General features: G+C 34.1%; 3 protein-coding genes across 7 annotated transcripts in view; 2 read left to right on the forward strand and 1 right to left on the reverse strand.

Annotated features, from left to right (window-relative positions):
- LOC110099455 (protein gamma response 1) overlaps positions 1-12,136 on the reverse strand; it is a 14,588-nt gene extending 2,452 nt beyond the window's left edge. The window contains exon 1 of the mRNA XM_020826604.2: positions 11,903-12,136. The gene's annotated coding sequence lies outside the window, so the exon portion shown is untranslated. The remainder of the gene's footprint in view (positions 1-11,902) is intronic.
- Positions 12,137-16,583: 4,447 nt separating this feature from the next.
- Positions 16,584-48,526, forward strand: LOC110099460 (protein NEDD1). 4 transcript variants are annotated; one of them, XM_020826613.2, is made up of 11 exons: positions 16,584-16,687; positions 16,917-17,160; positions 21,586-21,698; positions 36,237-36,497; positions 36,641-36,745; positions 37,988-38,053; positions 38,237-38,458; positions 43,951-44,484; positions 45,069-45,683; positions 46,694-46,876; positions 48,224-48,526. In XM_020826613.2, exons 2-11 carry the CDS (start codon positions 17,004-17,006, stop codon positions 48,329-48,331), a joined length of 2,364 nt encoding a protein of 787 aa, XP_020682272.1. In that variant the 5' UTR covers positions 16,584-16,687; positions 16,917-17,003; the 3' UTR covers positions 48,332-48,526. The 4 variants fall into 4 exon arrangements, with proteins under 4 accessions (XP_020682272.1, XP_020682270.1, XP_020682271.1 ...); XM_020826611.2 differs by having other exon boundaries at positions 16,619-16,799; XM_020826612.2 differs by having other exon boundaries at positions 16,619-16,795.
- Positions 48,527-51,704: 3,178 nt separating this feature from the next.
- Positions 51,705-55,207, forward strand: LOC110099465 (putative pentatricopeptide repeat-containing protein At3g13770, mitochondrial). 2 transcript variants are annotated; one of them, XR_002303452.2, is made up of 3 exons: positions 51,705-52,275; positions 53,148-54,661; positions 54,760-55,207. XR_002303452.2 is itself a non-coding variant. In XM_020826618.2 (2 exons), the coding sequence occupies exons 1-2, from the start codon at positions 51,798-51,800 to the stop codon at positions 54,578-54,580; spliced, it is 1,911 nt and encodes a 636-aa protein (XP_020682277.1). In that variant the 5' UTR covers positions 51,705-51,797; the 3' UTR covers positions 54,581-54,752. The 2 variants fall into 2 exon arrangements, 1 of the variants encoding a protein (XP_020682277.1); XM_020826618.2 differs by lacking the exon at positions 54,760-55,207 and having other exon boundaries at positions 53,148-54,752.
- Positions 55,208-72,089: the final 16,882 nt, after the last annotated feature.

A 72,089-nucleotide genomic window follows, 5' to 3' on the forward strand; every position in this document is an offset into this window, starting at 1 on the left:
AAACTGCAACTTCAATAAATGGCTGCAGATTAATTTCGTAAGGAAACCAAAAATGTTTTACAGGACACGGCAAAAGAAATTAAATGTATAAAAAGCATATGTCAACCTAAGAGGCTGTTTGGTATCGGATTTATCGTCGGATTTAAGTCGGATTTAAGCTAAATCCACCCAAACGGTTCTATAGTGCGCATTAAATCCCGAGATTCAATAAATCCCAGATTTACGGATTTAATGCTTAAATCCCGAATTTACTAAATCCCTCAATTCGGTGGATTTAACGGGATTTAAAGAGTGTCGGAAGTAGGGCTGTCAATTCGGGTTGCCGGGTCGGGTTCGGGTCGAACCCGAACTGACCCGAAGTTAAACGGGTCGACCTGAACCCGACCTGTTTAGTTATACGGGTCCAATTGCTGAACCCGGACCCGACCCGGGTTAATCACGGGTCGGGTTGACCCGACCTGCCAACCCAAAATTTTTTGGGAAAAAAATGTTAAGCAGGAAATCGCAGAAAGAGCGAAGTCGAACTAGCCACGAAGTAGCCGGAGAAGTGCACGAAGGGTAGAAAGTTATCTTCACAGCCGGCGAAATCCCGTCGTTGCTTGCGCTCAAAATGTCGTAACTCTCGTTCCGTCTGGAAGGGAAAGCCGTCGAAGGAGCAGTCGAACAGCACGGAGGATTCGGAGAGGCAGCGACAGAGGGAATGAGAGAAGGTGAGTGATCGAGAGAGAATGAGCCCAGGAAAAAAAAAGGGTCGCAGCTTTCTCGTCTCTCCAATATTTAATCGCAGCAGAGAAGTGCTGGGCGACATCGTGCGAGACGTGGGAGGAGATCGTGGGTGTGGAGCTCGAGCGGCATGGCCGAGAGGTACGTGCGATCCTCTCTTTTTTTTTATTTCATTTCGGGTCAACACTTTCCTTTCTTCATTCGGCATCAATTTGGTATTAGAGACCTGTTCATTTCAATTCTTGTTTTGTGGAATCTATATCTTGCACTTTCATTCACCATTGTTTATTGAAGTTCACCACCATAAACAAGTACGTCACCTTTGTTCAATTTCTGCTATCCAAAACGTTTAAGAACACTGCCAACTTAATATATGCTTGATGGTATATTCTTATTTCTTCCTCTTAGGCTGTGTACCAAATTCCATGCCTTTCTATCTTAGGTTGTGCATCCAAATGATGGCAATGAAATATGGAAAGAAAAGAATGGATGTGAAATGTCCGGAATTATCTCTTCAGCAAAAGATATGATTCTTTCCAAAGAAATTAGTTTGTTGAATCTTGAGGAAGATTTTTCAGGATTCCTTTCTCCGTGATTGAGAAGTAATAGCTGAAGGTAGGCATCTCTCAGGGGTGTTACTGTTTGCCTTTTGGAGGGGAAGCAATAGTTGTCCAAATTGTGTCACCGTCCAGTTCTACGTCATGAAGGAAGGGAAATATATTATCAAGCTTATAACTTGTGGAAGGGACTCTTCTCTAGTTTGAAAGAAGTTCAAGTCACCCAATCCTGCTTAGGGCGCGGGTGCAAATGAGTAAAGTAAAATTTGAGCCAACCCAACTCATACATAATGCGACATTCTTGTTACGCATGCTATTACTGCTTTTATTGTTTTGATGAATGAAGTCATGCATAGTGTAGCATTATTGTTATCGTGTCCTATAACTAAGGGTGATAACAAGTCTAGTTCGAGCAAACTAACAAAAATTTGAAATCAAAGATTTTTACATCGACAAGAAAAATTGAGTAAACTCAATCATTTTTTTTATTTCGAGAAGAGTTTCAAGTTGATTCAAATAATTTTTTTAACTTACAAAAATATTATTAATTACCAATCATGATTATTATCCATATACAAATATTCTACAACAACATCAAGCCTTTATCCCATTACATGGGTTCGAATACATAAATCTTTTTTTCTCTATTGTGTCCTATTTCAAGTCAAATTATTATTAAAATCTTGAATGTCATTTCTAATATTTTCTAATCATGATATTAATGCTTTAATATATAATAAATTCTATTAAATATAAATACATAAATGTGTATATAAATGCATTTGTATATGTGATGCGTATGTGCATGTGTGTGTTTGTATGTATTTACATATACATACATATATGTATGTATTTATAAATACACACAAATAAGTGCATATATCATATATTGAATAGATATTATAAATTCCACAACGACGATAACATCAAGCCTTTATCCTACTATGTGGGATCAGCTATATAAATCCATTTTCTCTATTCTGTCGTGTTTAGAGTCAAATTCTCATTTAAATCTAATAAAGAAATGTCATTCCCAATATTTCAGCTATATAAATCCTTTTTTCTTCATTGTGTTATGTTTAAAGTCAAAGTCTCATTTAAATCTAATAAAGAAAGGTCATTTTTAATATTTTCAAATCATGGCTTGAATCATTTAATATATTATTGCTAAATCACAACCGTCCCTTGGCATTTTGATCTCACAACTAGGATGGGAATCCGTGGGAGGCTCACCTGGATCACACTGATATGCTTCCATATTTAGGTGAATGATTTAGGAAGGATTATATTAGAGCAATTATGCATGATTATGTAATTATTTGTTTGTTTATTAAGATATCTTGTATAGATCCATAAATAGGGACAAGTTTGTGCAATAAAACTAAGCCATTTCCTTTTCTAATTCTCTGAATTTAACATGGTATAAGAGTCTTCATTGCCGTTGCTAGAATTCTGAGTTTTTTGCACTGTCGTGCCTTCCTTGCCAACCTTCGCTTGTTTTTGTTATCTATCTATAACCAACGCAGCCTTCATTGCTGCCCTGCTTGACATAGCCTTCATCGCTACCTTTTGTCGCCGTAATGTCTTAAGTAAATTCCTCCCAAAATTTTGACCAAATGGAGGACTTTATGGTGCACTAAGAAAGAGGAGATCTCCAAAATATGCAACCTTCCTATCGTTTAAATTAGAATAATTATTTGAAGTGGTCTCAATTTGTGAAGACCTACTTGAAAGGGAAAGGAAAGATGAATCACCTCCTTGGGGTAGGACCAAAAGAAGAAGATTCTAATTTTTGGGTGTGGGGTGAAGCAGACTCCATGATCATGTCATGGTTGTGGAATTTCATAACTCCAGAAATGAGCGATGCTTTCATGTTCCTATCTACTACAAAAGAGATGGGATGTCACCAGACAAACCTTCTCAAAAGCTCGTGATGCTACACAAATATTCAAAATTGAAGTCAAGATAGGAAGCATAAAACAAGGAAGTAAGACCGTGACTAAATATGCCACTCTCGTTCAAAGCTTGTGGCAGAAAATTGATCACCACAGATGCATAGAGATCAAATATCCAGAAAACGCTACTATCCTAAAAAGCTTTATTGAGAAGATAGAGTGTATGACTTTCTTACAAGATTAAATGACCAAGTTAGAGTTCAAATCATTGGCAAAGAGTAGACACCCACAGTAAATGGGATCATTTAACTCATTCTGTGCTGAGGAAAGCCGATGCTGGAACCAAAGATTGCTTAAGGTTCAGGAATGGTGACATCCAAAGAGGCGTCATGGAAGAAGGAAAGAGATAAGGATTCCTCAAAAGTGCAAGACAAAGACTCCCTTTGGTGCAGCTATTATAAGAAATCAAGATACACAAAAAAGACATGCTGAAAGTTACATGGAAAGCCCCCAAGTAAAGAGTGGAATCAAAGTAAACAAAAGGGAACATCACAAGCTAACATAACAACAAGTCAACCTAACCCAGAAACATAGTCCAGTTTCAGAGAGCCCAATAAAGAAGATATTGATAAGCTAAAACAATTGTTGTTATTCATGTGATACAAACAGGAATAGCAAGGAATTGATAAAATATTGTAAAGCTTACCACTTTAAGGTGAATGTATCACAATAATTAACTTTAAGGATTTTCAATTGAAGTTTGATATGGCATGCAATTACAAGCTAGGAGAACAAACCAACAAAATAATATAAAAAATTACAGTAAAACTAGTTATGACGTAATAAGAATCCACGGTTCATATTTAGAACATTCACCTAGAGTTCCCTCTCACTCACGCTCTAAAAAAGGCTTTAACGGAGAGAAAATTTCAGCAATCCAAACGACACCACCAAAAGAGATAGGACATCAACGATCTTGATCCACGGGAAGGTAACTAGAGGAGACACGGGTGGATGTCCGACGAGTTACCACTATGCAGAGGGTCGTTGTTCATCGATAGTCTCGGCTAGGTGGAATAGTATACGGTCGATGGAGTCTTCTATCTCCCAGTCGGGGTCGAAGAATGGTGATTGAAGAATATCTATTTCCCTTGAGAATCGTAAGCGAAGCCATGGAGGTAGAGATAAACAACGAGCCTTGTACTCTTTCGAATACTGACGGGTATTACAATCACCCTCACCTAGGGGGCTTTTTATTTGGTCCGATCACAGAACGTAGCTCTATGTTCGGCCGCCAATAGAATCGCGCCATGCGTTATCACTATTTACCGCGCGGCCCGACAACCCAACCCGGAACGGACCCATGATGGCTCGGTATTTCTCGATTTTGCTAGGTATTGCTAGGTATTGGTCGATTTTGCTCGGCAATAATCAATGAGCAATACCGAGCAAATACCGAGTAATGCCTAGCAATATGCGAACATAACATTCTCGGGTTCCGGTCCGGGTCAAGTCGTCGGGCCGCACGGTAAAGAGTAAGAGCACGTGGTGATATGTTATTGGCGGCCGAACGTAGCTCTACGTCCGGTCAGAGGACGTAATAATTGTTTCCACCTAGGGTCTCTTTCTTCTCTCAAAGCTCACAACATTGAAGAAGACAAAAACTAAAATTTTTATTCATCAAATCATCATCAAAATACAATAGAGGGGGCCTTTATATATAGGCCTCAACATGACAAAAGAAAAAGACTAAAGTGCCCTCAGGGCTACAACATCAAGCTAACCACCCATATGGGTAAAATAGAAAAATAGAAATATAAAATGAACAATACATAAAATGCATAAAAAATAAAGACTCCTGATCGTGGCTGTCGGTCATGATGCCTCTGATAAACAAGCCAAAATCTCATGTTGATGTCCTCATGTATCTCTTGAAAAATCACATGCATCTTCTTCTCTTGCACTTTTAAGTAAAATTTCTATATTCATTTGATTAAGTGCCTCTAAAAAATATTTAAAAAGAGTATGGATCATTGACTCAGGAGCCACAGATCACATGACACATTTTACTACCCACTTCATCAACTACACTCATTGCTGAGTGATAAGGAAATTATTATTGTTGATGGTTCTCTTACCACAATAACAGACCAAAGAGACATATCTAGAGGTGTAAACGAGTCGAGTTGAGTCAAGTTTTGACTTTATCGAGCTCATCTCGTCAGCCAGAAGGTGGGCCCGAACTCAAGCTCAAACTCGGCTCGTCCCACTACAAACGAGCTCAAGTCGGCTCGCGAGCTTCCAACATCTAGACCCAGCTACTCTCGGTCGTCTGTACTCGTCCCACGCGCAGACGCATGGTCACTTTCCACGCTCGTCCCACGCGGCACGCCTCGTGCGAGTCGTCGGCCTCGCACAGGCCACAAACTCCATCAAGCCCAGCACGTTCGGTAGATAAAGCTCCTAAGTCCGCGAACATCCAATACGAACGAGCGAGATTTTAAGCAGAAGGCGAAAGCCCGGTTCGCAAAAAGCCCAGTCCACAAAATTAAGCGGGATTTTAAAAATTATTACATTTTTTTAAAATTGAAGGTGGGATTCGAGCCAGCTCGCGAGCCGAGCTTGTCAAGCTCAAGTCTGAGCTCGAGTTCGCAAAAGGCCCAGTCCACAAAATTAGTCGAGATCGAGCCAACTCGGCTCACTTACACCCTTAGACACACCATTATCACCCTCTCTCACTCTCAAAAATGTGCTTGATGTACCTCAATTATTCACAAACCTAATTTCCATGCAAAAACTTACCAATGATCATAATTATAAAAAAAATGATCATAATTATCAAGTCTTATTTAACCTTGTTTATTTCAGGACCAAGGATTGAGGAAGAAAATTAGACTTGCTAAGGAGAGAAATTGATTGTATTAGTTAAACGAGCTAGACAAATCCACTATTATGAATAATTGTTATTCTATATTATCCTTATTTAGCAAAATATCTACTATTTTCCTTCATCATTTTAGTCAAGTATGTATCCAAAACTTTTTTATAAGGACGTCCATCTTTTGATGTCTTAAAAAATATGTATCAAAAACTTTTTATAAGTTGAAAATTGTATCTTTTCATTGTGAAACTTATAAGTTAGTCAAGTATAAATGAGTTTTTTTCAAACAAAATTGAGAGATGTCATATCCCCTTCTACCTTATTCATGGTGATATCTAGGGACCCAAACAAATTCCTAACATCTTAGGAGCCCGATAGTTTGTATCCTTCATTGATGACTGCACTCGAGTCTCTTGGATCTTTCTCCTCAAAAATAAATTTAATGTGAGAACTATCCTCCCTCTTTTTTATACCATGATCCAAAATTAATTCGGTGTAAAAAATAAGAAAATTTTGTTTCAACAATGCCAAAGATTACTTTAATCAAACAATATCCTCCTACTTTCAAAGGACATGTATCTTTTATGAGTCTTCCTACATCATACTTCACAACAAAATGGAGTTACATAAAGAAAAAATGACCACGTTCTTGCCTCCACCCGTGCACTTTTATTCCACTACATTATATCCAAATTATACTGAGGGAAAGCCTTTCTGACCGCCACATATCTCATAAACCAACAAACTTCAACAACCTTAGGATTAAAAACACCAATGAATATTTTATCCTCTTTTTACCCTGAATTTCAAACTCATAACAACCACACACCCAGAATCATTTGGTACATTGCCTATGTTCACATTCATAGTCAAAATAGATAAAAATTAGATCCAATAGCACTCAAATGTATCTTTGTTGGATATGTATCCACCCATAAAGGTTATAAGTGTTATCATCTCTCTACCAAGAAAACCCCTTGTATCTGTTGACGTTAATTTTAATGAACAAAAATCTTATCTCACCAAATCTCATCTTCAATGGGAGATTGAAACTGAGGAAGATGAGGAAAGTGAGCTTGTCCCTCTTGACCTTTCAACTCCACCTCAAAACAATCCACCTACACCTGAAATCAAAGATAGGGAAATTGAGGACAAAACTATTATGGATAATAGGAGGTATGGGAAAGCGTATTCCAAGTGTACAAATCCAAATTATGCTCCAGAGCAAATCCAAGAATCCAGACCTACTAAAATTGAGGTAAATACAAGTTCACCAAAAAACCTCCATTGTACCCCATAAGCAACTTTGTATCATTCCATAACTTATCACCTTCATACAAAAATTTCATGGTTACACTAAATGATATTCATATTCCTAATGATATTTCTGAAACCTTACTATTGAAAATTAGAAAAGTGCCATGAAAGATGATATACAGGCCCTGGAAAAGAATAATACATGGAAGATCACCGACCTACTAGTAGGGAAAAATCAATTGGCAGCAAATGAGCGATCTCTATGAAACACAAAGATGATGGTACACTGGAAAGATATAAGACAAGATTGCTGACGAAAGGGTACACTTATACGTACAACATTTACTACCAGAAAACTTTTGCACTTGTAGCCAAGATGAATACTGTGAGGATCTTGCTCTCACTAGCAGATAATTATAACTGATATCTAGAATAGTTGGATATCAAAAATGCATTCTTACATAGGAACTTGAAGGAAGAAATATTTATGTAGATTCCACCAGGATTCAAGGAGAAATCTAGGGGTAACAAATTGTACAAGTTAAAAAGGCTCTATATGCCAAAGTAGTCACTAAGAGCTTGGCATAGAAGATTCTCAAAAGTCATGCTACTTAATGTATTTCACAACAAAAATACATAAATGATCTTCTTAAAGAAACAGATAAACTAGCTTGTAAACTAGCACCAACATTAGTATAACCAAATCTTAAATTGGAGAAGTTAAAGAAGATCCAAATGTAGATAAATGAGCTTACTAGAGACTTACGCAAAAATTGATCTACCTTTTCCACACTATACCAGATATAGCATTTGATATAAGCATGATTAGCCAGTTTATGCAAAATCAAAAGCATATTCACATTTAAGCTATATACATAATACTGAATTATCTTAAGGTAAACACAGGTAAAGGGATTCCTTTAAGAATAGACTGTAAAATAACACCACAAGTATATACTAATGCAAATTATGCAAGATAACCAGTAGATAGACGATCTACCTCAAGATACTGCACATTCCTTGGAGGAAACCTTATTATATGGTGAATCGAGAAACAGAATGTGATGACAAGGTACAGTGCAAAAATAAAATATAGAGCTATGACCTTAGGAATATGTAAGCTACTATGAATCAAGATAATTCTAGAAAACCAAAAGATCAAGTGGGAAGGGCCCGTGACAGGACCAAGCACATAGAAGTTGACAGATATTTCATAAAGGAGAAATTAAACAGTGCTCTTATATGTATCAAGCATGTCTCATTCAAAGATTACATTGCATATATTCTTACCAAGGGACTCGATAACTCTATCTTTCTAGGACTGATTACCAAGATGGGAATGATGGATTTATATTCCTCGGCTTGAGAGGGAGTGTTAAATCCCAGCCGCCCCATGGCATTTTGATTCCACGGCTAGGAAGGGAATCCGTGGGAGGCTCACTTATTAAATCCTAACTGTCTCTTAGCATTTTGACCAATAGCTAGAATGGAAATTCGTAGGAGGCTCACCTAAATCACGCTAATCTCCTTCAAGTGGCCGTTTATGAAGGATTATATTAGAGCAATCATGCATGATTCTATAATTATTTATTTCTTTATTAAGATATCTTATATAGATCTATAAATATGGATAAGTTTGTGAAATAAAATCAAGTTTTTTGCCTCTCAAATTCTCTGAATTTAGCAATTATAAATTATATTAAACATAAATACATAAATGTGTGTGTGTGTGTATAAGTGTATTGTGAATGTACTTGTGTGTATGTGTGTGTACACGTGTGTATAAATACACCCAAATATGTGCATACATCATATATTGAATAGATTACTTAATTCAATAGAGTCACCTCCAAGTCAAAGCATATCGATTTCAATTTCAAGTAATTATCGAGCAAGTTTCGAGTTTCAAACATAATTATAATCCTTAGTTATTACCATAGTACCGTTGGTTACCTTCAAAGTGTTAGTGTTTAAGACTGAGCTATATCTTTTCTTCATCATGTTGTGTAATGGAGATCAAATTAATTTTAAGAATACAAAATGCTTTACTTTCTGAAGTTTCCATCAAGTCACATTAGCAATTTTCATCTAACCAACAATGCTTAATGCTCATTGCCAGCAAGAAAGATTTTCCCATTATTTTTACGAAAAAATTAGAAATAAGCTCTTTATGTAAAGTACAATGAAAAGACATACCAAAATATTTTATTTAGGATTCCATGGACAATCAACACAAGGTATTAATGTATTGTGAACCTCTTGTAATGGCATTTATCAACTCCTTTTTCTAGTTTGAAAAATTTTCACCTTTCTTTTGTAGGCACTCTCTTTCCATGAATTTGATCTAATCACATTGTCAGAAATCACCAATATGAGCTTTTGATTGACTTCAACTTTGATTGCTTTATCTACAACTTCTTTGAAATTTGGATCTCCTTCGATCTTATGCCTTTTTTGCAGTTCTTTATCAGCTTTCAAGATTCAAAGCAAAAGAAGATGACCCTTAACTTGATTCTTGTCTCTGGATATCCTCACTCAAGATTAATTCTCAAACATAATTGAGTTTTAATAGCATAAACCTATAAGAACTATTTTCTATAGTCACAGTTATACACCAAAGCTTAACACAAAAACCCAATTATGAGAATTGATCTAAATCGAACTTGATTAACTTGAGATCATACTGAATTTATGCATAAACTTTGTAAAAAAAGCAAACTCCGTCATTCTAAAATAATTTCTCATAAAAAAAAACATTCTATTTGCAATTGATGTGCATGCTTGACAATGATTTCGTTACACCAACTATGATCTTCTTATGCAATATACTAAAGCATGCATTCATTGTAAGCAATAAATACATAGCTCCCAACATTTGTCCAACATTTGTCTATCTATGAGATAGCAATCATCTTTATTTATGGGATGTCATATTATGGACACTATCATCAAGAGATGTAGATGAAATTTATTCTAATACATGTACACCTTAATCCACACCTTCCTGTGTTTAAAATCTTTTTTCTATCAATCTTGTTAACATTGACCTTTCTAGCATTGGTGGTCATTGATTCTTCTTTACCCTTAGGACATCACCTCTAATTTTGGTATTAGTGGGAAAAAAAGACATGCTGAAGAGTAATTGCAAAAAAAAAAAAAAAACAGAATGACAGAAAATTCAAAACAAAGTGGTTTGATGAAATTATCTCGCTATATCTATGACTGCACAACAACACTTGTTCTCTCTCTCTCTCTCTCATTTTTCCTGATTCCCTATATTTGTCTGTTTTTTAGGCACCCAATCATCCTTTTTCCCCCACCACATAGGAGAAATAATGCAATACAAGTGGACCTTTTTTGTCCTTTTATAAGGCACCCAATCATCCTCTTTTTCCCCCCACAACATAAGAGGCAAAATTCAATATTACTGTACATTTTTTTGTCTCTTATTTTTAGAACTTAAAGAGATGGAAATTCATAATAAACTAAGTTCAAATTTATTTGAATTTAAACCATAACATAAAAACTTGTAACTACTATTTGAACCTCTGATTAGCCAAACCATATATTTTGAATTTGTAGTTATCTTATAAAGGGTAAATTGAACTCCATAAATTAACAAAATGTTCATAAATATATTGTCATAATCATGGAAAAATGATAATTATTACATACTAAATTACACATGAGAAATAAATGTTCAATAAATTTTTAGACAAATGCCAATGGAACTCTCCTAATGAGCAAGGGCGCATAAAACCCCAAATTAAGTAAGAATCGTTTACCTCAAAGTGCACCACTAAAGTAAACAACTTCTTTGAAATCAGCTAGATGGATAGTTGACTAACTCTACAGTAGTTTGCAAAATTATATCTAAATAAGTGAACTTAATATGAAGCCATGCATTTATTACTATTTTCATGACCTAAAATTGGAGTATTTGGGGAAATCCTCAAAGCGAAAAAATTAAAGTTAAAGATAAATTACAATAAGATATAAGTTATCGTTTTTTTTATATATAATAGCTTAATAGTTACTTCTCTCCATTCATTAAAAGCACATTTTTCCCTCAATAACCTTGTTCACTATCCTGAATTACCACTAATTTTTTTCACTTACGTCTGATCATTTCTAAACTATTCTCAAACTTCTACAATAATATTTTTTATCAAAACTAGTACTCTTAAACATCTCAACCGGCTCTAAGCCCTAACTCTTTCGATCACTTGCTAGTAAGATTGATCCTGGTGTTGGCTTTCCTCGTTTCACATCTAAACAACAGAAAGAAAAAATGGAAATTAAGTGTAATCTGTAGAAACACTGCAAGCCTAAAAAATAAATATTCATCGTAATAACCAGAACATGCCTACGTAGATTGAATTGCCAACAATCAGTTTAGTAAAGACCATTCGACGGATTCATACACCGCATATAACATGCAGAGTGAACCCCAGTAACATGCTAAACTATGCTTTTGACAGTGTGGGCTAAACAAGGGTTATGTGAAGAAACGTGTAAATAGAGGAGGCACAGAATAATGAACTTAGATTTCGTAAATGGAAAAAAAAATCATCAATATGAGTATGAACCTGCGATGACTTCTCCAACCAAAAATTTCACCTCCTAGCACGCCTCTTTGCTCGCAACTGCCTAGTTTTTCACCGACGCTTTCGGTTTTTCAGATGACGGACTGTCGGGAGCGGCGTAGGGGAGAAATAGGAGGGTTCAAGAACAGCGTGGGGAAGAAATGGGCTTCGAGCGGCGCAAGAAGACGACTAGGTTTCGCCTTTCTCTCGGGAATGTGAAGGCGCGAAGTGCCCAGAGTGCGAATTGCGAACCGCGCCAATTAAACTGAGTAATTGAAAAAATATTAGAAATTCAAAATAATATATATTTATAGAAAATAAAAATAGTTTTAATTAAATTATACAAAATAATATAATATCAATTATAAATATTTATAATTTATTTTGATTAATGTATATTATAAAATTTGATTATATTTATAATTTATTAATCAATAATTATTATATTTTTCAATTATATTAAATACAAATATTTATATTAGACTTTTATCATTTTGATAATGAGACTTAACTAGTATTAAACTATTAATATCAAATATTAATTGAATTTCTCATGAGCTTTGTATCCAACATGGATCAAGTTTCATATCGAGCTTCTTGTTAAGCATATTTACGAGCTTCAAACAATATTGTTCATAAACATAAACGAGTCGAACACATACTTGTTTATTAAAACATCAAATATTTGAAAAAAATGTTCAAGCTTGTTTGATTACTTAAACGATTACGAATGAGCTTTTACAAGTCGAGCATCGAGTGGTATTATAAACGCTCAATTCGTTTCCAATCCTATGAAGATGAGCGGGGGTGAAGAAATATGGTGGTGCCAATAACGAAGGTCATGATTAAGAGGACCCAAAGGATGATGAGAGGGTAGCTAGAGCCCAATGATTAGTGAGGGAGATTGTTGCACTAGTGCAACATACGTAGGAGAAGGCTTATGATTGGGTCGAATCAATAGTTCGAAATTTGTTTGAATGTTGTTTGAAGTTTTACGAATAACTTTACAACTAATTTTAATTATAATTAAGTTTAAATTTGGGTCTAAAGTAAGTTTAAATTCACATATAGACTCCCTATTCTTGGCACCATGACATCAAAAAATAGGAATGATTTGCTAAAAAATAAAATCATTAAAAATATTTATTCAATGAAAAAAAAAAGGAATATTTATTCAATTTCTGTATGATACAAGTAAAATTTCTCTAAAGCTTATATATCTTAATTACTATTGATACATCGTCAAAAATTTATCTTCATTGGGCACGAATCTAGATGCATAATCAAGTTGGAAACATCAAAAATTAATTCGGAGACTATATGAACTCCGATTTCAACAAACTTACAATTGAACTGAGCGTCTCGGAAATACAAATCCAACGACACCAAATTCAATTCAATCAGAGCCCAAATGAGCCCAAATTAAGGACCCGAAGCGCTGTTGTGAGCTTCATAACACTGTTTGAGTTACCAAACGGTCTCCGATTTTTACGAGCTTATACTCGAATAAAATGGCTCGACGAGGCGAATCCAACGAGCCCAAGATCGCCGAATTCCGACATCTCTAAGACGTTCAAATGTCCAACGAACGGTGCACGAGCGTAGGATTCGATATCGGCCGTTCATTCGACCACTCCCTATTCGCCCTTGATCTCACGTCTATTTACGAGCTATGCCACTCCAAAAAATCTATAAATAGAGCCCTCATTCTTCACAAAAGGGGGGGGAGCAAGAAGGGAAGAGAAGAGGAGAAGAGAAGGAAGAAGCTCCTCCTCGACCACCGACGGAACCTCGCCGGACCACCACAGGAGCTCGTCGGACCACCGCCGGACCACCACCGGAGCTCGTCGGACCACCGTTGGAACCTCGCCGGACCATCGTCGGAGCTTCGTTGCACCACCACCTTAAGGTCCGATGTTCTGTTGAAGGCCCGACGTTTTGCCGAAGGCCCAACGCTCTGTTCAAGGCCCGGCATTCTGCTAAATACCCAACGTTTTGCTTAAAGCCCGACGTTCAAGCCCAACGTTCTGCTGAAGGCCCGACGTTCAGGCCCAACATTCTGCTTAAGGGCTGACGTTCTACTGAAGGCCCTACGCTCTGTTCAAGGCCCGACATTCTGGCCCGACGTTCTGCTAAAGGCCTGACGCTCTGCTCAAGGCCCGACATTCTGCTCAAGACCCGACGCTCTGCTCAAGGCCCGATGCTCTACTCAAGGCCTGACATTCTGCTCAAGGCCCAACGTTCTACCTGTGAGACCTCGTTCCCTTACTGTTCCTCTCTGAATTGGATTTTCCTCCCAGGATCGTCCAGGACGATGTTGAGATCGTCCAGGACGATCAGTGCATTGAAAACAGCTGATTTCTATAGTGTTTCTAGAATGATTTCTGGACTGGATCGTCCAGGACGATTTTGGATCGTCCTGGGACGATCAGTGTATGGAAAAATCCCGAGAGTAAGGGGTTTTGGCAAATTAATTATCGTCCTGTATCGTCCTGGAAAATCATCCTGTACGATTGGAAATTGGTCACATCGTCCAGGACGATGTGGCGATCGTCCAGGACGTTCAGACTAATTTTATAAGGAAATCAGCTCGATTCGAGGAGAGAGAAAATCATTTTATAAAATATCTGATTTTGAAGAGAGAGAAAGATAAAGGAAAAGAGAATGGAAGCTGGTTTTAGGAGGCCGCGGAGCGCTTTTCGTCCAACGCCGCTGTTGGAGAAAGTGTAGATCTCGTGGTAAGAACTCCGAATCATATTTCTGTTTTCAAATATATTGTGTTTTGATCGTGTTGTGTACGGATTTGTGTTTTTGTTATCAAAAAATGGACCTTATTTGGTATTGACACAACTTTCACCGCACAACTTTTAGAATGTTATAGATATAAATATTGTACAAGATTTGAGTATATTTTGCAATGATTTTACCGGTCGGAATTGATTCTACGCAATTTTAATAGAATAGTAAAATATCTGGATGTTATTTGATATGGATTCTATAGAACAATAGTCTTATATTGATGTTGTGAACGTTCTGTTGTAATTTGAAAATTAGTGATTTTTTGCAGAATTTTTTGTGTAAATTTGATAGACTGTCGTTACTCTGCCCGATTTTCGTATGATTTCTGATTTGTCTGAGATTGATAGATATGAATGTGAATATTGATATGATTGCTTTAATATTGATTATTGATTGATTATTGATACTGGAACATAAGTGGAACCTGGTTGAACGTTGGTTGGAGATTGAATTGACCTGTACAGGATGGTGGGCCGACGGGCTTTCCTTTAAATATGGATTATACAACAGCAATATAGATAGGACTCATAAGGGGTTTATAGATATGCCGACGGGCGGCCGACGGGCAATAGAGTGACGACTCTTTTTATAGAAACCAACGTATGGATATCTACAACAATAATATGGATTCTACAACAGCAACATAGCCAGTTGATTGTACTTGTTTAGTATTATTGTATTGAAATACATGTTTATTGTATTGACTTACGGATTTATTGCTTTATCGATTTCTGCTTTACTGATTTGATTTGATCGACTGATTCGATACGACTGATTTGACGGATTGATTGACTTTCTTCTGGGTACGGTTTCTTTTGAGATTTGACGTACTGATTGATTGAGTTTGATTTATCGGATCGACTATTGATTTCATCGACTATTGATTGCATTGACTATTGAGTTTCGTACTGCATTGACTACTGATTTGATTTCCGTTGCATAGACTCATTGACCATTGACTGTTATGGATTTGATTGATTGACATGCATATTGATAGCAGTACCATGCTTTGATTTCAGTTGTAGGCTTTGGTGACCTGCTGGACTATTTAAGCTCATTATATGTGGTTAACAATTTCAGGTCCGAGCAAGACAACTGGAATGGAGTTCGATCATAATGTCAGACGAATCCTTTCACTATGGATGCCTGGGGCGTCACACTACCGAAGGCCCAACGTTCTGCTCAAGGCCCAACGTTCTATTCAAGGCCAAACTACTAACTAACACTTGAACTTCCAGGTGACGCAGGGTCTAACACCAGACTCCTATCGAACAGTTACTAGTTGTAATCTGATCACCCTTGGAGGAGATTCAGCCCTTTGTAACCGACTCAAATTCTAGTGGAATCACTTTCAACCGGGCTAGGCCCCGTGATTTTTCCCCCTATTTAGGGGTCTTCCACGTAAAAACTCTGGTGTCTCCTATGAATGCTACACCCTCTCACTTATCTGATTGTGTGCTGGATCTTCGTACAATGCTAAGACATTAAACTATATAGTATATACTTCTCTACCGCAAAGAATATTCTAGGATGCAACAGTTATTATTTATTAATGATATATTTATCTGATGTTGCATGATAATTTTCATTCAAAAATAAATAAAATATTAATTTAAAAAGTATAAATAAGAATAATACAAAAATTGAAAATCTTAAGCAAAATTTGTAATATCTGCAAAAAAATTGAAAAGAAGACTAATGGGACCGTACATTCACATTCGAAAATTGATTCAGCAACCCGTGTCCCACTGTAATATCATAACTCCCTACTTTGATGGCATCACTGACCGTATCGTCGTCCCATCATAACCGACCACTAAGAGATTCATGTTAATATAAGCTCAGCCGTCGGAACAAAATATCAATCTCTTTGTCAGTTTGTCTGCAGATTGCATATAAAGAAATATTAAATGGGAGAAGAAATTACGGCATCCAAGTCCTTGCGTCCGCAATCGCTCGTCACTGGTTTTCTGCTTACTTTCTTTACCAGTTAGTTCGCCGGAATCCGTCCTTTTACTGTTTCTTCTGTTCAATTCTTCATTCCTCTTATTTTCAATCCGAAGGCAATAATAATTAAAAAAAGATTGAGACGAAATTGTTGGTAGCCCCGATTTCTCACTTCCCCTCCTTCGCTTTATTCTATTTGTTGAGATCTCAATTGTAAATCTAGGGTTTCTCGTTTATTTTCTTCAAATTTTTCTGCTTTCACAATTTTCAGAGGGGCGATGCTGCAAGGCCGGTGGATGCTGTAGGGGGTTGAATTCGAGAGTAGGTTGTAGAAGAAAGAGAAGTTTGAATACTGAGAATGAGTTTGCTGGATTCATCGGCATCTTTGTTGGCTACATGTGGAGGGGACACTGTGAAGCTCTTTGATGTCAGCGTCAAATCTGCTGATCCATGTACTCTGAGTTATACGCCTTCGCCTGGATCTCAAGTGAACTCCGTCAAATGGAACCACACTAGTAATTCCTCTCTCTTCCGTTTGTGCATTTATTTATTTTATATATTGTTTACTCAATCAGTTGTCGGCCATCATATTAGATTGGTTACATCTATGGCAAATTCCATTAGGGCCCTATTTGGAAGGCTAAGCCATTTTGAATAATATTGAATCTTCCTGCATAATATTTTGGACCTATGCAATATAGCGTAAAAGATGCATTAAAAAGACATGTATATAAAATAAATGAAGAAGGTCAATAATCAAAAGGGGTACCCTAAATGTAACATAGCTGTAAGTTGCTTAAGAAAATCTAAAAAAATAAATTTAAAGTTTTTTGGAAAAGCTTGGCAAGAACAAATAGAGAATGAACATTCTTGAATGTGTCTCCAAATAGTTGGGGTAAGGAAAGTGATGATGATGAATGCAAATTGGACTATATATATATATATATATATTATTAAGGCTAGTGATAAATATATTATAATAGATCTATTTATTATTTAAATATTTAAATGACAAGAAAATATTATTGTACTATGTTTCCTATTTTTTAGGTTATTTTGATCCTAGGAAATAAAGCTTAGGCTTTGATAGGTTTTGTTTGACTAAGGCTAGTGATGATGATGAATGCAAATTGTTACTTCATTTTCTTATTTTTATTAGATCTATTTATTATTTTAAATATTTAAATTACAAGAAAATATTCTTGCACTATATTTCCTTTTTCTTAAGTTGTTTTGATCCTAGGAAATAAGGCTTAGGCTTTGATAGGTTTTGTTTGTCTTGGTTTTTGATTAGATATAGCATGAGGGATATGATATTATTTTATCAGAAGTGAGTACTTGTTTATTATTATTACTGTTTCTTTTGCACACAAAGGACCAAAAGTGACTTTTACCCTCCTTGAGAATGGAACTAACTCCCTTTATAAAGGTGAGTTTCAACTCTTCAAGTCACTTCTGATGTCATTTATCAATACAGTCTTTGGAACTCACTTTCAATCATTTTTGACTGCTTGCATTGAAACCAGCAAACTAATGTTGTGTCTTCAATGCCCTAATATACGGTAAATTATTGCATACGGTCACCGGACGCGAAAAATAGGTTCGGACATCCAATAAAAATTTGCCACGTCACCTGCACTTTTGACTGCGCTTTTGACTTGCGCTTTAGTTGCGCTTTAGTTGCTCTTTGACTGTGCTTTACCTGCGCTTTTGACTGCGCTTTACCTACGCTTTACCTGCATTTTACCTGCGCTTTTGATGCGCTTAATTTAAAATAATATTTTATTAATATCCGGACATATCTCCGTGTTCGGTGACCGGATGCAATAATTTGCCCTAATATACATACCCAAATTTCCTGAGTTTAGGGGTGTAAGTGAGCCGAGCAGGCTCGCGAGCCGGCTCGAGCTCGACTCGTTTATGGGCTCGCGAGCCGAGCTTATCGAGCTCACGAGTCGAGCTCGAGTTCGAGCTCTTTTAGTAAACGAGCTTGAATTCGAGCTTCATGAGGCTCGACTCGTGAGCTCGCGAGCCGGCTCGAATAAATATTAATATTTTTAAAAAATTAAGTAATTAATATTTTATTAATTTTAAATCTTAAAAAAAAATACATTGCTGCATCAGTTTATTAAAAAAAACTATTTTTAAATGTTTTAATAGAAGTTGCAGGCTTGCAGCACAACATTAATTACTCCAGCTAAAAAGTATTTCCAAAAGAAGTCAGTGTCACAGGTTTACACAAGAGAAAATAAAAAAAGCTTGCCATCTGTTTTTATCCACCTGAAAAAGAATACCGCGTGCAATGAGGCGTTCGCAGTCTGCACTGTTGCTGGCTCACTCGCCGAGAAACCGGGCGGGAAAACGCGTATGGAGGGCGGGAAATCGAAACTGATCGGCTCGACGAGCGGCTTGATAGCTCGTTTATATGTCGCGAGTCGAGCTCGAGCTCGACTTTTGAGCTCGACTCGAGTTCGATCTCGAGTTCGAGCTTGGTATTAGGTTGGCGAGTCGAGCTCGAACACCTCTTGACTCGAGCTCGACTTGACTCGTTTGCACCCCTACCTGATTTCAATATTATATAACCTCATATTCAATTAATTAATGCTCATGTATCTCTCTTTTATAATCATTTTATTCCAACATTTTAACACATTTATCTTTACAATATTATTATTTTTCGGTTCAGTCACTTTTTTTTTAAATTACTTTATATGACATAAATCTTCTTAGTGTAGTTTTATTTAGTAAATTGTAAGTATCAATCTTATTACATATTATCCTTCCCATGCTTCTCCATTTTAACTTACAATTTATATCTTGTTTTTCACTATTTTTTATATAATTGAACTTATGATGCAAGCAAAAATTAGGAGAAACCCCAAATTTTTGCAAACAAAAACAAAAGCTTCCTAGGAAATAGAAATGATACAAAATTTCCAAAAACTAGAAAAATACGACTTATACAACTTATACGACAAACAACAAACTTTAATATTATAAAACGACACGTACAATAAAGGACGCTTACAAACTTTTAAAATAAAGCTCATAAAGTTGCATTTCTTAATCGAGAAGAAAGGTACAAGTGGCGTCGGACTTGCGGGTAGAAGAAGTAGATTAGAAGCGAGACGAAATGAAGGAGAAGCTCGCAAGCTTTCCTAGAAGAGGGGAAGGGGATACATAGCTCTCAAGCTATAAAAGAAAACTCTCAGATTTCTTTCCAAAAATCAGCAGACATAACATCTCTCCAAAAACTCTCTAACAGCCACAAAACATCTCTAATTTATAAGCAAAAGAAAGAAGCCAAACAACCATTCCACCTCGAACCAAAACCAATCAGGTTTGGGGAAATGAAAGGCCAAAGGACACCACAAATAGCCCACAAAATCTGCACATAAAACAGGAAGAAAAGTCACGGGAAACACAGCCAGGGAGCCACGGGAAAGCAGCCAGGGAGGGACCTGAGGAGTCAAGCCAGGAAACGAGACAGAGGAAGACACGAGAAAAGCAGTCAGGGAGAAAACCGAAAAGGCAACCAACCCACAGCTTTTATTCACAAGGAAGAAACCAAAGAGACTCAAGAATGGGAATAAACAAGCTCCACTCCACATACCTTTATGAATTTATGAGCTAGAAAGTGCAATTATACCACCAAATAATGAGTTAATTATCAGCTCAAGCATTAATGAGTTAGCACCAAGTATATCTCAAAATTTCAGCTAATAACTAGAGAATCCAAAGCCTAACCCGAGAGCAGCCAAACCCAAACCGAGAAACAGCAAGCAGCCCAATGACAAAAGGACCTCCCCTGCCTACATCAACTTAAATATTTGAATTTATTACGTGCTACATCCAACATGGTTCTCTAACATCATTAATTGATCAAATTGTTTATGTCACATCCAGTAAAATTTCATATGATGTGTTTAGTTTGTGAATGTTGTTGAATGTGATATTGCAACAAATCTATTTTTGAAATAAATGAAAATTTTGAGTAAAATAAACAATTTATCAAATTAAATGCCTATGATTAATAAATTAAAAACATAAATATAATATCCAATTTTAGCATATATCAAAATATTTGTGTAATTGAATAGTGCTGAATGATTATTTGAAATTTTAAGTTTTATAGGTTTAGCTGCCTTGGATCAGTTACATAAATGAAGCAGTGCTTTGATTTAATGCATAATAAGAAAGTGTTATGGATTAACTTTGCAGTATAAGGAGGAAGTTAGGGTCACATCAATTGAAGACAAGTAGAATTAATTTATAAGAAATAGAAGAAAGAATATTAATAAAATGATAAAATGAACATAATAGATCTTTACGTGGTTTGATACTAAACTAGCTTACATCCACACCTAAGCGAACATTGACTTAAGATTCCATTACATAAGCTCTCATTTGCTCTAAGAACCGGCATAGAAACTAGTGCATACCAAACTAGATGTTATAAACTGGTAATTGTCTATGTTCTCAAAGACTTGGGAAAACAAGAATACAAATACAAGTGAAAGTAAAATTCTTGTTTAGAAAAATGTGGGCGGTGGCATGCAAATGATTTAGAATTTTGACACCTCCAGTACGTAAAATATTCTTGATTAATTTTAGCTTTAGGAGGTGTGCATGGTATCCTTTTAAAGTTTGAGCCATGTGGTTTAGTGATTTTGCAATTACATAATATGACAAAAAGTAAAAGCCCAAAATGACTGTAAATATGATCTTCAGGCTTTGAATCTATTTGTTGTGTCGTCTGGTCACTGGATTATACTTTGAAAAGTATGTTGAAAATTATATTGGGGTATGCTCTAATTCCCAATCATGTTATACTTAGCTTTTACATTTGTACCTCTAATTTGTTTATAGAGATAAGGTTAGTGCTGAAAATCCAATTTTCTAGAGTACTTTATATTAATCTCTTACTGTTACTCCTTCAGATCTAGTTGTAGCTAGTGCTGGAGAAGATAAAAAGATATCATTGTGGCGTAAAAATGGTCAAAGTATGGGGACAGTACCCCTCGTTGGCACTAATGTTGGCGACGACATTGAGGTAAAACCATTTAATTTGGTAACATATATGTTCTACGATAAAATGATTGCAACCTTATGGGGCCATCCCTATTTCTATTTATTCTATAAACATGTGGCTTTATTTAAGTACTCTATAAGACAGTTTATGCTGTGAAGGCAATAATATTTTGCTACATTACTTCGATCATATTAAGTTGCTTTAATACATTGATCCCAATTTTTTTTTTATACTTTTATGCGGCAGTGGAGGGAACAATCTTTTGTTTGGGGCAGTTGCTAACTGCCATTCAGGTTTTTAATAATTTCGGTTATATTTGAATTTGATGAAACTATCCTTGTTTTTTATTTTTATTTTAAAATTTGAGAACATGCAATGTTTTAGTTACTTGCTGTACTTTAAAGTTTTATTTAACTTTGTTGAAATATTATTACTTCATGTTTTAAGATGCCACCTTTATAAGCAATACATTAAAGATTCAAATGGAAATCATTTTCGTCAAAACCATGCCATTTTCCTGTGCAGGATAATTAATATGTATTTTTGAGCATTTGGATTCGTTAGATTTAATATTTAACTTTTTTGAGTTGGAAATTTGACATAGTAAAGGTCATTATTTAATTTGTTTGACATCCTTGCCTCCAAAGAATTCTAATTTTTAGCATTTCCCATGAAGGTCAAGGTTATTGGATGAAAAGAATACAGTACCCAGAAACATAGTGAACAAAGGATTTCCTAGTGAAGCTTTATGACAACAATTTCATTATTGTGCTAATTTTTGAGAAACCAATTTTCAGAAATAAATTAGGTTTTGCACATTTGTAAAAACCCTTAGTCCTTTTGCTGTTTGGCTTGACTTCAAACTCCATTTAACCAGGTTCCGCAGATTTATAATATGTAACTGCTCATATTTTGGGCTAAGCCACATTTCTACGACAAATTAAACAGAGGCATACTCGTCAGCCTGATGTAAATCATAAGAATTGTTTTAAAAGCAAAGCATATGCTTCAAATGAAGTTTTAAAGATGGATAATCTTAGCCATGAAGTCTGCCGCAAAAATAAAAAAAATGGCATTCTTTGTCCGAATTATGATGAAAGTCTGCCTAAAAAAATAATAAATAAACAAATAAATCTTGGCCATCAAGGCGAATACTAGTTAGAATTATGATGAATAAATGCAAAGCCAGCTTATTTTGATTTATTGTTTTTGCATGTTATGCCAAAAATGATTGACGTGGAAGAGTCATTTTTAAATTCTTCCACGGTATTAGAATTTATTATAATTCAAAGCTAATGTCAACTTAAAGACTCAAACTAGTCTTATGAGATGAGGACCTGGTTGTTAAGTGATGGGCCTTACAGTAGTACTCGGATATATGTGTTGTGCTTTTTAATGATGTTAGGTGGATGCAGGGATTTTGTGGTGACAACTGACAACCATTATGGATTCACCTTGATTTAACCTCCTAAACTATCTAACCAGCTTGGCCATTATTGTCATCTTCAATAGCTAAACTCATCTTTGTTTCATGGCGAAAGACACCTGAATCTTAATTTTATCATATATAGCTGGATCCAAGAGCTATTACATAGGCATGATGGTGTAGACTGTTGTCTGATTTATGATTATTGATTATTTTGATTTTCTTATGTATTGTCATCATATATTTATTATGGAATCAACCTATTTTTAATTTGTTTTGTATTTTCACGAGGGCTTCCATGTACAAAATCTTACGGACAATTTGCAATTTAATTAAGGGTTTATTTGGTTGTCTGAAAAAGTAGTGCAATGTAAAAGGAATACTTTGTAGTTGTTTGGATGATTTTAAAAGAAATGCATGAGATTATTTTTCTTTGTTTGGTTTAAGTAAAATGAATACAATGTAAAGTGCAAACAGGTTGTGGCCGGGGAGGGCGGGCGGGCGGTGGTTGACTTCCGATAGGTGTCCGGCAGTAAGTTTCCAATGTATTTGGAAATCACCCAAATATGAAGAATTTCAAATACACTGGATTTGAACTAGATTGTGAATTCTTTTTTCCTTCAAAATTTTACTCTCCATTCCTTTTGCTTCAAACAAAACATCAATATTTTCAAAATCCTTGTATTTGAAATATTTTACACTCGTTTTGTAGCAAACCAAACAACCCCCAAGTCATTTTTATAATTTGCCTTTTATGCTCTGAAACAATCAAGCTATGAAGAGCTGAATGAAAATTAACTATAAATTTTTTATTGCTTTAAGGAATCATAAAAGGCTTGATGTTGTTGTTGTAAGGAATCATAACAAACTATTTTGATGGTTCAAATCAGATGTTTGAGGACTCAATCTATAACTTGATTTGCAATTTAGTTTTCTTTTTAATTCTTTCATCTATTTTGATTTCCTATTATAAGTGCAATTTCACTCCTATGGTAGTTTAACGTCAAGGTAATTTTAATAGTTTTTTTACTTGTTATCATCAGTTTACAATATTTTCTCTCTCTACACTCGCCCTTCCTATTTTCATTCTTTCTCCCTCCCGTTTATATTTCTTTTGCAATCTTGTGTGTTTCCCATCAATTTGACAAGCTATAACCTTTCTTTTCTCTTTCTAGCCATCTTATTATCTCTTCTCTCTAATGGCTTATCATCATTGTTAGCCTTATCTTAAATATTTTGGGCCAATTTTACTTTTTTCATGTTGAGTGCCGCCTATGGAGTTATCCTTTAAAATTTAATTGAAACTCCTTCGTCCTCTCCTTTTATTAGTACTTGGGTTTCTCCTCATAAATTATAGTATCACCTGCATTTGCTCTTTCAAAATCCTTGCTGCTATTGTTTATGTTTCCATCATGTCTTCGAGATGTTCATATACGTGATCGAGCCCACTGTTTTTGCTACCAAATCAATATCCTCTCTGAGCTACGATTTCCTCTTGTGTTCTATCTCATCCTTCATCGTTGCCCAATCTGATGACCCCCTCCTTTTGAGGCTCCAACTTACAAAGCATCTTGTTATATTTCTCTTACTACTTGCACTCGATTCTTCATTGAAGTTGTTAAAGGGTTGAATACTTCTGGGATCTAATGACCCTCATTCAACAATTTACCTTTATTTTTTAGCAAGGCTCAATTCCACATTAACATAAGCAACCATCTATTGTTTAAGGCATATTTGCACTTATTTTCATTGAAAATGAGATCCCGAGATTGCTTGTCAACTATCATTTTCTATTTTTGGTAAAGTTTCTTTGGTGCACCCCTTGTCTAGAAATCACTCGTGAATATATATTAGATTAGCACTTGGTTGGTTACTTCTCTATTAGAATCATTGACCATTTCATAGCAATATAAGACTTTCTTCATAAGAAAATTACACTAACTTTTTCAAGGTTATGATACTATGTAGTAGAAAATTAGATCGTTTAGATCGCAAAGCTTGTAAAGTTATTCCAAGTGAAAATTTATGTACCCAACATCGATTATTAGTTTTGAACTTTAAGATAAATGGGCATAAAATAAAAAATAAAGTAAAACGATTTTCTAGGATTATATGGGGGCATTTAAAGAATATTAAAAAAAACTTATTTTTGAGAGTAAAATTTTAGATCTTAATATTTTGTTTGTGCATGAAGATGCTAATGTTATGTGGGAAAAAGTGGCTAGTGATATTAAGATTATTGCAAAAGATGTGCTTGGAGTTTCGAAGGGAAAATCTTCTAATAGTAAAAATAGTTGGTGGTGAAATTCTAATGTGCAAGAAAATATAAAAAATAAAAAGATTTGTTATAAAAATTGGTTTAGATGTAAAAATTCGGATTATTGGGAAAGTTATAAAGAGGCTCGTAAGGAATCTAAGAAAGCTATTTGCGATGCAAAGAGCTTAGCTTTTAATGATTTATATAATAAATTAGATACTAAGAGGGAGAAAAATATATGTATGTTAGCCAAACAAAGAGATAAGAGTAGTAAGGATTTAGTTCAAGTGTAGTGTATTAAGGATGAAGATAAAGTACTTTTCTTAAAAGATGATATTCAACAAATGTGGATGAGATATTTTGCTAAACTTTTTAATGAAGATTGTGAAAATATGATTGACTTTCGTGACTTTAGCACTCTAAATGAAAATAAGGATATTTGTTTTTATCGGCATATTAGTAAAACCGAAGTTAGAGAGGTTTTAAAGAAAATGAAGTGTAGAAAAGATGTTGAACCTGATGATATTCAAATAGAGATGTGGAAATGCTTAGGAGATGAAGGAATTTCTTGGCTTTCTAAACTTTTAAATACTATTTTGAAGACTAAAAAAATGTCAGATCAGTGAAGATTGAGTGTGCTAATTCCTATGTTTAAGAATAAAGGTGATGTACAAGAGTGTGCGAATTATAGAGGAATTAAGTTAATGTGTCATACTTTAAAAATATGGGAGCGAGTTATGGAGCGTAGGTTATAGCGTGGTACTAATGTTTCTCAAAATCAATTTGGATTCATGCCGGGTAGGTCTAGTATGGAAGCCATACATTTATTGAGAGGTTTGATAGGAAAATATAGAGAGAACAAGGAGGATCTACATATGATATTTATTGATTTAGAGAAAACATATGATAAAGTTCCAAGAGAAGTGCTACGGAGAGTTCTTGAAAAAAAAAGAGTTAATAACACTTATATTCAAATCATTAGATATATGTATGCAGGAGCTATTACTTGTGACACAAGGTGGTTTGACCAAGTATTTTCCTATTTCGGTTGGATTACATCAAGGATTAGCCTTAAGTCCATATATTTTTGCTTTAGTCATGGATGTTCTCAGTAGACATTTGCAAGAGTATGTACCTTGGTGTATGCTTTTTGTTGATGATATTCTTCTTATTGATAAGCCTAGAGAGGGAGTTGAAGATAAACTTGAATTATGGAGGTCAACCTTAATGTTTAAAGGTTTTCGCTTGAGTAGATCTAAAATTGAATATATGGAGTGTAATTTTAGTAGCAATAGTCCTAGTGAGGGGATTGTGACTTTGGGCGATCAAGTCATTAATAAGAGTACATGTTTTAGATAACTTGGTTCTATTGTTCAGAGTGATGGTGAAATAGATGGGGATATTATCAGCAGAATTTAAGTTTGATGGTTGAAGTGGAGGAATGCTTCAGGCTTGTTGTGCGATAGAAAAGTCTCCCTCAAACTTAAGGGAAAAATCTATAAGATGGTGGTGAGACCTGCAATGATTTATGGTGCTGAATGTTGGCCATTAAAAGAGAAGCATAATACTAAGTTAACTGTTGCAGAAATGAGGATGCTTAGGTGGGTGAGTGGCTTTACTGTTAGAGATAGGATGTGAAATGAGTATATACGTGAAAAAGTTGGAGTAGCTCCAGTGGAAGATAAGATTAGAGAGAGTCGCCTTAGATGGTTTGGCCACATTAAACAGAGGCCTTCCGATGACCCTGTTAGGAAAGTTGAGGTATTAGATTTGACTTATGTTAAGAAAGGTAGAGGTAGACCTAAAAAAACTTGGTTAGAAAATATTAGAAATGATCTTTCTTTATTAGATTTAAATGAGAATTTAACTTTTAACAATACACAATAGCGAAAAAGGATTCATGTAGCCGACCCCACGTAGTGGGACAAAGGCTTGATGTTGTTGTTGTTGTTGTTGATACTATGTAGTATATACATGATGCAAATGCTAAAATGGTCTTCTTAGTTTGACTCTTTCAGGAACCTCCTATCATGCTTGTTTGGGTTGCATTTCCTCCTTTCACATTATATTGACAAATCTCACTTATGCAACTTGGTTTCTCACTTATGCAACTTGGTTTCTATTTTTGATAAAACATTATATGTGGATACTGCTACAATTAGTCTCTCTTAGTTCATTGCTAGAGTTGTGGTTAAATTGATTTTTTAATTTCTCTTGAAAAGGGGGTGTGCATCGGTTCCTCTTTTTATGATTATTGACAAAAGATAGAATTTGAAGGCATTTTTTCATATTCTGCTTCTTGCAAGATTTTCGGACAAAACTTCTTTAAATGTTTTAAAGCTTATTTGAAAATATGCATTTTGCTAGGCCAGCCCAAGGAGGACCAGCTGAACCGGTCCGCAGTGGACCGGTTCTTGTCTACAGGCGGAGGGCTCAAGGGGCGCAGAGCCATGGAGAGAGGGGGGCGGCTAAGGAGTTGGGGTCGACAACTCAATTAAACATTGCCTTTGGAGGAAAATTTTGAATTAAGGGATGTTTAGGGATTTTGTAATTGTCCTCTTTGCTTTAATTAGTTTATCTTTGAAGGGTTAGGGTTTTATCTTGAATTTGAAGGCTAAATTTGAGATATAGGGTTTTGCTTTTTGGGTTCTAGGTTTGGGCTAGAGATTTGGAGGGTTGAATCTTTGATGAGGACATCAGGACACGGAAATTTATCAGAGGCATGGCCGTCGATCTACGGCCACGATTACACCGCTCTACTTTTGATTTTTCATATTTATTAGTTTTGTTTATGAAGTTTTATTATGCTTTTCCACTTTTGCCCTTACTCAAGGGTTTAGGCATGTGTAAGCCCTAAGGGCATAGTAGTACTTTGTATTTTCTCATTGTATGGGCTATTTAAAAGCCTTCCCCTCTTTTGAGGGATGATGAATGATAATTAAAAAAAAAAATTCTGCATGTGTTCTATGGAGAGTTGTGAGAGTTCTAGGAGAGAGCTTTGGTGAAGTCCCTTGGTGAAGGGCAAGCGGATCATCCACCAACCTCAGGAGAAGTTCGGGTTCGTGGTTCTGTCAATTTTCTTTTAGTTGTCTCCTTCTCTCTTCTTCAAGCCACTAATTCCTCTTGCATTCAAACCTTCATATTTTAGCACTCTTAAGTTGGGTAACAAATTTGAATTTAAACTTCAAATTAATTTGTTTCCTAAACAAGGATTCCTATTTTAGGAAAGTTTCCAAATAAGCCTTATTTGAATTTTAAATTAGAGTGGATTTAATTCAATCCTTCCTAGTTTCTAATTCCAAAACAAGTAACCCTTGATCTTTTCTCCACAATCCCCTCCCTTCCTCTTGAGACCGCCGGCCCCCTCTCTCCAATTTAATTTGGTATCTAACTAAACTTGCCACCTAGGAAAGTAAATCAATCTCAAGGTTATTCCTGCTGCGGTTCACAAATTCCCCTACAATATTTTCTTAGTTCCCTGCATCCAGAAATCTAGAAGTCTGAAATTTCCCCGCCAAGTTTCTGTTCAGATTTCTGGGCACATCTGTGAGTTGCCCAGGAATTCCATGGCCTTACAAGCTGCTGTCCAGCATTTCAGGATTGGGTAATTTGCTGTCCAGAATTTTCTGGACATAGAGGTGTGTTGTCCAAAGGTTCCTGCAGCCACCAACCGATGTCCAAACTTACAGGAAGGTCTAATCTTGGCAAAGGGTGAACTCTTTCCTTCTCTCATACCTACCTCATTGATCCTTGTGGTTTTGATTGATCATGTAAAATCTTGCAACGCTCCGCTAAAGCTCAGTGTTTAGTAGAATTGTATGAGAGATCTTTCACAGCACTGTTATTATTATTAGATTAGAAGTTTCTTGTTGAAACCTATCTCGTATGCAACTTCAAGAGTAATTGGTTATTTTGTGATTTTTTTTTTTACTTTTCGTAATTAACTTGGCCTAAGCTTGTGTTTATCACTCTTTTTTGTTTTATTTCATTGTTTAAATCACCATAAAGATTTAATTAACTTGCTCTTAATCATTAAGCGTGCAAAATCCTTATCTAAATCATAATTTCATATATGTCCTGCATCAATCTTCCTCTCAAATTGAAGATTATTGTATCATTTACTGTTTTTCTTGTTCTTTTACTGAATTGAAGAATTTGTTTTGTTGTTTTCTCTACTAAATTGGGAATTTCTGCATCAAACTTGCTGAATTTCTCTTCAGCAATTTCCTGCATGTTGTTGGTTGTTTTCTATCACTTTCATACACATACACAAAGGAAGCACCCAAGTGATTAAATTCTACATTCGGTGTAGTTTATCCCTTTTCAAACTAGGATTAAACTAAAAAATTGGAACCAACTTTATACATGCCTATGAAATATGAACTTTTGTGCTTATCCCTACTAGCCTCAAGGGAATGATCATTTTAACACATGTAAGCTAAGGTTTTTATTACATTCAACTTAGAAGCTAAGGTGTAGACTCAGAGATGATTGGATAGGCATTAGGGCACATACCTGTTATAACCATAAATAGATCAAATGGAAAACATATTTCAGTTTGGTTGGGATAGATCCACTTCGAAGAAATGAAGAACCAATATGGCCCAACTATCATCTCCTAAGCTGACATGGGTATTGACAGAGATGATTGGATAGGGCATTAGGGAACATACCTGTTAGAACATAAATAGAAATGGACAACACATTTCAGTTTGGTTGGGATAGATCCACTAAGAACAAATAAAGAACCAATATGGCCCAACTATCATCTCCTAAGCTGACATGGGTATACATGCAAGCTCTAGTAAATTTGAAATCTATTTTTTGAAAATAATGAAGAATCAAATTCTTCTCAGTAGTTCTTTGGGACAGATCAACATTATTACAAAATGATGAGAACCCATATATTTTATTACCTTTCGCTTTGGCTTGTTAAGAGTGGGAATATGGGTTCGACATCAAATTTGAAGGTGCAAATGCGATTATGCGACTTTAGCTTTGAAGCAAAGGAGAAGATGCAACTTGTGAGATAAGTAGCATCTTTAGCTTCATTTTTTAGATCTTTGCTTCAAAGCGAGGGTGAGACATGATGCGAGATCAAACTCAAGGGTGAGATGTGAGATTGACTTCAACGAAGGTTGAAATGTATGATGGACTTCAAATTCGAGGGTGAAACAATGTCGCTTAGGGCTATGGATATGCTGAGATACAAATAGGAGATCAAACATATCTAGGGAAACTCCCATAAGAAAATGAGTCTCAATTTTGAATACTAGCTCGAGATGTGTCATGTTATATCTAAAACATGTCCCCCTTTGTGTCCTACTTAGTTGGGTAAGTGTTGGAACTCAATTTTATAATAAAAAAGCTCTAATATAGTATTGGCTTGTTAGATATGTGTCGGCGCAATGTTCGTGTGTGTAGCAGTCTAAACTATTAACTATCAAGATATTGTCCTCTTTGGCCTAAGTGCCTCACGGATTTATCCTATTGGTGTAACTTCTCAGTAGGTTACCCATCCCAGGATTTCTCTAGGATGATCACACTTAACTACGCAGTTTCTTAAATGAAATTCCAACAATTACATCAAAGGTGCCTCGATGTTTAAGAGTTTAGCTTCTTTTTTCTGTAGGGGTTTTATAATCTCCCCGCTTAAGTAATTGACGTCCTCGTAAGTATCGCTATCCCATAATCATCCATCAGGCAGACATGATTTTAGAGGTGACACCTACAAGTTCAAGTGATGACTCCTACCACGTAGCACTTTGTCCCATACAGGGTTCAAGAGGTGGCTCCCATGGTGTAGCACTTTGTCTTGTATGACACTTAGTTCCCATCTTCCGGCTGGTGTATTGCTCTGATATCATTTGTAATCGACCAAGCTCTTAACTAACAAGATATTGTCCGCTTTGGCCTAAGAGTCTCACGGTTTTGTCCTATTGTTATAACTTTTCAGGAGGTCACATATCCTAAGATTTCTGTGGGTTGAGCACGCTTAACTGAGGAATTTCTTAAATAAAATTTCAACCATTACACCAAAAGGCGTCTCGATGTTTAAGAGTTTAGCTTTTTTTTTTACTTAAATATGTATTTATTTTCCAAAAATCATATAATAAAAAGTATTCTTCCGATTTAGATTATGAGGCATTACAGTGCGCACCACAGACACTACAATCATTTGGAAGTGTTCGTGCTTCATAGGATGGGAGTCTGCAAGGCATTGACGTTTTAGTGGGTTAGAGGTTTCAAATCTTATTTTGCAATTAGTGAAAGGAATAAGAAAAAATATGCCAACACTTTCCAAGATTTAACATGCTTCAAGCAATGTGCTGTTTTTTTATTTTCGCTTTTTGTCTTAAGGAATTTTCATTCTTGCCTTATGTTATCTGTAACTTTGTTTGTGTTTTTTATTTTTCATTTGGTATTTTGTTGTAATTGCCTCATGATGTACTTATATCTTTATTGATTATTATATTGTGCTTTAAAAAAAAAAATAAACTAACCTTGAATAGTGACCTATACTAGTGCTAGTGTAGCCAATACTTAGTTGTCGTATTTAGACTATTTATATTTGGATCTTCACCCCGCAAGTTTCAAGAGCTTTTACCAAACAAAGATCCTTTCTTTTACACCATCATCATGTTGGTATTAGATCCATTGGCTCCAATGAGTGCAAATTGCAAATAGCTTGAAGGCACAGTAGGGAGCATTTCAACATCAAGGCATCTTCCATGCAAGTGGTACTTTGTTTTTATTCTTTGGGTAAAATTTGCAATTTTACATTGCCTCTAGTTTCCTTCTTGATTGGTAGATAGAATAGTACTTTGAAATGTTGGAATTGGCATGTTACTTGACAATACACACAAGTTTAATTTATTTGTCCTCATAGTTGTGAACAACACCAGCATACCAAGCCCATCTCAACATTAGATCCATTCATTGGAGTTACTTAATATGAGGACTTATTCCACTTAAACATAATCTTGATCCAATCTTGTGGATGTATTGTAATATACAAAGTTGAAATTATATTTTTGTGTGTTTGTTTTAGGGGCTATTTGGCAACAAGTAGGATTTAACTTTAATAGGATTAATAAGTCCTAGTTATATTAAATCCTAAAAACTGCTTGGCAAGATAGTTGTTAAATTATGTGAAACTATTTGACATTGTAATCCAGGATTTAAGGAGGTTGGTTCTTTTAAAGATTAAATTTAATATGTTTTGAATTTAATGTGTTAAGTACGAGTTACTAATTAAGTTCAATTTAGTTATGACCAATAACTTATAATGATAAATAATATAATCTTAAGCTTGTATAGTTATCAAATAATTTAATTAATAGTTTAATTTGTAATTATAGTTCTAAATATCTAACTACTTATTTAAGTGTTAATTTAATAAGTATTTAATATTTAATTATATTGATAATTGCTTAATTAATTAGTTTTTTTAAAATAACTATTTATGGAATTAGTACTCCTACTAATGATTTTATTAATTATTTAAGTATTATGTAATAAGATTTAATTATTAGCAATACCATTAATTAACTCATTAATCATTTAGACATTCTATTGCTAATTAATTATTTAATTATCATTTACAATGTTAATTATATAATTAATTATTCTATTTCAAATTCTTAACCAAAAGCTAATTATATTAATTATTAATTATTAATTATGCAATTAATTATTTAATTAAGATTAAATAAAATATTTAATTACCTTAATAATTTTTAATTAATTTTATTAATTATTAATATTTTAAATTATATTAAGTATGCTAAATTGGATTAATTGGATGGAGGCCTTCTAGGGTTTGCTTTTCATGTCCATTTCTTCATTGTTGTTAGCGTATTGCTTTTCCTTATCACTTTTTCTTCATTGCTGTTTCGACCTTGCATGCTTCACGTGAAGCAATGTGTTGAAAGAGTCGGTAAAGAAGCTTCTTTGCCTCCTCCTCCAACGACATTGGAACGGAAGTCTCATTGGGAGCTCGCACGCTCGCTGTGAAGGTAACCATCTTCGCCTCCTCCTTCAAGATGGGAGCTCGCTCGCTTGTGCGGGAAAACTTTGCAAATCTATAAATCCTGCTAAATCCGCCGAACTATGGGTTTAGTAATTTCCATATTTACGCCGTAAAACCTTAAATTCAGGATTTACGATTGATTCAAATTTACTGCACACTATCAATTTGTTTAGTACGATTTACAACAAATCCGACATAAATCCTGCTTAAATCCCGCTACCAAAAAATTACTTATAATAACTAATCTTTTCTTGCTTGTTATTACTTTTGAATTAAAGTTGCTAATAAGTGTTGCACTACTATTTTTTTTTTTCTTCTTCACATAAACATCTTACATAAAGAAACCTAAATTTTTTCCTGAATCCTTACTAAGGGAAAAATATATCATTGATTTGTTTGAGTGTTGACTAAAAAGGCTTTGTCATGAAGACCTAAATTTTCTTAGGAGAGTTTGGGACTAACATATTCTATTGTGGTCCTCTCCTCACAAAGAAGTTATTTTTGGCAAGCTATCTTCAATTCAGCAAATATATTTTTCATAGTATATATTTTTTGCATTTTCTTTAAGCACTAATGCATTCTTTTTCATTTTATTATGTTACTAAAATCAATAATCATTTGATTAATTTGAAGAGTACTAAGAAAAAACTAACATAAATTTGACACCCTTAAAAATTCATTTGATAACTTATAAATTCATGATGACAAACCTTAGGGTTTAGGGCTGACATTTTAATAAACAGGTCACGAACTTTACCTATTTCGTATGTACTCCTAACAATCATAATCAACTTAAGGAAGAGCTATTACATAGAATATTGCAAGTTTAACGAATCTACCCTCGATATGATTTTTGGACCCTTGATGACCCATAGTTAAGATTAAATCCCCAACTTATGATTATAATCATGGCCCAGACATGTTCTTAAATTGGTTAGATGGTTCACTTTCTTGGATGACATAATTCAGATGATCACCAAAGGATTCATAAGATTATTAGAGGGCTAATTTTGTCAATTTGAAAGTCATAGTTCATGCTAAGATATGCTTGTATAATACGTTAAGTTAGGGACAAATGAATTTCATAACTACTTTAACCTAGGTTGAGATGAAAGAACCGTTGAAACCAAAATATTTTCCTTGGTACTATGAGAAACACATGCATAACCCTATATCTACAATAGTGCTTCTACTAACACTTAACTACAGATAATTAATAATAAAATCACTAACAAATTATTGAATAATTACAACTTTTCAAATGAATTATCTGGTGTCGCATAATCCTATATCTACAATAGTACTTCACAACTATTTTAGGATTTTTAAAATCCCAACAGTTGAGCTGAATAAATCTCCAATCTAAACTTTTTCAAATTAACAATAATAAAATAATGCACTAAAATATACCTTATAACCTTCTTTACTCTATGACTTCAAAACTTCCTCTCACTGCTCTTGCCCAAAGTCTTTCTCTTTGGCCATCCACGGATTGGAAACCCTAGAGTCTGTAAATACTAGTTATGTACTCTTATTTTGATTATTAACGAATAAAATCATTTTGTTCTTGTGCAAAACTCTTGTGGAAAAATATGGTGGAAGCGTACAACTTGGAGAGGCTTGATATAATCCAAAACCCTAAACCCCCATAAACCAAGCTGTAACCACTTTGACTAACCAATTCTAGCACTAGTCTAGCAACACTGAAGTTGTCATATTTGGATCTTCACCATCAAAAGATTCAAGAACCTTCGGCAATCAATTCCTCTCTTTTACACATCCATCTATGTGCTTTTTACAAATACCAAAAAAGAAAATATTTTGGTGTATATTATTTGTAAATAATCCAATTCTAATGAGACTAATCCTAAAGCAAATGAAAAGTTAAAGTGATATGTTCAAAGATTAGAAAATTTGGAATTTGGAAACTAGCTGAATAAATGTTGCGTTATGTTACATAAATTTTTAGTGAATGAAATGATAATGATTATTTAATAATAAATGATGATTAAGTAATGCCTAGCTGAGCTAGGTTTTATATCTTTTGTGCATAAAAATTTGTAAATAATGATAAATATAGCAGCACCAATCCTAGATTGTTAAAATGAAGTTATGTGAGTGATATTGTGTTAAGAAAATCTCATGTAAATTCTAGAAGAGAACTCTATGAGTAACTACAAAATAGTATTCACTGTCATTTATTTGCGTGTGAAATAAGTGAAAATGTTAAGATATTTAGTGGTTAAAAAAAATTAGTGTGAAATTATTATATTGAAAAGTGGGGAGTAGCACCCACTATAGAGAATTTTATGAAGAGATATGTTCATGTGATTTGAGGATGTACAACATATAACAGAACATGTGCTATTAAGGTAAATTTTATCAATATTTGTTAAATGTCAAGGAAAATATGTAGACAAATATAATGTAGTAAAGAGTTGTGCATAAGTTTTATGTGAACTATAGTTGCCACGACATGCAAGGCTATGCAAAATCAATGATCAAGAATAGTTATGCTGTGGTGACCAGCTGGTTGATCTCCCTTTAAAATGCCGATTATTTATTTTTCTTGTTCAAATACTTATTTGACAGATGGGCTCATTCATTTCTTGTATTTTGCTTAAACAAATATTCCGTGTGGTTGTCATGCTTGCAGAACTCGGTAGCTATATATAGATTTGGTTTGACAATAACAACTTGTAAAGTTTGCTAGGAATCTCTCTGGAATACCTATTAATGCATCTTTCATGCTGGTACTATGAAATTTTAAAAGCTCTTCAATCTGTTTAACTACACAATTCCATTCTTCTGCCTCTTTAATCTTGAAGTCTTTTCTATCAACAGGAGGCAATAGTGTCTATCACCTTCAGCAATAAAAGTTCTAGATATCTTTGTTCGGGAGGGAGCGGCCGTGTTGTTAGAATATGGGATTTGCAAAGAAAACGTTGCATCAAATGGTTGAGTGGCCATACAGATACCATTACAGGGGTTATGTACAATTGCAAAGATGAACATCTAGCATCTATCAGTATGAAGGGAGATCTAATTTTACACAATCTTGCTTCAGGAACCAGGGCTGCTGACTTCAAAGATCCATTTGGGCAGGTAGTTTGATTGCTCATGTGAATATTATTGTACATGCTTCATCATATTAACTATGTAAGAAGAAATTGCTATTAAACTTGTTTCTCTTATCTGTAGTGATATGGTTTCCTAGTTTTTTTATCCCTTTGGTGCTTTAAAGCCAGGTATTAAGAGTGCTTGATTATTCTCGACTTAGTCGGCACATTTTGGCCATAGCAGGTGATGATGGATCCATACATTTGTGGGACACAACAGGTCGTGCACCGAAGGTTTGTAATTCATATTAAACTACACTGTTTTCTTACAAGTTGAGCTATTTACGACCCTTGCACTGTATGTATAAGTTATGTACATTATTCTGATTCTCAATGGAATTTGAACGATAGTGTGGCATAATGCAGCTTGCATTTTTGTTGTTATAGATTCCATATGTTCACTAGAACTACTTAGCATAAACACATCTCTACCCCTTTAGCCTCGAAGGCAATTTTCATATGATGTTACTATTGACTTCATGTGTTGATGTTGCTTAGATGGTCTAGGTTTTCCTTCTGTTTTGGATTGTATTGTCTATTTTTAAAGCTTAACAATTATCTGATTAATTGGGTTGGTAGCATATATTATATGGATTATGTTAATGACTATTCCAAAATGACTTGTTGCTATATATATATATAGACAGTTTCACTAAATGGTGAGTGTGCTCTGTTACTGTTATGCATATTTATATTTCTTTCGGGATGGATAGAATGTACTAGAGTTTTGAAGTAGATATTAAGGGCATACTTTCAAAAATTCAAATGGATTAATCCAGACATATATACATATATGCATTGATCCACTTCCCTCTAATATACAGATACCATCTTCAAAAAACTTTGAAGTGCAGACCATCAACATTAACATATAATATTTAAGTTCATGAAATTTATCCAATTAACTTTCTACCGGACTCCAAAAACAAATAAAAAATAAAATAAGAAGTCTTTTTATGAGGTCTTAATTCATGCACAAAAAAAAAAATGAAAGAAAAAAACGTAGGAGCTCAGCATCCATGATCTAACAAATCTGTTAAGCTCTGATTTTGTTACTCCCTTTTCTGTATATGCTTTTTCTTTGTAAGGAACATAACATCTGTCAAGGACTTGGACCTGTGGATCATGACGGTCAACAGAATCCTGAAGTTAATGAACTTTGCTATCTTTTATATTTAATTACTACAATTAATTCCATAACTGCGAAAGTTGTAAGATGTCTGATTCAAATTTCCACTTGAATAAAAAAAAAAAAGATGGTGGAATTTCGAAGGTCTTTTTTATTTTAATAAAATATATCCTTAATAAACAGATGTTCAAATCTTATACTTGTTTGTTTCAAATAAGCAGAGTACCAAGAAGCCATGAAAGGCTTGTGGTTTTTAAAAGTGCATTTTGATCTAAGTTTTTATTTTATTTGCGGTTGCTTGGCGGTCATTCCTGACTGGATTTATATTCTTGGCATCTTTGTTGAAGGTTTCTTGGTTGAAACAGCATTCTGCTCCAACAACTGGCGTTTGCTTCTCTCCATCTAGTGACAAGGTTGTTTCTTCTTTTAATTAATCATTTTACTGTTTTTAAGGGAAAATCTTTCATCATGTATATGAACCCATTGGGATATTCAGAATGGGGTTCATTAGAAAAAGAATTTTTATCTTTATGTTGTTTTAGATTATGCAGAAACATATTTACAGTTACCTGCCTGACAAATTTTCATTATTACAGATAATTGCTAGCGTTGGTTTAGACAAAAAGTTGTACACATTTGATTCAGCCATGAGAAGACCCACATCTTGTGTTTCATATGAAGCACCTTTCTCTTCGCTATCCTATAGTGAAGATGGAAATATTCTGGCTGCCGGGACAAATGGTGGACTTATAGTATTCTATGATGTTCGGGGGAAACCTCAACCATTCACAATCCTTCATGCTTTCAATAGTTCCGAGGTAGCATTCTCCTTCAGCATTTTTGCTTTAATAGATTATAAATGCTTGATGCATCCTATTCCTGTGCTTGCAAAGTCTCACTGCCTGCATAGGATTAATCTCCAAGATATCTGCTTTCAAGCCATGGTAAAATACTACTTCAGGGCTATTGCTAAGAAGCAGTGGGAATGTACTCCGTCTACAATGCCTGTAAACTGTTAGCATTTTGTGCTTGGTTGTTTGCAATGCTCATCCTTCTCACCTGCTTGTCTTTTGTGGAACCTTGGGCTAATGCCTTGAGTTTATTCTTTTTCCTTGTGGCGTTTAATGTTTATTCCTGAAGTTTAGGAATTTACTAGTTTTGGATGGTAATTGAACATTTTAGTCAAATTGACAATCTCTTGTATCTGTGGTTGCTTTTCAGATTGTAGAGGAGCTTGTTTTGTGATTCAATTACCATACTTTAAAACGTAAAAACACGTGAATAATACTTCGGCATTGAAAATTCTATTATTTCTAAAACCTGTAATCTTTTCCTTGTTTGGTAATTCATATTCATTCTTTTCATAAAGATAATGAGAGGGCAGTACTATGAGTACTGCTTCATATTGGATTCTTCTATTCAACCCCACTTAGAGGGTCTATCTTTTCTAGCATTTTTATCAGGGTCTTGTTAACTAAAACACCATGGATTTTGTAATGTAAATTATCAAGGTGAAAGTGTAATGCTCTTACAAGATGAATTAAGAGAAATTTTTCTCAACAAATTTGAAATATTTTATTATCGAGTACGGTATAGGAAATTATATATTAACTTAGATGTTATATATTATTTCACTATGAACTCAATTGCGTAAATTTTGAAAAAATTTATGTTCCAATAGATTTTCCCTTATTAAATATATTCATTGAATTTGATTGATTTTATTTTGGGGTGCAGGTTCCTCAGAAGGGCAAGTTTTCATGATTAATTACATCCCAATAATTTTTGGCATTTGGAAAAAACTTCTGATTGAAATAGTGGATTATATTTTTTAGATCAAAATATTGGCTAATATTTTTATAGGTTTCAAATATTTCATTTCAAATATTTAATCTTGAAATTTCAAGGATGATTGAACTAGCTTTGAATTGGTTTCATAAGAAAGCCAAATGATAAATGGTAGAGTACTTGATTTTGAGAAAGTCAGAGATACTTAATGTTTTCATATCTTAGGTTTTATATTTGAGATTGAATTTATGTTTAAGTTAATCATTTTATTTTGAAAGGTTGGATCTTACATTTCAACAACATAAAGTTATGAAAATTCCCATAAAGATGAGGATTTATAATATAACTAAAAAAACATTTTCCTTAGATCCTAGATTTAATACGAGAACATAGACTGAATCTAAATTTAACAGAAAGCATGAGACTTATAAACTTAAAACATCACTAAAGGGGTCTTATAATTTTTCCTGGAAAGGATTGGTAGCTAAATGCATCTAAACGCAGTTGAAATCATGTGTCTTGGTCTCAATGTAATTGCAAGATATGATTGGCTATTTTGATTTCAAGAAAAGGACTTGTAACTTCGCCATTTAATCTAAGATGTCTGACCATGAGGAATATATATACTGACTCACTAAAACGAGTTCCTTTAGTTATCTAGTTCTTACTATGAGAGTTTTACTTCTATATGATTGACAAGGCTGTGCAAATGATGTTCATAAGCCAGGATAATGGGTTTAGTGTTGATTTTTATAATCATACTCTTATGGCTAAGCAATTAGTCAAATATGGGATTATATTCCTCCATTAGGAGGCTTTTAATTTGATTTTAAAATTTTAGCTTATTTTTTATAAGCCATGCAAATTTTGAATAAAAATACATTACCTTAGAGTCGAGTTGAATGTTGTTTATATTTTATGGGTAGAAAATTTATTCTTGTGAGCCTAACACGCAAGCATGCTTAGACCGTCCTCATAAAAGAAAAAATTTAGGAAAAATATACAATTTTTTGACGCAGCCAAAGTAAACACATAATCACAATACAACAATCAACCAAAATAATAATAGAAAGGTCAGGTGTGGCTAGGTTCACGATACTATCCCATAAAAAAGAAAAGTATAAATTGCAACTGAGCTTTCTTTCATGTACAACCATGCCTTGATCTATGGACTCTATCTGTGTGTTTTCAAAGTTCGACTTTTGATCCATTCAAGGCCTCACTTTGAGGTTCATCCTACGTTTGTTGTATTCCAGAGGCTTATATAACTTCATAATCTAAAAAATACATTTTGGAAAAGAGAAAACTTAACTTTCCTACAAAATAAATATTAGGGTACATGTATATTTAAAATCCCTACATCAAACATTCATAGCCTGATACAGATGGTGTCAAGTTGATTTCATCCCTTATTGGCCATGCCTACTTAAGGCTTAAACATTTATAACAACACCTACATGCAAAAGCTATTAGATTATGATTTTTAATTTGTTTAGGTTAGAGTCATGTAGTTGATTAGGGATGAACTTTGGCTTTGAGGCCAAAGGGAAGATGAATACTTGCTTGTTTGAGTCAAGCAACTAATGCAGTGGTTTTGGAGCCAAAAGAAAAAGGAACGTATTTAATTATGTTAAACACGTAAAGATAATGTTTGATATATAGCTTTGGAGCTTTAAAATGAATGAAATAACACTTAACAGTTTTGGATTTAAGGAGAATCTACTCATTTGGATTGGGTAGATGATCTCTAACTTTTGGGCCAAAGAGAAGAAATGATTTCTCTTTGATTCGGTTCACAGAAGAAAGGCTATTGGGATTTGATAGTAGACTAGAATAGGAAGTTGACTCACTTTATTTTGGGTCCAAGCAAATGAAAACAAATATTTCAATAACTTTGGGGCCAATGAAACACAAGAGATCCTATAACAATGTTGGGTTGTTTGTTTGAATTGGGTCTTAAAACCTAGAAGTTTAAGGATAAGTGTTATACGTTTAATTGGGCATAATAAATGAGGAATGCTGGGCTTGGGGTCATATGCATAAACTTTTGGATATTTGCTGATTTTGGGAAACAAATAGAAGGGATCTAGATTTTTGTCTAGTATACTAAAACTAATTCATAATTTTTTGAGGCCATTTGGGAACCTTAGTATAGGATTTAGAAAGAGCATTAGAGCGAAGAACCGAAGTGGGAGAGGTCTAGATTGAATCTGTTTAAATCCAAGCCAATGCAAAACTAAGGCCTAGTTAAGATTCTTTTAGCTGCTAGAAGCTTCTAAATTTATGAGGCAAAGTTTTGAAGTATTGTGAAGACAAGGCAAACCTAAGCTTTATCTCAGATTGTTTAAGCTTCTAGAAGGTTGTAAAAGTAACGAGGCAAAGTTTTTGATGTATTGGGAAGCTTAAAAATAACACCCCTGAAGGGAGAGAAAATCCTAAAAAGAAATCTTATTTTTTAGACTATTTTGGACTTATCAAAATAAATTACATCACCTATGGCTTTAGAAATCAAACAAGATTATTTTTAAAATAATTTATTGATTAATAAAAGCACATAGAAATTGATTTTGTATTTTTAGGAATTTTCTGAATTTAATTATGATTTTTAAAAAAAAAAAATATTTAATTATACTATTTAATTCAGAAAATTTGTAAATTGGATTAAATAATTCCAAAATAACATGGAATTTAATTCATGGACCCTTAAGGATTCATGGAATATCCTATTAATTTTAAAAAAGTTGGGTTAAGTGAGCCTATTTAATAATTTTTTTGAAGTCTTAAGAATTTGAAATGCCTGGCAAAAAAGAAATATATCATATTTTAGATTAATTGTACCATACTCTAAATTTTAATTGAAACCTAATACAATTTGTTTCATTTTTTTCCTACAATGAAATATGAATCTTAGAAGTTTTATGGATTTACTTATCCCATTTAAAAGGGGCTACATAGTGAGCTGCTGATTGGACTACTCTTATCCACGTGACAGTGCAAGATTGGGCCAACATGGCTTGACAGGGTGAATGAATACGTCAATAGCTAAGTTTGAGCAATTGGTTGTAAGATCCAATAGCTAGGTTATGACCATCTAGTGTCCATTTATGCACGGGTTAATGATGCAACTAAATCAAAGCTATTCATTCGCTCTTTATGAGAATGAATGGAGATCATATCCTCTTGTTCCTCCTCCTTTTGAATGAAGACTATCTTCATGAATTGAAGAGATTGGATGGAATTTCCGATGAAGGAGCATCAATATAAGGTTTACTAATTGGATTTAGGGTTGGATGGGTTCACCACACATACAAAGTCCAATGAGCAACAGACCTAAGGCTTTCTAAGTCTCAGAATACCTCACTAAAACCTTATTCAGTGTAAAATTTCCATATTGCCTTCATCTAATAGAGACAGAGACAATAAGGAGAAAACACTTCAAATTGCTAAGGCTTGAACTACTATGAACAATGGTGATGTCAAGCTTTTTGAAGAGAAGAAGATAAGGTTGGAAAATCCCTCTTAAACTCTAGGGAATCTATTGTAAAGTTATCTATGTGCATATCTCCTATTTCCCTTGCCTCTCCTTTTTGACTTGCCCGTGGGTTGCTAATACAAAGGTGAGGGTTCTTGGTACGGTCATACCCTCAAGCCGTTATAGGGGACAGTTGAGATAGAACTTGAGATCTCTATGAACAGTTTGAGATCATGGGGATCACTGTGCCCACCATTGCCTCTAATGAGTGCCTTAAGTTATTGAATTTCACAGAGCCTGATTTAGAAAGAAATGAAAAGGCTAAAGTGAGGTATTTGAAAGCATGATTTTGGTATGGGATGAACCGGATTAGCCGATTGGAACTTGTTTTGCCTAGTTTGGCTTAATTATGCCTATTTGTGTTGACTTAGGTCAGCTTGAGATAAATAATAGAGTAAAAAATGAAACATTAAACACAGAGTTGGAATGATATAGTCTTCCACTCCCAACCAACATTAAAACTTACCCGGCAGGAACCTAGACCGAATGTCCTACTTGATGACTTTTTAACTGCTTAATGACCGCCCTTTCACTGTATAATAAGAAATAAAGCTTTTTGCTTCAAACATGGAAGTCGAAGTCGACCTCATTTTGTTCTAGTGCACATTATCACAATTATGGTTACATAGTTCGTTTCTGCAAATTTATTTTTCTTTGCCATATCTCATTTTTGGAGCCCATCATCCTTTTTGGCTAGGGTATAAATTAACACTGGTGCCTGTGTTGACAAATCATTCACCATGCGTGTATCATCAGATGCAAATACATGATATGTTTGCACTTAAAGAATGGTGTTGTGTGAGTTTGTTTTTTCAACCTTATACTTCGTAGGTTCCTTTCCTGCCACCATATGTGTCAAGTGGTATGCTTGATTTCAGTTAGTTATTTCTTAAGTCCTCAGCTGGGAAATGTGGGTTAAAATCTTTCTGCACGTGTAACTGTCTGGTCTATTATAGTACTTCTAATCATTAAACTTTCTATTTTTTCAAGGCTGTTACAAGCTTATGCTGGCAAAGATCGAAGCCATTTATTGTAAATGAGAGCAATTGCACTGCTGAAATTGCTCTCCTTGGGGGTGCTAGTGAAGATTCTGTTCTGATGCCAGATCCCCGACCCTTTGTGTCTTCAAGTTTCTCCGCAGCAAATACGGTGTCTAGTTCCAGCTCTTCAGTAATAGCATCAACTAGTGGGTCAATGCCATCCACGTTAGTTTCTTCTGCAGAAGAAACTCCTCTTAGAAGCAGCTTATGGCGTGGTGGATCTTTGGCAAAGCTCCAGGCACCTCGTGGTAACTTTAATCTAAAGGATGATATGGATGTTTTCTCTCCTCTTGTAGATGTCCAGCCAATTACGCCATCCCTTGGCACTTTGTGGGATGATCATGATGAAGTAAGAAAGGATTCTGTGCTCCTTGATAAGAAATCTTTGGCATTTCCGAACACTTCAAGAAGATTTCCTTTCACAGATGGTGACTCTGATTCCCATAAAATATCAGATTGGAGGTCAAACACATCCTCAAAGCAGGTAAGTTACCATCTCTTGGCCAATGTTTATTTTACAAGAAAATGTTTATTTTACGAGAAAATATTTGATTACAAGAGTTGACGAATTTTTAGTCAACAGTTTCCTGTTATCAATATGGGGCTTGTGCTATTTCTTGCTTTCTGAGAACATATTGATAGGATATTTGGCACTAGCTCTTGTCTTTTTTATGATACATTTTTTTCCTTTGAAGTTATCTTAGTCTGGACGGACAAAAGTTCTCTTTACTGTAACCTTTTGGTGGCTCCTTGAATTCCTTTAAGCAATTATGGAGGAGACCTTAAATTCCTAAATGACAAATATCTTCCATCATCCATCACTTGACCTAGTGGAGTTAGTTTTGGGAGTCATCTGCTTCACTCACATTGAACATCTTTGATACAAACTTATTCTCTGTTTACCTGTGTATAAAATTGTGTGGAGCTTGTAAAGTGGCAGAGCTTTGTTAATGAAGTTTGTGAATGTGTATGTTGGTGCTTTAATCTTTGCATTTGATATGTTAGAATATCTACTGCTCCATTTGTGCTTCTGTAATTTCTGATATATGTTCACTCTTTGCATTTCAGGATGATGCTCTTGCTTCACCAATGACTGCCACACCCGCTGCTTCTTCTAGAAGTGAATCATGTTTCTCGCCAACTCCTCCAGAAGCTTGGGGAGGGAATGGATTGCCCGGCAAGTTTAATCAAAATCATCAGCCATCCTCCTCGTTGTTAGGACAATTGCCTTCCACTTCCTTGGCATCTGGTTCCACATTTCGAGCCCCGCAAGATTTATCTTCATTAACCAGCCAATTTTCCATGACTTCTTTGACAAATCCTACGTTAAGTTCTTTAAATCTGCAAAGCAAATCCATATTGAATAATGAGAAACCATCTACTTATTTCGAATCTTCATCTTCTTATGATTTAACATCTGCTTCTTCATCATTTGGTACGGGACCAGCGACATCTAACTTTGAACTGCCAGGATCAGTGCAATCTATTTTACCAAGAAGATATACCACATACGTTGATAGATTAAGTACTCTATCATCCTTTAGTGATGGAATTAATTCTGCGACTAGTTCACCAAAATCAAAGAAAACAGGTGCAGAAACTCGAGAAGAGCTATTAAACAACCTACTATCAAGGCAAGATCTATCAACTGCTATTGCGAATGGAAACCTTCCAACTATCAATGTAAGAACTTAATCTCCCATTCCATTTTGATTCTACCACAAGTGCATTCATATGTGCACCATTGGGAGCAATGTTGTAGTTTGGGGAAGGTAATGGGTTGGATAGAGCTGGGATCAACCTTCTTGTCCTCAAATCTCATACCCCACTCGTAAACTCAAGCTTGGATCCCCTTCCTGATAATAAGTCTGGTATTTTTTCGCATTTATCATTTGGGATCACCACTCTCATCTTTATTGATTCTATTCATCAATAACATGCCATGATGAAGTATATCATATGCTGGTAAGTACATCAAATTCCTTAAGGGGTTATTTGGTTGGATATTTTAAAATACATGTATCCTAAAACTATAGAGTAAATAGAACACATGTAATATACTGCAAAATTTTATTTTGTATTCATTTTACTTCAAACCAAATCATTCTTCCAACCAAGCAACCCCCAAGCATGTGCATGCCAAATTATAAACTATTATATATGTACATGAATGTGTGTATTCTTGTATCTCTCTTTTTATATGGCTTGACTTCAGATTAGGATATACCAAGCCACTCATCTTCCTAAAATTAATAGTTCATAGGGCACCAACTAGACTCATTTATCATTACACAAATCCTACTTAGAAATGTGTCATCCCTGAGCCCCATGGCAATGGGGAAAATTACCTTTAGATTAAATTATTATTTAAATAACCTTCATTGATTTTTAATTCCAAAACCGTTCAAAATTTACTGTAAGTCCTTTATACCATTTCGATCGAAATTTCATGTAGAATTTTACAAAAATAATTGTGTCGAATTCCGACTTTAAAAATTCGCCTAATTTTGTCGCGGCGCATCGAAATGTGTGCGACGCCTACGATCGATATTTTTCGAGTTTTACACAACTAGACTCGTTTATCATTACATAACCCTACTTAGAAATGTGTCAGCCCTGAGCCCCATGGCAATGGGGAAAATTACCTTCACCGGTAGTGTGGAAATTCAAATGTATACCTATTCATGTAACAGGGGGCATCAGCTCAGCATCCAAGGGCCGCTACTCAGACGGTGGATCAGCTGGGTAGTTCTTCTTTTTCACTTCAGCTTGTCCAGCGAACCCTCGAGGAAACTTTGGGATCCGTGCAGAAGTCTATCCATGATGATGTTAAGAACCTACACATCGATCTCCTCAGACAGTTCCACTTGCAGGAGGTGCGTGCTCTTGACCCAACTGCTGTCTTTTGCTTATTTATTTCACGTTCTGCTCTTTCTTTTCGTTGTTACCACTAGCTGATTTAATGCATTTGAACACAGTTGTTGATTTATGATGATGGAGATGCTCATTTGTTGATTTTTTATACCAGCGTAGTGTGCTCCTTATTTAGTAATTTCACATACACGAACCAAGTGGATTTTGGAATTTTAACTCAATTGGTGGTATCACAGCTGAAGCTAGCAGTGTTGTCAAAGTTGTTAGGTTTCATTTAAGGTTCATTTGGGACTGTTGCAATTGTTTATAAAATAATTATAGAATTATTGTGAATTTTTTTTTTTGAAGTTATTACAGTTATTATGAACTTTTTCTCTTTTCTGAAAGTTGGATACTAACCTTTATATAATTATCAAATTTTAGCGGACTGGATTGTAAAAATTTGCTTCTCATATATGAATTTATAAAAAATAATAAGAAAATTATAATTAAATAGAAGTGTGACAAATATCTGCAAACCAAATTTGTGCAAAAGCTAGCTAAAATGAACCCTTGGTGACACAAACTTTAAAGTTCGTAGAAACATGTTTTTGTGCCTTTGTTTGAGTAGACCCTCGCTATAACCGTCATGCATATTTTGCTCTAAAATCTAAGGTTGCATAATATTAAATTTGAAATCTAGTTTATGTTTTAAGGACGAATTATACATTTAAAGTAAAAAATTCTTTATGTAATTGCAATGAATGATTTTAAATTTCTGAAATGAACAAACTTAAAATGACTTTATGCATTATGCATGACAGTTTGTAAATGCCTAGAATTTTTTCCTATATAGTTTAAACTAGATGTATAACTAAGAGTTTCTTTGGGGCAGCTATTTTGTAATTTTGCTTTTAAGTGGTTGTATGATTGAATTACTTTATGGTGTAAAGTATTCCAAATGCAGGGGTATTACAAATTTGGGTGTTTGGTAGGAATACAAAATGATGCAAAGTAAATATAATGTAAAGTAAAGAAGTTCATTTTGAGTATAAATCATACTTCTCCGATTTTGAGTAGAAACCGTTTACACCAGAAGCTTGCTTGACAACCACCCGCCCCCAACTACTGCTGCCGGCCACCACTACTGCCGCCTGCATCACTGCAACCACCGACTGTCACATTTAGGACTTTACTCTATATTCATTACTTCTAATCAACAGGCTTATTCACCAAGTGTCAGATCTTATACGTTGAATTTGCTATTTCATGTAATATAATCCAGTTTCTTATTTTGTCATAGACAGCATTGTCTCTGTGCTTTCCATCACTGAGTTCCTTTCTCTTTTTTTTTTTATTCTTCTTCACAGATGGCAATGTCGAATTTGCTAAACTCAGTTCTAGAAAAGCAAGACGAACTGATCAAGGAAATGCAAACCCTCCGAAGAGAAAATCAACAGCTTCGTCAGTTGCTTTAAGCCTATTTTCTTCACAATTACGTTTTGATTTTTATTTTATCCAGCATTTGTTCTGCTCTAGTACTGCCATTTTTGGTTCTTGTTCGATCTGTATATATGCAAATTATGGGCTCTGATCCCTGGAATTAGTTCTTGGACGTTCATTTTTTTGGGGGGTTAATTTTCAATGGAATCAGTACTTGGAATTTAATCAAATGTAGCCAATGTAAGATGATTTTGATTTCTGCAATAGTTTGTTCAGATATGTTATTGTTAAAATAGTTTAAAACAAATTGTTCAATCATGATATAAAAATCTTAGTAAAAAAGTTGTCCAAAATGAATTCAAAATCTCAAAATTTTGTTAACTTTGAAAACTTTAATTAATTAAACTAGCGCATTGGTGTCCTGGAATTAAAAATTTGCTTTAATAAATAATAAGAAAGCCGTCTCAAGCTAAGCTTAATTAATGTTTTTGCATTTAATAAGTTAAAATGTTTTATCATATGGCAAAGTTGTAATTAAAATTTGGAACGTTTGATTCCATTATTTCATTAAGATTGTGACTGTGAATTTGAATTAGGTGACTTGAGCTTTATTTGAGACCGTTTTTTTATTGCTTCTTAAAATAATTTTTTAGTTTAAAAATTAAAATTTTTATACTAGAATGTTGCTTTAAGAAGCAGTAAGAAAGTCATCTCAAACCCTTTGTGATGATTTTTTTTGCTATTTTTTAGAGCAGTTTTCAGTATAAAAATTAAAATTTTTTTAGAAAATTATTTTAAGAAACAATAAGAAAATCGTTTCAAATGAAGCCTAGTTTAAGAGAACATCAACCAGTATTTTTAAGTATCTTTAATGTTTAAATAATGCTTATGATTAAAATAATCATTTGATGATTGTATGGGTTTTACTGATTATGAGAACGACAATATCAATGTAAATTGATGTTATTTTGATGGAAGTTGTTTGAATGTTGAAGAACTAGATAAATTTGAGAATGGTTCAAATGAAATTTTAATCTTATTCAAATCAAGTTCAAATAACTTTCGAAATAGATTTGAACCTAATTTAAATGACGTTTGAACCTAGGGGTGCAAGTGAATCAAGTTATTCGTGAGTTGGCTCAGGCTTGACTAGATAAATGACTCGTGAATTGAGTTCGATGAGCTAATGAGCAAAATTTGAGCCGGCCCTGACTTGATTAATTAGCTCGCGAGCAAGCTCATATATATATATATATATATATATATATAGGCAGAACCAAGAGATGATAAATTTGTGCTCTTTCAAAAATTATAAATAGTTAAACATGTGCGGTATTAAAATTTTAATTTGCATGAATGTAAGTAGATTTACATTTTTTTTTTTTGGATTTTACAGATTTATTTTGAGCTAAAAAATAGTTTTTAAAAATATATATCTTACTTCAATATTATTCAGCTATTATACTATAAGTTTATTCTCATAGCCATTTGGAATATAAACATATGTTAACAAAATTTATATTTTATGCAAAAAGAAAAAAAAATGCAAAGAGTTATATATTAAATAAATTAAAACTTTACATTGTAAAGAAAAACATGAACTAAAACTTAATTAGGATGTACAATATTAAAAAAAAAATGAAATGTTATAAATACTTAATATAAATTTATAACTTTAGGCTTTAATATTATAAATAATTTGAACTATATAGTGTGCAAATTATATATGATTTCATATTTACTAAGAGAGGAAAAAAATTAATGTGACTAAAATTAAAACTAATTTTTTAGTTAGAAAATAAATATTATTTAAATGATATTTAGATCATATAATTATTAACCAAAATTATTAAATTTTTTGATGGAAATGTTTTTGAACATTTATAGAAATTTTACAATATCTTCTAAATTATAAAATAAAAAAAATGATTATATTTATGATACATACTATTATATTTGGATCTTATTCAAATAATATTAAAAAAAGGTTCAAACACAGAACCTTATTAGATTCGAGTTTGAACTTCACATGGAACCTCATTTAGGTTCACAAACTCATCAAACTCGCTTGAAGTTTATTTTGGAGCCCAAGTCACAAATTTTTTTAATATCCTGACTGAACATATCTTTTGAGCATGCCCCTTTTTATAATAACCCGAGAATATTGACATTATTAGAACTAACCCAACATATTTGGGTCAATCTGAACCCGACCTATTTTTGCAAATGGGTCGATTTATATCTTTTGAGAATGCCCCTTTTTATAATAATCTGAGTACTATTGACATTATTAGACTGGATGGAGAATGCAATCAAATGAGGGGGGTCAATTTTGGGTCACGATTCATGTTGGGGTCGAATCTGGAACTGATCAGATATATTTGGGTCAATCCGAACCCGACCTATTTTTGCAAACGGGTCAATTTTTTGGACCCGAACCTAACCCGCTTTAGATTCGGGTCAACTTGACACGACATGGATTTTCGCTCACAATAGAGGAGATCGGCGGTAGGGAGTCCATTTGGAACTTGGAAGGGTTCGTGCGACTTGCAGAAGGGCATTCGACGGTGCTTGGGAATGGGACGGCGAGGATGGCGGACGTGAGACGCCAAGACTGATGCGGATAGCGGATGCGAGTATGCGACCGGGCGGGACTGACGACCCTATGAGAAGGAAACGGATGCGAAACTGTTGGCAAAAGCGGCGATTGAAGAAACGACACTTGACGCGAATAGCTGGCGGACGCGATCGTTGACGCAGCACCTCTTCAGATGTGATTGACAAGACAGGACGAACAAAGAGTAGGAAGCAGTCGGTCCGGGTCAAATCGGGTTGATATCGGATTTCCAAGTCAACTTGAACGAGCAAACCCGACCTGTTTTTGCAAACAGGTCGAAATCTCTGACCCGGTTAGGGTTCGGGTTGACCAGAACCCAAAATTTTTGTGTCAAATTTTCGGGTCGTGTTCGATATTGACACCCCTTCAAATCTAAATAAATACAAAGATTTAAACATACCTTTCCTGTATTCCATAAAAGAGGATGCCTTAAGAGAACTTGCTCAAAGCTTCAAATCATTAAGTGATAAGACAAGAAAATGGCAGTCAGTTCTGAAATTAGCGAGGAAACTGCTAGGAAGAGAGAAGTTTGATCTATATTCTTATTCGAACATTTGCATGTATACATGATGATCATCCTGCATGTTTTCATATAAGATTATTTTTATATGAATTGGGCTTTAGGATATATTTTCTCAAATAAAAATATGAGTGATATATTCATTCACATATGAGCATTGCGAGGAGTTTGTAGACAAATTCTTAGAAAGGACAAATTCTTAGAAATAATTCCTTTATTGGTGAAAAAGAGCGTTTATCCAAAAGATTTTCAATGTTTCTAAAAACTGTCTTTTTTATATAAAGATGATTATTTGTATAATCGATATAGCCGTTAGGTTCTGAGTCATTCAAAATTCTTCACTAGTTTCACATACCCGCCAAACATGCTTGCCAAAAGGACCCCACTTAATCCTCCACACTCGAAACTCTCCTCTCTCTCTTCTTATACCTTCCTCTCTCAATCATCAACCCAAATAAATCTCCCGCCAGATGCGCACCTTAAATTTCTCTGTCTCAACGGTCGACTAAAGGAAGCCCTTATTGAAATGTCCATTCTTGGAACAGACGTGAGGTTTCGAGGCTATGATGCTCTTATCACAGAGTGTGTTAACCGAAAAGCTTTAAGAGAAGGACAACTAGTCCATTCTCACATGATCAAGACTCATTACCGAGCACCAGTTTACCTGGATACAAGGCTGCTGATTATGTATGATAAGTGTGGGAAGTTGGATGATGCACGGGAGGTGTTCGATGGAATGCCTCAAAGGAATATTGTTTCATGGACGGCAATGATCTCAGCTTATTCTCAGAGGGGGTTCCAGTCTCTGGCTTTTGGTCTCTTTCGATGGATTCTGAGAACAGGTATGGAGTTATGTACTTTGGTGTTATGAATAAATGGATTGATTCGTGTGGATATAAATGGATTTTCTTGGGCCACAATTTCACCAATTGGTCTTTGAGGCGCTCTTCCATGAGCTCAACTATATCCACATTCTCCTCTTCATGAGTCAGTCTCAACTCGTCCACTAATTCTCCCTAAGGACCTTAACTCAATCCAACCCATAGTAAGCCAAGTTGAAGCCATTGATGATAATTAGATTTATGATCCCACAATGCATAGATTACTGCACCATCGAAAAGTTGAAGCCAAGAGAACGTACCATTGTTATTGGAGAAGTGAATATTTAGTTCATATTTATAGCCTAATAAGCCCTCTCATCATTGGCTATCAATGGACACGGAACTATGAGTTTATGGAACTATATGATCTATTTAAATTAAAAAGTTATCCTGATTTCTCATAATCTTTAGATATTTTTGGGATGTCTCGTGTATCTAATTTCTCTATTCGAGCTTCCTAAAAATTTAATTGCTTTCCACAAATGTACCAAGTAGTTGATATTTGTTTGTTTACGGTTTTTTTTGGCATATGTTACTGAATATGATCCTCAAATGATTACGCACGGTGATGCTCTTAAACTATTGGAATTTTATTTCAATCGTTTCTATCATTTAAATTGGGATATCTTCACGTCTGTTAATGGGAAAAGTGGTGTTTCAAATTGTTTATTTATTCTCTATCGATCCCTTTACGTAGCTTTTAAAGTTTGATGGAACTCATTTTAAATTGCTTGTTAACTCCTGGTCCATTTTTGTCTTAATCAATAGATAAAATTATTTTTTAATGGCATTATGAAGTTTTAAGATAAGCTAAACTTCCTTTCACTTTACAGGTTTGTTTCCAAATGAGTTTACTTTGGCTACTGTGCTGGCTTCCTGCATTGGCCATCTTGGACTTGAGCATGGAAGGCAAGTGCACTCTCTTGCTATCAAAAACAATTATAATTCACACGTATATGTTGGAAGCTCCCTTCTAAATATGTATGCAAAGGCTAGTGAAATCCATGATGCTAGAATGGTCTTCGAGTTCCTCCCTGTAAGAGATGTAGTTTCTTGCACTTCTATTATTTCTGGTTATGCCCAATTAAACCTTGATAATGAAGCCTTGGAAATGTTTCGAAAGCTTTACAATCAGGGAATGGAATGCAACTATGTCACATTTGCCAGTCTTCTCACTTCCTTGGCCGGGCTTTCGGCTTTGGAGTATGGTAAGCAAGTTCATGGTCTTGTTATTAGACTCCAGCTTCCATTTTATATTGTTTTGCAGAATTCTATGATTTACATGTATGCAAAATGTGGCAGTCTCTTGTATGCTAGGAGAGTTTTTGACTACATGCCTGAGAGAACTGTAATTAGTTGGAATGCAATGCTGCTGGGATATGGCGACCATGGTTTAGGGAGAGAGGTGCTCTGTTTATTTAAGTCCATGAGGGATGTGAAATCAGACGCTGTTACTTATACGGCTGTTCTATCAGGATGCAGCCATGGAGGATTGACTGAGGAAGGTCTTGGAGTTTTTTATAGCATGGTTGGAGACAAGGAAATGGAACCTGAAATCGGGCACTATGCATGCGTCGTAGACCTGCTTGGGCGCGCGGGGAGAATAGAAAAGGCTCTTGAGTTCATCAGGAATATGCCATTTGAACCGAGCATCGCCATGTGGGGTTCATTGCTAGGTGCTTGTAGAGTCCATGGAAATGTCTCAGCTGGAGAATATGTTGCTCAAAGACTTCTTTCTATGGAGCCAAAAAATGCTGGAAACTATGTAATTCTTTCCAATATTTATGCTGATGCTGGAAGATGGGAGGATGTGGTGAAGGTGAGAGAAATGATGAAAGAGAATACAGTAATTAAGGAACCTGGGAAAAGTTCGATCAATCTAAATAAGACTGTTCATACTTTCCGCTCGGGCGATCGCTCCCATCCTCAGAAGGATAAAGTAAATGCGAAGGTTAGGGAGTTGTACGAGAAGATTAGAGAGGTTGGCTATACTCCAGACTTGAGTTGTGTATTGCATGATGTGGATGATGAACAGAAGGAGAGAATATTGCTTGGCCATAGTGAAAAACTTGCAATAGCATTTGGGCTGATGTTTAGTTCACAAGGTGGGATTCTCAGAGTAACAAAGAACCTTAGAATTTGTGTTGATTGCCACAATTTCGCGAAGCTTGTGTCAAAGGTTACTAAAAGAGAATTATCAGTGAGGGATAGTAAACGTTTTCACCTTATGGCCAATGGAACATGCTCTTGTGGAGATTTCTGGTGATTGAGCTTTTGATTGTTTATGCTAATAAAGCCTTGGTTTGTACCATTGAATTGGATCTTACCAGAAAAAAGAAGCAACAAGGTAAAATCTTCATTGCCATATTGTGAATAATTAGCTACCTGAATTCTAATTGGCTCTTTGTTTAAGGAATTTGAGATTGCAATTATGGTGTTTTCTAGGAAAAGTTTTGCTTAGCTCTATCCCTCTGGCAAAGTAGTGATGACTTCAAACTGGATATCTAAGAGACTTTGGCTTCTTTTGGGACAGCTTTTTTCTGTTTCTTAAAACAATTTTCTAGTCTAAAAATTTGAATTTTTTAACTAAAAAGCTGCCTTAAAAGCAGTAAAAAAGTGGTCTCAAACAAAGCTTTTGTTCGACGCACAACCATATTTTTCTGTGTTGATTATATCATCAACTTTCCAGAGTTGAAAAGAGAAGATAGAGATAAATATAAATAAGCATGCCAACTAGACTTGTGACAGACAAGGATACATTTATGAAGTGGCATTTAATTTGAGGCCAGTATATTCATGGATTAGGCTATGGCAGGCCCAACGAAGACTACCATGGACCTAGGGGAAGCCATTGACGGGCACAAGCGGCGGCGGAGGCGATCCCAACAATGTGTTGCCTGGGATCTAGTGAGTATCCAATGAGATCCGCTAATTCATTATTAATATTTTAAGTTCTATGCATAAAAATCTCTCTTTACTAGATTTAAATGAGAATATAACTCTTAATAGAACACAATGGAGAAAAAGGATTCACGTAGCTGACCCTACATAGTGAGATAAAGACTTGATATTGTTGTTGTTATTGTTGCATAAAAATCTCTCTTGTTAATATGCTAAAACAAATTATTGGTCCAACACACATAGACTCCACATAAATATATTGTGGAGTTTAAATTAGTTAGGTGTGAGTTTGTCCACCATATCCTTACAATCTTGTTGCCAACTTGCTTAGCAATCCCTTCTTTTGCTTCTATTATTATAGTTCCATTCTTTCACATCATCATTATTTGTCTTTGGTGACCAACTAATATTTTATTTTTCTTGTGTTACACAATTGGATTACTTTTCTTCTAGCTATTTGATTGGGTGGATGGGATTGTTCTAATTAAATTTTGATTAAATTAATTTTAATTTTTTGATTATATTTTAAAATACATAAAATTTATATTAATCAAAATTTGATGTAACATCTTACTCATATGAGACAATATAGGCCACATCTTCTCAGGGCAAACTTGGAAGGTGACATTTTATCTATGAAGCTCAATTATTAAGGCTGTAGCAACTCATATATTTTGATAAATGGAATATATGATTATGGTTTCGTTTGGGACAGTTTTACTATTGCTTTCTAAAATAGTTTTTTAGTACAAAAAATATATAGTTCAAAAAAATTTGTACTAAAAAATTACTTTAAAAAAATAATAAGAAAGTTGTCTCAAATGAAACCTATATCACATAAAATTGACTTTAAGCTTATCCTAATATGCTAATGGCCTATCTCGACCTAGCTCAATCTATATTGAGGCCAAGGAAATTAAAGGTGACCTCGTCGAAGGCCAAGTGCACACTACCAAAAAATAGGGTTATCGCAGCACAATTTTTGACTTATTATGACGGTTATAACTGCCACAACTTTCTTTGCAGCGGTCTTAAAACCGTTGTATTCCCGCTGTACTTGCAATGCGCTGCAACAACATTCCGTATCAATTTAAGGACAGACGGGGTAGATTTGAGGAAGTACTGGATTTAGTAGCGGTTTTAAAATTGCTACTACTGAATGTTGCGAAAACATTCATGTTTTAGTAATGTCGCACTCGCTGTGGATCAAGGATCTCTCATCAAAGACTACTCATCACTTACCGCTCGTGACTTATCACTTTGCAAACTCGCTCAACCAGCAACTTTCCATATGTCAAATGTTCATGTATATTTTTATATTTTCTTGGCTATATAGTTTTCGGGCTACATGTTGAATGTAGATGAATATGTTTATATATTAATAATTTACATGATATAACATTTTAGAAACATTTAAAAATTAGGTATAATAAAAATAAGAATTGCTTGTATTAATTAGAGCGACATAGGACTTATAACCAAATTTGTCCTTGATAAGGTCCCACAGTTTATTCTTCAATGAATCTCTTGTCTGATTTGTTTGGGGAGAATAAGACGGCTTATGTACTCAATAAATTTTAGGCCAATTATTTTAGCTTATGTTAGGAGGGCAATTAAATAGACCACCCATAATTTTTAAAGGATAGTTTTTTTTTTTAAGTACTAAAGCATTTTTTTATTGCAAATACTTTTTGAATTAAAATTTTTTTTACTAAAAATTTGTTTTAAGAAGTAATAAAATAAATAAATTTTAGAGTTTTATCTGCACAATGTCCTTATTTTTCTCTTTTATTCGGAGAACAATCAAATTGATTGCTAATATTGCTTGACTCAAGACATTTCTCTTCGACCTTTATCATATGCGTGCGAATGACTAATGACTAGCTTTCACCATTCAATCTTAGGTTTTGTTTGAGACAGCTTTCGTACTGCTTTTTAAAAAGACTTTCTAGTACAAAAATATTTAAGAAATTTTTGTACTAGAAAGCCGTATTAGCGAGAAGAAAGCCGTCCCAAACGAAGCCTTAGGTTTCGTTTGTGACAGCTTTTGTACTGCTTTTTAAATAGCTTTCTAGTACAAAAATTTCAAATTTAAGAAATTTGTGTACTAAACAACCGTTTTAGAAAGCGAGAAGAAAACCGTCCGAAAAGAAACCTTAGATACCCAGCATATAATTTGCCCAATTTTAAGAGAGCGGCGAACTTGATCATTGTTTGTCTCTATAATTTTAAAGTCCTCTATTTATTGTCGCTAGACTCGAGCCAATAGCCGAAGTTCGCCGGCGACTAACATTTGATAATTGTCTTCTTTATCGCTTAAGATCCCATCTTATCAATAGAAATACCAAATCAATGTCCTACTATCGCATGACTTGTAAAGTTCTATGTTAATCGAACACTCGATGCCAATCAATGATTGATGCCTCAAACAACAAATGCATAAGGCTTGTTGCTCGATCTCCACTCTCATTAGAAGAACAATAAGTGACTGACTTCTTATAATCTCTATTAACTATCGTTTGATACTCTTCACCTAATGATAAATTTACCATTTCAAAGCTTCTCCCACTACAACCATATGAGATGCCTTATATAATTTAACCTTACCATATTGTTTTAACACCTTCAATTATGAGAAAGGGTGCCATTTTATAATACTTATGTTGCAGGCTGAAATATTTGCGGCGGTAGAGTGAAGAAACTTTGTCTTAGTGATATACGAAATCTAAGAAAGAAAAGTCCAAGATTTTTGTAATAACTCGAATATGTGAAATTTAGGAAGAAAAGAGAGGAGTGAGAGGTCTTTGGATGATATTTGTTAGTCATTTCTGTCACGGATTTTGTTTTATTCGTTATAAGTGACTAATCTCTTACTTCTGTTTTCAATGATTTTAATTTCTACAAATTTTATCTCTCCCAAATTTGTCAAAAATATATTATCTACTGATTTTATAAGCTTGCACCATACAAGTTTGTATATGTTATAAATGTGATCATTATGAATAATTTGATATGATTTTATTGCATTTTAAATGAAGTATTGAAGGATATAGGATACATGATATGATAATTCCACATGATACCCTAATGATCTACGTGGTTCACTGATTGAGAGACATATGAAACTAGAGATTGATTGAGAATTATAAGGATTCGGGGCAATTCATTCTCATGATTCAAGGGGAGTTATAAGGAAAATATTGATTGGGAGTTATAAGATGTGACTAATTGAAAGTCAAAAGTGTATGAGCAATATACTCTTTAGATACACTCCTTAAACATTTAAATACTGATACCGACACTATTACGAACACTGTACTGATATTTTGAATGCCACTAATATTGTTTACTGTCATTAACGTATACTATTTAACATTATTGATCATAATACTAATATTGTTATTGGCATAATGCTGTTGATTGTTACTGATACTGTGACTAATTATATAATGGATTGTCATATGATAAATTATTAAAGGATAAATTGATACAAATAATTAGTATAGATATTGATGAATATATTTCTTTATAAGATTTATAGCATATCATTCTCTTTTATCTTGCATTGATTTTAGTTATAGGATTTTAGTTACTTGTTGGGCTATATGTTAATTACATCATTTTACATATTTTCAGGAAATGGTAAGGATCCTAACTCTAGATAAGATAAAAATACAGTCATGTTTCTTTCTGCTATTCATTGATAAGCTCTAGTTAAATGATTAAAATGAAAGACAGATGTAATTCTTTCAATATAAATCCTAGAGTGTAACAAAATAGTGTTAGAGCAATGGTTATTGGAAGAATTAAAATATAGAACTTATTAGTGTAATAGAAATGCGATTCCTGATTTATAATTAGTTGATTTGAGTTTTAAATTTTATTTTGAGCATGCTTTATATCTCTCTCTCGGACTGATATAGAAATATCGATACAACAACAACAACATCAAGCCTTTATCCCACTACGTGGGGTCGGCTACATGAATCCTTTTTCTCCATTGTGTCATATTAAAAGTCAAATTCTTGTTTAAATCTAATAAAGAAAGGTCATTCCTAATATTTTCTAACCATGTCTTTTTAGGTCTACCCCTACCTTTCTTAACATAAGTCAAATCTAATACCTCTACTCTCCTAACCGGGTCATCGGAAGGCCGCCGTTTTATGTGACCAAACCATCTAAGGCGACTCTCTCTAATCTTATCTTCTACTGGAGCTACTCCAACCTTTCCACATATATGCTCATTCGTATCCTATCTCTAAGGGTAAAGCCACTCATCCACCTGAGCATCCTCATCTCTGCCATACTTAACTTAGTATTATGCTTCTCTTTTAATGGCCAACATTCGGCACCATAAAGCATTGCAGGCCTCACTACCATCTTATAGAATTTTCCATTAAGTTTGAGGGGTACATTTCTATCACATAACAAGCCCGATGCATTCCGCCACTTCAACCATCCAACTTGAATTCTGCTGATAATATCCCATCAATTTCACCATCACTCTGAACAATAAATCCAAGATATCTAAAACATGTACTCTTATTAATGACTTGATCGCCCAAAGTCACAATCCCCTCACTAGGTCCATTACTACTAAAATTACACACTCCATATATTCTTTCTAGATCTACTCAAGCAAATACCTTAGACTCTAAAGGGTTACCCCTCCATAACTCAGGTTTACCTTCAACTCCTCTCTATTCTTATCAAACAAGAAGAATAATCATCAGCAAAATAGCATAAGCACCAAGCGTAATCCTCTTTGGCCAAATGAACTATGAATTGAAATAACGTCAATATGGTGAAATATTTTTTTTTGAAACTAGTTTTTTTAATAGAGCTCTTTGGAACTTATTTAGTGAGCTGCGACCCAGGACATGAACATTATATACTCTATATCCTGCCTCACCTTTGCATCACCCTACCGACTCAACTCACTTTTTGTTGCTTGGTCATGAAGAATTGAAAGTAGAGGAGAAGAGAGAGGAGAGAGAAAATCTTTTGGATTAATATTTGTTACCATGTCCTATTACGCATATTTTCATTCTATTCGTTGTAAGTGATTTAATTTCTTATTCTTTTTTCATAATTTTAATTATACAAAATTTATCTCTCATAAATCTGTGCAAAATATTTATCCTCCGATTTCAATAAGCTTTCATCATAACAATTTTGGATATGTTATAGATTTGAATCATTGAATTTATTTGTTATGATTCTTATTATTTTTTTAAAATGAACACTAAAATATCAGTACATGAGATGATAATCGACGATGATACCTTCTGGATCTTTGTATTACTAATTGGGACTCATAAGGATTTTAAGAATTGATTGAGAGTGTAATAAGGAAGTCGAGGCAATTAATTTCATGTCGATTCAAGAGGAGTTATAAGGAGAATATTGATTGAGAGTTATATGGGCCGACTGATTTAAGAGTTTAGAGTGTTGGAGACAGAGATAACTCTTAGATACAACTCATGTAAATATTTGAATTATTGATACCTGGCCGACATTGTTACAAATATTGTATTTGATATTGACTCGACAACTCATACTAGTTTACTTAATCATTAACACTATTTAAAATTATTGATGCATCATCACTAATATTGTTACTCGTCATAATAGTATTGACTCGTTTACTGATACTCGTGACTGATATTGTAATGATTGAGCACGTGTGATTATTGAAAGGATAAATTGATCAAATAATCAATGTAGACATTGAGTATATATATTTTTATATGATTATAAATATATTTTTTTCTTTTAAATTTGCATTGATTTTCAGTTGTGAGATTTTAGCTACTTGCTGGGTTATATGCTCACTACTGTGATTTATATATTTTCAGAAAAAATTAAATATTCCTATGATAATGAGGCTCCGAACAAGAGTATAAAAATGTATAATAAAAACCAATCATTTTTATTTTCAATTTTTATTGATAATCTCTAGTTTAAATGATTTAAAAAGAAGAACATTATATAATTCTTCCCAATATAGATCATGGAGTTTTAGCATCACAATAATTAAATTATATTATTTGAATATATAACCTTAATATCTTTACTCATTTAACTGCATTTAAACAATAATTTCCATTTACAACATGAATTTTTTTGGCATTATTTAGTATAAAAAGTTTTGGTTTAATTATATGTTTTATGTATTGATACTATTTTTAATGAGGGGCTTGACATACAAAATGCCAAAATTACTGATTTAGTTGCTTATTTTAACATTTAAACATTTTATATTTGTATATTTATATATAATCTCTATTGTCTAATGTAATCAAAAATATTTTTACATGAATATAAAGTATTATTTTATTTAAATAACATAGTTTAAGTAAATCATTCTTTTATTTTCATTTAGAGACAATCTATTATAAAGAAAAATATATTATTAATGAGTTTAAGATTATTAGATACAATAAGTTTTTTTAAAATATTAATAAATATGCCATCATTAAATCTCTATATTTTAATATATATAATATTATGTTTTAAACTAATTTAAAGTATTTAAATTTAATGATACAAATAAAAGAGACCGATTTTTATATAGTTACACCTAAAAATGGCAGTCATTATGAAAAATAATAATAAAAGAGTTTTATATAAGAATCATAAAAAATTTTTTACTATATTATCACATATATTATAATATTTTTCCAAAGATTTTTCCTATTATTCTTATATGAATATATGTAATATATATAGAATAATATATATAATATATTACTATAATATAACGATATAAATAAAAATAATAATGTTAAATACAGGCTATTGATAATTATAATGGTATTCCCGGTAGCAATTATCCTTTAAAAAATAAATATAAAATAAAAAATAATAAAATAAACAAATTCTCTCCCGATCCTATCCTTCACCTCATTCACCTGTCACTCGGGAATGGGGTGCTGCGGTTGTGGATCAAATGGGGAAAGAATGGACGAAATAAAACTTAACCGCTAGTATATTTTCAAACAGGTAGGGAAAGTGGACTGGAACATCTGAGAACTGAGCGTTGTACAGATCTGGTATGATGACCAATGCCGATTATGATCTTTTAGTTATACGGTTTCCATGCGGTGCTCTACCTGTTATTAATCCTTTCTACTCCCCATATTGTTCGTCGATGACTTGGGGTTCACGGGATTAATTAGCAGATTGTGATCAGTTTTCTTCAATTTTCATGATTGCAGTTAACGTCAGGGTGTTTCTATATCCATCCCAGCTTGCTTATTGAATATAGAGAGTTTTACTTTGCTTTCTGATGAATTCCGATCTACGATATGGGTAGTATATTATCCTTGAGCATCAACTTGCTTGGTGCTTATATTTTAGAAGGGAAGAAATGAGCTTAAATGTCTATGCTATCTGCGCGAGTTATAATCATTAGTTTCTTTACAATAAAAAATTCTTCTTGTATGCATCCCATACAGGGCCAAAACGAAGCAATTCTTCGCAGTTCCGCAACTTGTGAGTAACTTTTCATCCCTTTTTGGGTTCCTGTTTTCCAAGATACCGTGCAAAAGGCCTCGATCTTTTTGGTGTGAGTATTTGGTTTGCAATGGCTGATGTCTATGTTGTTTGCTAACCTTTAAGTAGTATGGTGCCTCTTTGTGGCTCCTTGATCTTTTTCCATGATAAAGGCGTGAATTTTGGTTTTTTTGCTTCCTTTTTGCTTTGCAGCTTTCGGAGTATTTCTTCTTCGGTTTAAAAATGAAAGCTTCCTCTGAACGGTTTGTATTGTGCGATAATACTATTGTCAAGGCAGTTCGGGGAAATTAGCCATGTGGTTTGATTTGTAACTTGCGTAGATGACGAACCGATGGAGTGATCTTGTTTGTTTTGTTTTTCTTACTGGGCGTGGCACACTTCAGCTATGTTTGTGGAAGAACCTGCACAAATTTCCTACTCAGACTTTCTTCTCACACTATTCGTGAATCTCGAAAATTAAGGAAGTGATATAGCTGGAAGAGAGTTATCTTCCCTCATATCAGTTCATCTATTATGATAGTTTCGACACATATAAATGGACATTGCTTCCTCGTAAACTTCTTGAAGGGAGTCTATGGTTGAGATTTTGATTGGAAGATACTTGTATCAAAGTATGAGTTTCAGATGGAATAGTAAACAGCCAGGGACGGGGATTTCTCTTAGAAGGAAGTTTCGCTTCATGATGTTTCGTTTGATCTGATTCTGTGCATGAAGGGCAAGGCTCCAGGCAAACTAAATATGGATATTTTAACTAACTTACATTGGATTTACTGGATAGTTTTGGTTTGGAGCTTTAGAAAGCAAGCTGGCCTTGGAAACTCCTATACAACCAGAGAGAGAGAGAGAGGTTAACTTAGAGGTGCAAACTTCGTGTTCACTAAACTTATTCCTCGCAATAACCAGTTTTCCTTCTTTACTTGATAAAATTTGATACAACTTTGTTTCTCCATATATTTATTTAGTAATCTGGCTTCCTAAAGTCCTTCTTTAAAAAACAATAAAATTTAATTGGTTTGTATTGTTTTATCTGTATCTTATCTAATCTGCGGCATGGATAACCAGATGGATCTGCTAACATTCTCTGCACGATAATCTAGACTCCAGGGTCATGGAGAGTTCATTGACATATTATGGAGACATTCTCACGCAGTCTCAAATCTCTACTTTGTAAATATTTGTAATAGAACGCTCATCTCAGATATTTGCGGCCACATCCATAAATGTTATCTATTATGTTTAAGATTATTTTTGATGAGTCTTGATGTGGCGTCTGCTGCATAAGTCAATGGGCCCACCTTATGGGCTCATGGGGAGTCACTCAATGTGTATATATATATGAGAAATCAGGCAGAGTTATTTATGAATTTTTTAATTAAATTTAGGAGGAAATTAATGAGGACGATAGGAGTCGACTTTGAATTTGATTGGTTGAGGGATTTAAATGTTTATTTACAGAAAAGAAGGTTTGATTTTGAATTTAAATTTGTGAGGGGACATTTAGGAATTAATTATTTAAAGAAAAGGATTTGTTTGAATTCAGATTTGGAGAGGAAAATAATGTATAATGTTATTAAGGATAATATGTTTTTTTTTTTTTTCATTAGGACGACAGATTTGGTTTTTATTGTATGCCTTTCTCATGGTGAGTTTCCGTAAGTGTATAGGGATTAGTGGGAGAGTTATCCTACCTCTCGAATTAAGATCAATTTGTATCTCTTATTATTATTTATTGAAGTATTAACAAAATAAGCCCTATTACAAAAATATCCTACAGTTTTTTTGTACTTGCTTACACAAGTTATTGTTTTCTACTTTCTAAAACGATCCAAGTGGATCTTTGTTTCTTTGAATTCTCACTCACTAATGGACAAGTACTGATATTCTTGATTTATTAGTTAGTGCATTGTGGGTTCGCCAATGGTTTCTATGCAATGCCATTGTCATTGTCGTTATCTGTGCCATCTGTTCTTTCCTATAAGAGTGTTCGTGCTATTCAATCATATTAATTTACTTAAGTCAGCTCTTGAAACATCCCGTCTTTTTTATATTTTCTGTTTTTATCCTTCAAATTTTTTTTATCATTAAACATCTCCACAATCACTTTTTGGGCACTTTGAACCTCTCTGGTAATTTGAGCTAAAATGTGGAACTAATGAAGCATGCACTTTTTGTTTTTTTGTCTGACGGTTGGATATAAACTTACTGTGCGAGTTTAGTATATGTTGAATGTCCCTGCTTAATCTATCAATAATCAATTTTGTTATTGAAATCTGAATATATTTAATATTATATCTTTATTCAGGTCATTAGATTGATGCTAGAGCCTGCTACAATATGTCGGAGCTAGACACGCATAATGATACTCCTTCAAACGAAAAAATCGACATCAGATGGGCAATGCCACTTTATGTTGCCAAACAGAAATTGGGACAGGCATCTTTCTGCATCTCCGACCCGAGGCTTTCTTTGAACCGCTTTGAACCATAAAAACGTGTATGGGCACATATTACACCATAACACAAGGAAAGCTTTCCCCGTGATATTGTGTTCTTGTAACAATTATTTTACATGTTTTATTCGTATGTTCATATGAACCTGTTTTTTTGAACAATTTTTCACGCCGTGGGTATGATGATTTTTCGACTTTTATTTCTGTTGGCTAAAATTCTATCCAACTTCATTAACAGATCATGGCAGGCTTGTTGATCAGTACATTTCTGGAGGAAATTTTCTCAAGCATTTGGAAATGGTGATATGGATGGCCTTGCACTTTGGACCGTGCGTGAAATGTTATTTACCCAGAGCTTACAAAGAACAGGCCATTGGTTATCACTTAAAATGAAGAAATGGGGCATGAATGAATGGTCCTTTACAAGCTATACCAAGCATAACAGTGACTTCCATACATACTTTTTGAATGTTGTTCAACTATTTTTTCTTCTATCGGAAAGTTATCAAACCCTTTCTCAATTCAATACACAAGCCTAGATTATAGAAACAACTACCAAAGAAGCTGAAATACAAGAAGACATACTCGCGGGGTTATACCTCGATGCAAGATAGACTGATGCAGGACTGACTTAGATGCTATGGTACTGATTTTATTGAGCATCTGCACCCACACTATTGAATTAAAAATATTTCAGAACAAACTTATAAGCATTTTTCAAACGACGATTAAGAACAAATGAAGCGATCACTTGCGTAGCGAAATCACATGTTCGAATCTTTTGAACATCAAGATACATTGAGGAATAAAAACAATACCCGACTAGTAGTTTTTCAAATTCAAATCCCTAATCTAACCAAGAGACGTAGGATGCTAGAAGATTACACTCAAGTCCTACAAATGACTAAGCTTGGCAAGCAGCAATTTGAAGGAAGCTTTCGTAATTACAACTCTAACCATTGGAATTTAGATTTAGAAGACTTTGAGTGCAAGTGAAGAAGGAAAAAACCTTTGCTACAAGGAACCGCGGAGACTCTTCACTTGACTCAGCAATTCTCATCCTGTTGTAGAGAAAGAAGTTTCTCTAATAAAGGCCTAAGGTTCTTCTTCCAAAGAATTGACAATCAAAATCTGAATTTAAGCTCAGATTTTTGCTTCCAAAATGAGAAGTCATATATATAATTAATACAATGGAGAACGAGGACTCAAGGGCAATTCAATGGCTTGGCCTAAGGAAAACTGAGCTGTGATGAGAGAAAAAAGGAGATCGGCCAGTAACGAAAGTCCAGGAACAGGAGGGAGGCCAGGATGCATCCAACCGTAGGGAGAAGCGGATTGATTTACATGATTCAATAATCTTAAATTAATCTGCTCTCAACAACAGGAAAATTTAAGACATTGGATCGGAACCCACATATCCCTCCCACGTGGACCAAAAAAATTCCTGCCCTATCTGCTTCCTGGACTTTCGTGTACTATCCTCCCTTCTCATCCAACAGCTCATTCCTCTCTTAGGCCAAGCCATTGAATTGCCTTGAGTCTCTTCTTCCAAGTACCTCCGCTGCATAAGAAAAATCTGAGACTTTTTCTCAGAATTTCTGGAACAAAATCTGAGCTTAAATTCAGATTTGATGTCAATCTGTTGGAAGAAGAACTTTAGCCCTTATTAGAGAAACTTCTTCTCTACACAAGATCGAGATTGCTGACGTCAAAGGTGGAAGATCTTCCGCGTCTCCTTGAGCAAGGTTTTTCTCCTTCTTCACTTGCACAAGTCTTCTAAAATCTAAATTCTCAATTGGTTAGATTTGTAAATCGAAAGCTCCTTCAAATTGCTCTTTGCCAAGCTTAGTCTTTGTAGGACTTGAGTGGTAATCTTCTATTGCATCTACGTCTCGTTGTTAGATTTAAGGGATTTAATTTGAAAACTACCTAGTCGGTATTGTTTTTATTTCTCAATTATCTTGATAGTTCAAATTCGGAATCAAGTGATTTCGCGCCTACGCAATTGATCGGCTTCATTTGTCTTAATCGTCGCTTTGGAAAATTGCTTATAATTTTTGTTCTGAAAATTATTTTAATTCATAGTTGTGCATTGCCAAATGAAATCATACCATAGCATCTAAGTAGTCCTGCAATCAGTTCCTTACTTGCTCAGTATATACCGATGTCTTCTTGTATTTTTTCACTCTTTTGTAGTTGTTTCTTAATCTAGTTTATTTTAATTAGAAAGGGTTTGACTAACTTTCCATAGAAAAAAAATAGTTGGGAACAACATTCAAAAAAGTAAATGATAGGGAAGCCATCACGCTTATGCTGTAATGGCCTTGTAAAGGACATCATTTGCCGCCAGTTTTCTTCATTAAGTGATAACCAATCCTTTCATTGTAATACTTTCTGTATACATTTTCACACGGTTCCCAAAGTATTTCAGCCTCCAGATATCATTCCAGATGCTTGAGAATTTCCACCAAATATGTACTGATCAACAAGGCTGCCATGATCTGTTAAGTAATTGGATAAACATCAGCAACAGAATAAAGTCATCATCAACAGGCGTGAAAAATTCAAAAAGGTTCAATGAACATACGACAAAACATGTAAATAATTTGTACAAGAACACAATATCACAGGGAAGCCTCACTGTGGTATGGTGTAAATGGTGCCATACAGCTTTTTATGGCTTCAAAGCGGTCAAAAAACTCGGTCGGAAATGCAGAAAGATAGCCTTGTCCCAATTTTCTTTTTGGCAAGCATAAAGTGGATTAACCACTGATGTCATTTTTCTTGAAGAGATTCATTATGCGTGCTAGCCCACATTGGCAGTTGCACTCATATAATGACCTGAAAATATATATAATAATATCAGATATTCAAACCAAAATTGAATATTGATAGATTAAGCAGACAGTCAAAATACAAGTGCTCATAGCTTATTCCCACGTCAGACAAAAAACAAAAAGTGCATGCTTCCATAGTCCACGATTTAACTTAAATACCAGAGAGGGAAAGCCAAATAAGTGATGGTGGAGATGTTTAATGATAAAAAAATTTGCAAGTATAAAAAACGAAACTATATAAAAGCAGGGAACGGGATGTTTCAAAGGAGCTGACATATTATGTAGAATAGCACTGAACAACTCTTAAGGATAGACAGATAGCACAGTAATCGAAATGACAATGGCAATGCATAAACCCTTGGCCAAATGCTACAAATTCAAATATACTTCCATTTAGAGTGAGAATTTCAAAGGAAACAAGAGATCCACTGATACGTTTTAGTAATGTAATAAACAATAAGGTAGCAAGTAGAAACTTGTAGGAATTTGAAGATAGGGGCTGATTTTGATTAATACTTCATATAATAAATAAAAGATAGATTGATCTATAATTCGAGAGGTAGAATCAACTCTCCCACAAATCCTATTACACTGCTACGAAACTCACCATGAGAAAAGCTACAATAAAAACAAATTGCCTAATGAAAAAAAAAAAACTAATTATCCTTAAATTAAATCATCATATTTTCCTCTCAAATCTGAATTCAAATCAATCCTTTTTCTTTAATATAAAATATTATTCCTAATTCCAATCACAAATTAAATTCAATCAAACATCTATTCGTTAATAATATTTATTAATTATCCCTCAACAATCTAAATTCAAATCGAATCTTCCTTTCTCCCTGAATAATTTCCTTCCTATAAATTTCTAATTTAAAAAATTCATAAATAATCTTGCTTTGAATTCACTCCTTATTTATATAGTATAATATTAGATCCCCTGGCCCCATAAGGTGGGCCCCTTTGACATATCCCACAACAAGTCATCAATAACTACACATAAATAGATACATTTATGGGTGGTATTCTGAATGAGCGTTCTTCAATATTTACAAATAAATTTGCAGATGCGTGAAATGTCTCCATATATTTGTCAATGAACTTTCTCCATGATACCCTGAGTCTAGTTCGTGCAATGTTAGCAGATCCAATCTGGTTATCCATGCCGAGCTAGATAAGATACAGATAAAAAATACAAAACCAATTAATTATTTTGTTTTTAAATGAAGGACTTTAAGGAAAGCATACTATTATAAATATTAGGAAACAAATAGTTGTATCAAATTTTATCTAAGTAAGAAGAAAAAACTCGTTATGGGGAAAAGTACTAACCACAACGAAGTGCCCTCTATGTTCAACATCAGGTGCTTCCCAGCCTCCATATGGTACCAGGAGTTTCCAGGCCAGCTTTGCTTTCTAAAGCTCCAAACCAAACTAATCAAATCCAATAGTAGTAATATACTCCATATTAGTTTTGCTGAGACTTGCCCATGCACAGAATCAGGATCCAAACGAACATCATAAGCGAAACTTCCTTAAGGAAATCCCTCCCTTGCTTGCTGTTTACTAATTCCATGCTGAACTCATACTTTGATACAGTATCTTCAATCAAAACTCTCAACCATAGGACTCCCTTTCAAGAAGTTTTACGAGGAAGCAATAGTCCATATATTGTCGACTTATCAATATAATGGACTGATTAATGAGAAAGGTAACTCTCCTTCCCAGCTATCCTTCCTTAATTGAGAACGAATAGTGTGAGAAGAAGTCTGAGATGGAATATTTGTGGCATTCCTTTCCACAGACATAGCGTGAAGGTGCCAAACGCCAGTAAAGCAAAACGAAACAAAACAATCACTCAGGTTCATCTACGTCAATTACAATCAAACCAAAGCTATAGTTCCCCAAACTCCCTGACAATAGTATTTATGCCAATAAACCTCAGAGAGCTTCATTTATAAACCGAAAGAAGAAAGACTCGAAGCTGCAAAAGCAAAGGAGCATAAAAAAAATACAAATTCACGGCCTTTATCATGGAAAAAGTCAAGAGCCCATCAAAGAGACACTATAAAGGTGCAAACAACATAGAATCAGCCATAAACCAAACTCACAACCAAAAGATTCGACCTTGTTGCCACGGTTCCTTGAAAACAGACCCAAAAGGGGAAAAAAGTACTCCAAGTGACTGCGAGGAATTGCTGTTGGCCCTTATGGGATGCATACAAGAAGAATTTTATGTAAAGAAACTAATGAATTTATAGGATAGCATGGCATTAAGCCTCATTTTCTTCCCTTCTAAAATAAGCACCAAGCGTTGATTGCAAGGAAAGATACTACCCTATCGTAATCGGAATTCTTCAGAAAGCAAAGTAACTCTTCTTATATTCAATAAGCAGCTGGGATGGATATCAGAACCCTGACGTTCACTGCAAAATCATGAAAATGAAAGAAAACTGATCCACAATCTGCTAATTAATCCCGTGAACCCAAGCTCATCGACGAACATATTGGGGGAGTGAAAGATATGAGGTAGACGCATGGCAACCGATAACTAAAGAGACAAATCGGCGGTATCACCGCGATCTTAAAACGCTCAGGTTTGCAGATCGTCCAGTCCACACTTTTCCCTGACCTGTGAAACTCTAGGGTTAAGTTTTCGTCATCTCCCCATTGATCACCAAACGGCAAGCCACCCATTCCCAGTGACTGGTATGGTGAAAAGAAAGGAACGGAGAATTGTTATTATTATTTTTTGTAATTTTATTTAATGAGAATTCGGATATTAATTATATGCATTATATTTTATTTTTTTTATTCATATTCAACTTTTATATACTTTATATTTTATATAATAAATATATTATTATTTATTATATATATATATAAGTAGTATATAGAAAAATCTAGGAAAAAATATAATTATATGTATAAATATATATAATAAATTTATGATTCTTATATAAAACTCTTTATTTATTATTTTTTCATATATGACTGCATTTTTAGGTGTAAACTATAAATCGGTCTCTCATTTATTTGATCATTAATATTAATACTTTTAATTAGTTTAAAACAAATTATATATATTATAAATATAGAGTATTATATAGCATATTATTAAATTTTTAAAAACTTATGTAATCTAATATCCTAAATCTTTATTTTATTTACTATAATAGAATTGTCGTCTAAATAAAATAAAAGATATTACTAATACTATGTTATTAAATAAAATACTTTTTTCATGTAAATATTTTGATTACATTAGACAATAGAAGTTATAAATATAACATATAAAATTTTAAATGTTAAATTAAGCAACTAAATAAGAATTTTGCATTTTGTATGTAAGCCCCTCATTAAAAATAGTATCATACATTAAACTATTTTAAACCAACTTATACTAAATATGCCAAAAAATTTCATGTTGTAATGAAGGATAGTTGTTAAATGGTTAAATGAAGTAAAGATATTAAGGTTTATATATAGAATAATATATTAATTATTGTGTGCTAACTCCATGATCTATATTGAAGAATATATATGTTTCATTTTAATCATTTAACTAGAGATTATCAAATAAAAATTGAAAATAAACATGATTGCATTTTTATCTTGTTCGGAGCCTCATATCATAGGATATTTACATTTTTTCTGAAAATATATAAATCACGTAGTGAGCATATAAACCCAGCAAGTAGCTAAATTCTCAAACACTGAAATAATGCAAAATAAAAGAAAAAAATATATTATAAACATATAATATATATTATACATCAATGTCTACATTGATCTATTTGTATAATTTATCTTTATATATTCATCACGTGTCAATCATAATCAGTATAATATAGTAACATCATACTTATTTAGACAACAGTAACAAGTATATATGAATATGATCACATAATTCTTTATATATTGTTTAATTAATAGGTTGATAAGTAGGTTATTAGGTTGTCGTCATAATATTACAGTACAGATATTTGTACAATGTCGGTATCAATATTCAAATATTTAATGAGTGTATCTTAAGAGTATTTCTCCAACACTATTAATAACTCTTA

The sequence above is a fragment of the Dendrobium catenatum genome, unplaced genomic scaffold (genome assembly GCF_001605985.2).
Source record: "Dendrobium catenatum unplaced genomic scaffold, ASM160598v2 fragScaff_scaffold_185, whole genome shotgun sequence".
Taxonomy (NCBI): Eukaryota; Viridiplantae; Streptophyta; class Magnoliopsida; order Asparagales; family Orchidaceae; genus Dendrobium; species Dendrobium catenatum.

What these genes read in the sequence shown, in the direction of transcription:
- LOC110099465 (XM_020826618.2), top strand. Translation starts at nt 51,798, where the DNA reads ATGCTTGCCAAAAGGACCCCACTTAATCCTCCACACTCGAAACTCTCC. An exon ending in TCGATGGATTCTGAGAACAG is followed by an intron (nt 52,276 to 53,147) that starts GTATGGAGTTAT and finishes TTCACTTTACAG; the next exon opens with GTTTGTTTCCAAATGAGTTT.
- LOC110099460 (XM_020826613.2), top strand. Translation starts at nt 17,004, where the DNA reads ATGAGTTTGCTGGATTCATCGGCATCTTTGTTGGCTACATGTGGAGGG. An exon ending in CGTCAAATGGAACCACACTA is followed by an intron (nt 17,161 to 21,585) that starts GTAATTCCTCTC and finishes TTACTCCTTCAG; the next exon opens with ATCTAGTTGTAGCTAGTGCT. An exon ending in CAAACACATCCTCAAAGCAG is followed by an intron (nt 44,485 to 45,068) that starts GTAAGTTACCAT and finishes TTTGCATTTCAG; the next exon opens with GATGATGCTCTTGCTTCACC.